Here is a 55041-nt window from a genome sequence, read left to right on the forward strand (position 1 = left end):
TAATGAAAAATTTTAAATGTTCCCTGTTGTGTAGATTATGTTGCTGTCGAATGCAGTGTCATGGATTTTATTGGCAGCATTTTCAAGATTTCGACTGGCAGCCATTTTTATATGCAAATTAAGCCCTTAAATGAGCTAATTTCGCTTGGGATCCTCGAAATTCGTAATCAGCATGGTCGAAATACCCAAAATCAACTGGATCCCAGCTTCTACTAAAAAATGCCCCTTGTTTTATAATTTCTTGGAATTGGAACCAGTCTATTTGTTCCTTCGCGGTAAGTTTTGTAGGGTAAACAGGCAGAGCTTCATATTGTAAACATCCTTTCTTTCAGACAATTCTCTGATTGCAAGGCAAATTACATTGTGTTCATCTCAATTCTCTGCATCGGACCCAATCATGGTGGGTCCTCCTATCTCACTAAACTTGGCTCTTATCCTCCCAGATTCAATTTCGTGGCGCCCGCCTCTGTCCGATTCAATGGTGTGATTAAATGCTTTAAACTTTCAAGTTGTTGGAAAGAACTAATATTTAATAACTACTAAAGAAACTAGTCTATTGCTAAAGAACTACTCTCATAAAAAACTTGCCACCATGTTTGTATTTCATACATCATAAATAAAATGACACTAGGCTGATAAAATAATGGACTAAGGAACCCCAAGCAAAACAAATTGCTCCATGTTTTTTTACTCTTAAGCAGGTATTCTGGATATAATAAACAAGTTCAAAGTGCCATCAGCCTGTATGATACATCAGTGTGAACGAATAGAATGTCTTTTGATTAGTATTTTCTGTTTTCCCTACCGTTTTTTCTCAAAAATAGGTAAACCCTCGAAATTAAGCCAATTCGAAATTGCTGGATATTTTACCGAAACATGATCAAACAGGTCAAATGTTAGGATAACATAATTTTTTCATTCATACACGCATTTCCTGTCAAACCTTCTTCATGAAATTTTGAATTCATGTTGCAAAAATTGAGAATTTCTTATTTAGAAACACGTGCTTTGTTAGTATCTTAATTTTTTGGGTGCTAAAAAGTGTTGTTAATGTAGTTAACCGCTAATTGTGTGTTAAAATATAGAAATTCTAGATTTGAGGATTTACAGTATGCAGGAAACTAGGATTGTGTAAACCTGCGCTAGAACAGATGAACACTGTGCAAGAACAAATGGTACCAAAGAAGATATGATTTTTGGTAATGTCAATCTCAAAGTATATTATCAGTAGATTATTTGAATTTATCAAAAGCAACCTTCCGTTTCCATATTCCATCTACTTTTTTAGAGATTCCTCTTTTTGTTGCTGCCCAGATCGCCTGGCCGGATTCATTTATTATCCAAGAGCTTGCTGGCAACTCTGGTAACAAATCAACACTGGCTGCTTTCAGAGCTTTTCTTATTTGCCGTTGATCCTTTGCTTGTGTCCATTCGGAATCTTCCATCTGATCAAAAACGCGGTAAGGGTAATAAGAAATGGCATATGATTTTCCAAATCTGCTCAAACCATAAAGAATTTTCTTTTCAACATCAACACCCATCAGTGAGGAAATATAAGGCAGCTGTCGCCAAAATACAATCTGCTTCTTTGTGAAAAAGCAAGTGGCAGAGTGCCTTGTCGTGTATGTTTTCTTTTGATAGCAGAAGAAGAATTGCTGATTTACTTCGTCATAAACCATGCTGAATGCTGGAGACTGCAACCTCATTGATTTCACCTGGATGTTCTTGCTCTGGTCAATCTTACATTTAAAATGTACCATCTTTTGCAAAGTTGAGTTTGTCGCTCCGTTGAATTTTGCCAAATTATTTTTATAGGCAAAATCGATGATGATATTTCCATTGCAGGTTTCTCCTCTTGATATAGCCTTTGGATATTTTGCTTGAAGAATTATCGAGATTTCCTGCCTGTTATGCAGCCACAGTGTATCAGTTTGAATCATAACAAACCAAGGCGTGGTTGTGTTTCTAGACGGAGGTAGACTCAGGCGACTTGTGTTTGCGAATGACAGTGACTTTAACTGAAGAAACTTGCTGTTGAAATAAATCATGACACTTACTCCATAAGCATTTGAGTTGCTTTTTCCAAGCAAATGGGACACGGACAGATTAAGGTTCAAGAAGCTATCATCAGTCAGCGATTGGAAGTTTTGTTTTGTGATATTTAATTGAAGAATGCTTTTGTCGGGCTGCAATCTTTTGATTTGAAGTGGCGATGAGAACACAAGGATTCCATCACCATTTTCAGTACTGATGACAGCCTGTCTTTCTCCAGTGGATAGTCCTGCATCTAAAACCTGCAAACATTAAGTTTTTACTTCAATAAAAATTTGGTTATGATGATTTTAAACGATATAACATGTGTTAGATATACATATTTAGTTTAGCTATCGTTTTGGGTGCTTTAGATAACTTTAATTTATTTTTTGCATTATTAAGTTCCTTTACATAGAATGATTGTTATAAAATCCAATGCTCGTAACTATATGTAGATAACAGGGACAAAATAATAAACTTTAGTTAGTGGATCAATAAAGCATAGTTTGCCGTATGATTTTTTTAACACATTCAAATATACTACAATGTGTCAAATTAGGTTTTGAATTTAGCAATGACCTATCAGTATCTGAACAAACTAGCTCCAGAACACCTAAGTGGTTATTTTCCGAATTGCTAGATTTTCATACTCGCATTTTACGTAGCACTGGTCCAACTTACAAATGAATACCCCAAATAAGAACAATAATTGGACAAGATCATTCGCCTGTTGAACAGCCAAAGTTTGAAATGATGTTCATTCAGAACAGTGGCGGATTTAAGGGGAGCAACTAGGGGCAGTTGCCCCTCCCTCACCGACTTGAAGCAAGTCTAGCGTCCCTTTTTGGACACGATCTTGTACAATTATTGTAAAAATTTCCTTTAGAGCGTGAATAGAGAGCCTTCTGTCAGTAGTTAGGGTCTGAAATTGTTGTAAACAGCGTACTTTCGTCATCGATTTCTGAAAAATTTTCAGCGCCCCCACTACCAACTGCCCCTCCTTCAAATTTGCTCTGGATCTGCCCCTGACTCAGAAACAAAATTGGCATCCTCTATCCTCTGATTTAAATTTGGATTTATCACTTCCTAGGATCTCTAAACCCGTTCTTATCTTCATTTCCTTATTGTTAATTTTCAATTTGGATCTTAATTGAACTTTTAGTTTCATCAAATTCGTAGGGATTTTATCATAGAGGCAATTGTAAAGTAGATAATGATTTCTAAATTGTAAATCCTTCTAAATGTATTTTAAATAAAAATGTTTAAAGCAAAAATATAATTTAAAAAAAATTGGGCTTGTGTTTGCTCCTCAACCAGGCCGTCAAGGCTAATAAATTAAAAAAAACATACCTCTCCAGAAAAATCGATAAGAAACATGTAATAGTTCTCCTCTTTAAGTTCAAATTGAACAAATCCGGCGCTATTGATTTTTCTAGAATGGTCTTTCGCCAAGTTTACCACTCCGCTTTCCATTTTGACTGTTCCGTTATCAAATGTTGTCGACACATTCATATTACCAAAGTGAAACAAGTCAAGTTTATTTGCAAGGCTTCTGTTACTGGATGCCATCGATATTCCTACTGTTAAATTGTTCTTTATTGTACCAAATGCAAGGACAGATCCTTTGAAGTTATCATTTATAGAAAAACTTGACGATGGTGACCATTCGACACTCAAGAAACCTCTCGATATAGCACATCCAAAAAGTTCAATTCTCATACAGTTAATGTTATATGAGCTTATCCTAGCGGTGGGAACTACTCTGACCAATCTTGTTTCGAGATTACGAAACCAGTTAACACTTGTTTCAAGCCCATTGTTTTCTCTTAAAGCTGTAAACTCTAAAACTGAGTCTTGCTCGCTCTTGTAGAATTGCCAAATTATTCCATTTTTACTGTATTCAATTTTGAACTTTGTTACAGCATGTGCATTGTCAGAGCCGTGACTCTGAATCGCAATACCACTTAAAATCATCATCGTCCCAAGATCAACTTGCAAATATTCGGATACCGGAGTGTTGCTGTACGAACACCAACCCGGGCCATTGTAATGCAGTCTTGCTTGATACGGTTGGTTGTTTTTATTTTCATTTGCCCAAACAGTCTTTGCATAAAACCTAGAATCCGGTATTTTACTGGCTCGCACTCCAAGTTCATTTGAACAATCATCAATTCCATCCCGTTCATGAAAATTGTTGATGCTTATTTCAATACTTGAAGCTCCTGATCCTCCAATTTTGTTGACAATTCTCTCCCAATTCTTCCTCGCCTGGCCTGTATAGCCAACATATGCCAAAGTCATATAATTACTTGGAACTGGTGAAGTTGCAAACGTTGCAGAAACACCAACCTTTTGCAACGCAAAGGCTAGATTGCTATCTATGTTTACCCCCTCCTTTGCTGTCATCATAAGTAATTTCCCTGAAGGAAGATTGTCCAGGAAATTGGCTAAAAGGTTTCTGGAGGCCGCATCTCCATACACATCGTATGTTTTTCTGTACTCGAACAAACCGCTTCGGTAATCAAAGAGAACCACATTGATACCACGTGTATTCAAGCTGTATTGGCGGCCATTAACCATCACGTTGCCTTTGCTATTCCCACAAGATGAGGGAGTCAAGCATGATTCAGAAATGACTTTTACTTTCTGTATGTCTGTAAATTGCAAACAAAAATATCAAATTTAATTGACTCTTCTGGTAATACCAACAATAAATTGATGTTGTGTAAACACTTGAAATATTCGGCTATTACTAAAACAGGGAATGGATGTTAAATTTCTATTATCTTCGAATGTAAAAAACAAATGCGGTATACAGGGCCATGAAAATGCCATGCAGTCCTTCAACGCTGTCAACAATGAAGTCTCATGTCTTGCCTTGGCCTTCCACCTCAATATACGCAAATATTAAACATCTCTAGAAATGTGCTTGATCAAGTTTACAAGCTTCACGTAAGACCACATCTTGATTATGGTGACATTATCTATCATAGGTATGACCCTGACCCTTTTCGATTCTCGCATACCTACTACCAAAACCTTCTTTATGAATGGAAAATGCTAGATGATGAGATCAAAAGTTCGCAATCCAATTCACAAGTTTAACGGAAACTACTTGCAATTATAAGACCAACTAAAAACCCTTTTTATGATGGCTTTGATATGGAAGGTATCATAAAGCTGACAAAGTTGCATGTGCACTTCAGCCCACTGAACTAGCATAGATCTCGAAACAACTTTGATTGTAGTAACCCAACTTGCATGTGTGGGAGTTGCATTGAGCATAATGAATACTTTCTCCTGCACTGCCACCAGTTTGATTTGATGCGTAGAGATCTCTTTCGTCAGTTCACCATCTCTGGTTTAGACATAAACAAATTGGATTCAAATGCACTATGCAATTTGCTTCTGTTTGAAAGCAAAGATCTAAACTTAATTGAAAACAGAATCATCATAGAAGCAACAATTTTATTCATCGAAGCAGCAAAGCGTTTTGATTGAATGCTTAGAAAGTAAACAGCAGCGACCCCCCCCCCCCTATCATTGTTAGTTTTACCAGGGTAGCTTGGCACCAAATAATAACTTTAACCTTGACAGAAAAAAAACTAAACTGGATTCTACTTTAAAAATCTAGGATTTTGTATTGTTTGGTATGAAGCTACCTTAGATTAGATTCTATTTTTTTGCTAAGGTATGAAAATTGTAAGTGTCATCCAAAGTAGGGACCAGATGACCTTGTGTCCTTTTCTGCTTTGAATGGTACAGTAGAATGTATCAAACCTTTGTGTTTTAACTTTTTGATATTGATAGATAAAAAAAGACAGTAGATTGTTTGAGCTGTCTCTTTAAAAAGTAATATGTGGTTCTGACATTGCCTCGCTATTGGAATGGCGGCAGCCGTGGGTGCATGCCAATTTTCATCATTTAGCTCTAGTTTTGGAATTTCTTGAAATCTAACCAACTGTATGTATTGCGCTGATGTGTGTTTTGGTCTTAAAAATAAAGTACCTGTTTTCGGGCCCGATTTTCTATTTTCGAGCTCGGTTTTTTTTCAAGCCCGATTTTGCTTTTGCTTGCTGTTCAGTGGCGCAGCTGGAGGTCATGCTTGTCATGCCCGGCATGACCATATATTGCCAGAGATAACATTTTTCAAAAATATTTATTTTCGTAAGAATTTATTTCCCTAACCCTAACCCTAACCCTAACCCTAACCCTAACCCTAACCCTAACCCTAACCCTAACCCTAACCCTAACCCTAACCCTATCCTCTTGATGTAATAGCACTGGCCATTCCCCTTTGAAGCTATCTGGCTCCACGCAAGAATATGGAGCCCTCCGAAGGCGCTCCTCTATTGTCGGGCATGACTAAAACAGAGGGTTTCCAATTTAGACATGCCCATAACTATGAGCATGACCAAACCCTGTGTTTTAGTCATGCCCATAACGCTGGTCCCCTATGTTTGGTCATGCCTAACAATAGGAGTGACGCAGGTGAGAACAAAGGCTAGTCATGATATTTCGAGAGGGCGTGACCATCATTATAATCATCAGAACCGTCCTGTGTTATTCCGTGAACGAGAATGCGAGGCATCATTTATCGATGATGGCGGCGCTGCTATGGCAAATGGCTAGATCTACAAGATGGGAGGTAATTCTCCGTAAGTAAAATACAAGCAAAAGCTTATTGCTACTGTGGCCCATAACTGCTACGCACTTAAATGAACCTGATTCGCATACAAACAAAGCAGATTCGCATTGAAACAAACCGATTCACGTGGAAAGAAAAACCACTCACACAAGATTCAAGTGAGTCGCACAAAAAGAAAAAAGACTCGCAGAAAAATGAAGCTCGTCACACATTTTTGGTTTCAGTCACACAAAATACAGCAAATCGCACATAAAACAAAAACAGTCGCACAAAATTTGCAAATGTATGGAGACAAACAAGTGACGGTGAAGGGCAAGTCACTAATCTCGTCAATGGCTTTGAAGCTAGCTCTACCATCAACCAGATTCCTGTCGTTTGCTTGGATAAGTTGTTTCGTACAGAAAGCACAATTTTCTAACTCTGCACCGGCCATTTACTTCGAGGTAATGGAAAACTACGTTATCACAGCTACTGTGTTTTTTTTAATTGTGCAGAGTTATTTCATCGCATAGCTAATTTTTCCTCGATATCTGGGAAAAAGCTCGCGACAACTATTTGGAGTCTGGGGCTCAGACTATGGCGTCACCAGCTCGAAAAAACTGGAGTTGACAAATACAAATTTTCTCGGTCACGCCCTTCAGACTCTGAGAACATCATTTTTAGTATGTTTTATCCAGTTTGAGATTTTTGGACAAGCAACCTTCTCAAGCAGCATTTTTCGTACCCTAGGTACCAGACTCACTCTATATAGAATGAGAGAGAGTCTGGTTTTACAGGGCGAAACCGCTGGAGTCTGGTACCCTGGGTACCTTTTTCGTAACGGTGACTATTTGCCAGGGCGAAAATCGAAATCGGTCTGATCAGCCCAACACCCACCACCCCCACCCCCCCCAATGGTTTTTCAACGGGATTCGAGAAATTAGAAAATCGACTTCTGGGAAAACTGGGTTGGACATGTCCACCCCAGTCCACCTCGTGGCGACGCCACCGATCACACGTTAGAAAAGGGAAGTTTTTTTACTGAATAGAATGGATTTCTGTTAAGCCTCAGCTATGATGTTTTGCCCAAACTGCGGGAATTTCAGAAACAAGACCCACTTTCTCATCATCGGAATAGAATAATATGCACGTATTTTGGGACTATTCGGACTGACAGCACTGACAGTTAGATATTGTAACACAACATTAACACTAAACTCCATTTTGTTCAAAAGAAGGTTCAATTCGATCACAGAAACGTGCAGACAGACTGGAAGTCCACACATAGCTAGTTATTCGGACTGCAGAGTACGGAAGTTTGCTACGAGATTTCGGATGGGCAAGAGTAAAAATTCAAGTGTACAAATGTACACAATGGCATGAGTGTCTAGTAGACACTGTCTACTTCTAGTGTACACACAAATATTAAGTTTTTCATACAAATACCATTGTGAGAAACTGATTCGGTTTTAAAGGGAATGTGATTGAGACATACGCATACACACAACGGCCCTGTTATCAGAGCATACTTCTTAGAGCCAGTGGTGGCCTGGCCTTTTTCGCCTGGAGGGGCCAGCAGCAAAATGGCGCCCTTCATAGCCAATATTATTGTCTTTTCCTGAAAAGCTTGGCAGTCTGGTAATGTCCTTTTTTCAACCTTGTATGTCAAGAATAGACTGACCCCCGCGTGAGCACAGGGTCCTAAATATAGAAATTTTTTATAGGTGTGGCAGGACAAGTTGGACAGACTCATGTGCGACATTGAGTGTCTCTTCGAAACCAATCCAAGCAGATAAACTAAATAAAAATGTGTCAAGAACATGTTTGGAGCTACCAAGAGATACCCCTACAATGTAGTAAAATGAGGGTTTTGTTCTCTTTGTAGCTGGTTGTGTTCATTTGGCACAATTGAAGGGAAAGCAAAGTGCCAAATAAAATAGTTGACTTTGTTTCCCTAAACTTGTAATTTGAGGCAACTTAACAAACTCAAAACATACATATAACACAACTTACAATCAGAGGGGCAAATAAGGAGAGTGTCGGGGTAACAAATAATGGAAAGAGTCGGTCCTAGCAAACAAGTGGAGGATTCCAGTTACTCATAAGGCTAGAAAATGCGATTTCTAACATATCTTCAAGGGCGCTGGAGCCACGGGGGCAGCGGGGGCAGCGGGGGCAGCGGGGGCAGCGGGGGCAGCGGGGGCAGCGGGGGCAGCGGGGGCAGCACGGGACAGCACGGGGCAGCAAAGTGCCGTTTAAAGAAATTGATTTCCGCGCAATATTTATTTAAATGAATATTTTGAATGCTGATACCTAATTGCAAGACCAAGGTAAATATTTTTCATTTTGATTAGAACTGAAAATTGATTGGCAAAACAATTTAACCAACAAAAGTAATTTCGTTGGCAAGTTCTCTTAAACTTTCATAATCAGATTTTAGATTGCTGAACAGATTTCAGATTGCTACCAACGTTGGGTCGCATATGTTCAATATATCAGTCAAAGCATCAATGATGTCTTAAATTCAAGCAAAGGCGTAGCAACCGGGGGCACAGTGGGCACGTATCGGTATATTTATTTACTTTCTAAATAAATTTCTCAGTTAATAATGATCAAAAATTAAATATGACTGCAAACTGTAGTTTTTAATCACCGTACTCCAAATGGTCCTCCTGAATGTAATGAAACTTTGGAACTTCGGTTTATTTTTTATTCATTCATCCAAAAGCGAAAAAAGTAAGATTCTATTTTAAGATTATATTTAAAAAGTAGCCAGGGCCAATTTTTTGGAAGGGAAGGCAAAAAAACTTTGGGAGGGGGGCAGAAGAAACTTTCTGGGGGAGGGGGTAAAAAAATGAATAATTTGTTAATGTTGATGGACAATAGCCCAAATTTTCGACACCAAGCATCTCTACTTATGACAGACGTGTAGACTTTTCGTAGATTTATGCTTTTCTTACACATAAAAATTTTCACTATTGAGAGGGGGCACCGCCGCCCCTTGCCCCCTGGCTACGGCACTGTCTATAATATGCCTACTCGGGGATGGACATACTTTGGAAAGGGTGTCACATACTTTCACCAATCTCAGATAACTGATATATTGATCGGTAATTTGTGACTTTAAAACTTTACCGATTTTTGGTTTGATGCTATTGTATAGTTCTCAAAAACAAAGCATAGGAAGCATTTCAAAAGTCGTGGCACATGTATCGAGGGGTACCCTCGCCAAGTTTCTAAAGTTTCCGATTTACAAAAAATTTTTGTCCTTAATTTAGTATTTCTTCATTTCATTTACAAATTCCATTTACACAAGCAAAAAAATAACAAACCAGATTGTTGAATGTTGTATTGAGAAACACAACCTATTCTAAAAGCAATACTTTAAAACCATCAAAAGCTGGTTCAGCCTTCCAACGCTCAACACAAATTATTGTTTACGCTCAACCTCTGTCTTTATTAAGCTGCAAAACTATCTTAGAACTTCAGCGTAAATTGAAGCGACAGTTGATCTATTTTATTAGGTTTCTTATAAACTGGTTTCTTATTGTGCAATCTATCTTGGGATGTAAACAGCGCGAGACAAGCAGACATCACCGCGCTGTAGCTTTATTTTGCGTGAAACGAGCGAAATTATCGCGCTGTAAAAGTCATTTTGCGCGAAACGAGCAAATATCACCGCGCGAGTGATCATAAAGTTACTAGTAAAACCGGAAGTTGCATAAAAACGCACTCGAAAAAACAGCACGCAGCAAGTAAAAGAGAACATATCGAGAACACTTAAAAAAGATCGCAGCACATACGTTTTTGCTCAACAGGAAGCAAAAGCAAAATCGAGCTCGAGAATGAAAAACCGAGCTCGAAAATGAAAAATTGGGCCCAAAAACAGGTAAAATGTTTTTGAACCGAATATTCCTTTATATTGTACAAGGTATAAAACTGGTATCTTTGCTTACTGGTCTCAATATTCCCCGAATCACCGCAGCCCGGATTCCCCGGTTTCCCGATTCCGCGATTCCCCGAATCCCTGTTTGATTAATAGCAGACATTTTCTACCTTGATCAAGTCAAAGAATGCAAAATTATTATAATGAGCAAATTTACGTTATAATATTAGATATGTGCGTTGCGTTTGGTGCATCCAAAACAACGATAATATAGTTAGATTGAGTACCAGAATGAAAATATAATGGTTAATGACACGACGTTTCGAGCATGTGGCTAGAAAAGAAACAAGCCGAGCAAAGAGAAGGCGAGATTCGATAAAGAGAGAAGAATGTAGAAAAGAATACGAGATGCGACGCAACGAAAAAATCAGAGTAGGGGAATGGGAGTAAAGAATGAAAAGAGTTGGAAATGGGTAGAAAAGATATTATTGAAGGAAAATAAAATGTTTATTGAGACCATTAGGATAAAGATTTTTTAAGTTATAAACTAGACTTTTCTCCAAATTCATTCTTTTGGCGGTGTCTTGCGATGCATGCAAAAAGCCAAGCATGGAAATGTCGGCAGTAGAATGATTGGAGGAGTTAAAATGTTTAGATATGGTACTATCTGCATCGCTTTGGTGTTCTTCTGTCAGATGGATTTTGTTAGCAACATTTCTCAAGTGTTCTCCAAAACGGTTGTTAATGTGATGGGAGGTTTCGCCGAAGTAAAGAGATTGGCATTTTGTGCAGATGATGCAGTAAATCACAAAGGAAGAAGAACAGATAAAGTGAGATCTGATGTGGAAGGATTGGTTAGGGTCTATAATAGTGTTCGATTGGTTAATGTGTGTGCAAGTACGACAGAGGTAATGTTGGCAGGGGAAAGGGTATGGAGTTGGGAGAAGGGTATGGAGTCTTTGCATTTCTTAGGATGCGATGGATCGTAGTTAAGGTGGCAATGAGCATCTGTAGGTTTTTCTTTGTCAGAAATAGTAAGGAGAATGTCCAAAAAGGTAAGCTTTCCTTTGTAATAAAGTGCTTGAACTGCAAGGCGGGGTGAAAAATAATGGTGTAGTTAATGAATTGTTGAAGAGCAGCCAAAGGAAGAGACGTTGCTCCGACAATGTCATCGATGTATCTTTTGATGAGGCAAGGAAAAGGGCCATAATAGGATTCGTAGATAAGCTGTTCTTCGTGGCCAACGAAAAGGCAGGCACAGCTTGGGCCAAGTTTACTACCCATTGCAACACCAGATGTCTGAAGATAATATTAACCGTTAAATGAAAGGGCATTAGTTGTTAGGACCAGTACAGCAAGGCAAAGAAGAGTAATAGTTGATGAGCTTTGAAAACGGCGTCTGTCGAGAAAATAACTTTAGTGCTTGTAGACCATCATTGTGTGGAATGCTTTTGTACAGTGATTTGATATCCATAGTGAAGAGATATTTGTTTGGTCCTTTGAATTTGAGATACATGTTGGTCCTTTGGATTCGAGGTCCTTTGGATTTAACATTGTTTTCAATTTCTGCTTGCGATCGGCATTTGAACTGATCCATTCGTTACAAACGATCTGTTACAGCATTCATAACTTACGAAGTTTATGAACAGAGACAGGTAGGAAAATTCCCACGAAAGGATGATTCAATAAGAGGTCTTTGTAAAATACTTTTAGAGAATTTTGATAAGAAGATAAATATGAGAACGAGAATACTAAAAAAAGTTATTTCGCTTGTCCTGTTGTAAGAGTCATTATTGGTCACCTATCAAAGCTTAAAATTCTACTCTAGCTGAATGGTATCCACTCTTAGTTTTTTCAAAAAGCTTAAAACTTAATCAGAGATACCAAGGTTGATGACAAAGTAAATCAATGTTTTAATTATTAACTTTCTGAAGTGGATAAATGAAATTCAAGAGACGATCCCTTCACGATTAGTTTATTGTTGAAAGATCTCTTCTCAAAAAATTCTTCTGCAGGTAGCATTTTATGAAAATTATGATACATTGTATGTCCTTACAGATATGTTTATGTAATATACTGTTATTGTATGTAATAGGTCTTTTAAAATATTGTGAGATATGTTGTGAGAATGAATCCAATTAGCATGAATAAATGAATGAATTCAACTAAAAAAAATTTACATGGCAAGCCAAAGTGGATTAGGAATTGTAAGATAAACACAATATGATAGCGTCGGAATACCTTTATCTTCATAGAAGGAGAATCTCGAGCGGTCTTCATCAGCACATCCATTGCTATATAGGATAAGCAAATTTCCATTGACAGGGTACAAAGCTCCATGTAAAGGATGTATACAATTAGTTGGTCCATGCTCAAGTAGAGAAAACTGGTTGAGTTTGTAAATTGTTTCTGGAGATTCACAGTCGTCAGTGAGTCGCATATATAAACTTGAAAAAATAACACATTTTCCTGTTTCAACATGCCTCAAATGGTAATTATTCACATACTCAAAGCGATCACAAGCAAATGGATTCATCAGTTTGATCAAGTTCTCTGCAGAGTTATAAACCCAACATAGTCCACCAAAATGCCGGATGATATAGTAGGCTTCCTTTCTGAAGTAAAATTTGTTGGTGTTTCCATCGCAGCCTGGCTTCAAGACAATTGCAGTATTAATTGCAGGATCAGCAACCCCATTTTCTGGATGCAAACATTTGTTAGAGAAAAGATGCCGAATCACTCGATTGTTTTCATCGTATTGAAACAAACTGTTTGTATCACTGCATTTGCTTGACAAAGACAAAAAGCTTCCATCGCTTGTGGTATTGACAGTGATGCATTTCTTTGTTGGTATGTGGATGAGTCTTGCTCCTCCCTGCCATTCGAACTTTTCTCGGCAAAGTCTACCGTAAACCAGGACCTGACGTACCTCATCGTACTCTACGCACTTCCCAAGAAAATGACGAATGTAGAAAGCATTTTTCACTAGCGTGCTGAGGCGGCATAGAACGAAAGGGTGTAGCAAGCACACAGCCGTAAGGTATAAAGATTTCCAAACCATCTCAGTAGATTAGATTCCTTCGTCCGCTTCTTAAAATGTACTTCGATCACCTAGAATCGATTTATGCGTCAGTCTTTTTCAGTTTTTCTACTTGAACTAGTTTTAGTGACATAATTCGGTCATAAATAGATAATGTATAATCAATTTATAATAACAACCCTCAGGTTCCAGAGATTAAAACTATCACTTGTTCCTACTTAATAATATATTAAACATTCATAGCTAACGGAACAAGTTTTCAACCAGAAGACCAAGGGAACAAATGTTTTGTCATGTCCATTCTTTTCACCTGTCCTGGGATGATAAGATTTTATGAATACAGGTTCTTTCAAGACCCAGGTAGAATTATTGTGCATTCTTATGACCATTATTACCTTAAACTAAAAGTGGCTCGAGATATATTCAGATTTAATTTGTTTCAATATAAATTCTTTGTCGAAGTTTTAAAGCTATGTTACATTATCTTTAGACCTCTACACTCATAAAAAGCTCGATTTGAAGGAGAGAATATAGCCTTTCAATTTTCATGGATGCACCTGTAACTTGTTTGGTATACAACAACTGCATATTTTATGCAATTTTGAAAATTGCTAATTGTCAGTCTGTCATAGTTCTCCATTCCGTATAGGCAGGAGTGCTATATAGTGCTATACAGGCTTCTGGTGCATTGGTGTATAGAACAGCATAGCTTTTGTAACATACCAACTAGGTAGGGGGTGGGGCAATTGCTTAAAACAATAGTGTGTTTTCCTCTTCTTAATATAAACAAAGGCTTGTCCCTGTAGCCAATTATAATTCGAAAAGGCTATTTAGAACAGGATCGTTCTGAGTTGCTACTCCGAGGAATTCCCGATACCTTCTTGAACAGAACAACTAAATGCAACAACACCAATAGAAATAATATTGTTAAAAGTTGGCCACAACAGGCACGTGGCAGCAAAAATCGGAGTAGCAGCTAAGAGAATCGTCCTTTTCTATACACCAAAGGCGTACTTCATCGACTATGCGATTATGGCCCATGTAATTCATCGTTTGCAAAAAGTTAGCTTTCACCATGTGTAATTTCTGATTGCAATTCATAGACATTTAAACTATCAAGCTTAAATCCCTGATGGGATCCTTTTCCATTGCTTACCTTATAACAAATATTTTGAGCTATAGGCAGTCTGCATTGAAAAAGGCATCGTACGAAATATTTTTCTAAGGGTGTAAAATCTGCCCCTAAAATTTGGCCCCAGCTTTAGTGTAGTTACGAGTTTACTGGTGAGATATAATGGCTAAGCCAATAGTACATCAGTATATAAGATATTTTATTGCCTTCTGTCTTTTGTAAAGAGAACTTTGGACTGTCGCATGTTCTCAAAACTTTGCTCCTTGTACTACATTTTAAATAGGTATGACGTACCGCTATGTAAAATCTCGAATTGAAAAGTCATGACATAAGAGTTGCAGCAATGCAAAGAGAATCGTTACAACTTCTAAGGAAGTAGAGGTCTTGTGCTTGATTTCTCTCGATTTAATTCAGAGCAGGTTGGCTCAGGACGAAGTGCATATCTAATGAGGCGGCTTAAACTCGATAACCATAAGTTGTGAAATGTATCTAAGTTACGTTTTTTTGTTTGCAATATGCAAGTGCCCCGTTTACAGCTATGCCTGCCCTAAACTCATCAATATATAAAAAGGCTAGAGTTATCATGTATATTTAAACTGTAAACTGAGAATGTTGCCAATGGAGTCCTAAGGTGAAAATGAACTCCTTTGTCTACACAATGGCGGTTTCTTCGTGCTTATGTAGAAAGATTCCAAAACTGCTAGATGGAACGACTATCAGATTTTACCAATAATCCTTAAGATCGTTAGCTATTTTTTGAAGTTCTTTTTTGCTTTCTGCTCTCAGTACTGTTTCATCGGCAATCTAACATTGTTTATTTGTTCTCCATTGATGGTTAACTCTTTCTCAATTAGATATTTTTTTATTCGCTGTACAGGATGATTGGTATTGGGGAAGAATACAGCCTTATTTGATTCAGGAGATTCTATTAGTTAGTAGGAGATTAATGTAGGAGATTCTATCATAGAAAACTCGGAAGAGGAAAAGCTACTAGGTGTTGTGTGTGATAGACATAAGACTCAGTTTTGAGACACATATCAGTAAGTTATGTAAGAAGGCTGGTAGCAAACTCACCGCCCTGGACGCTAATAAACTTAAAATCTTAATGAGAGCTTTTGTAATTAGCCAATTTGAATACTGTCCACTGGCCTGGATGTTCCACGGTAGGCACTTGAATAGTAAGATTAATAAAAATCACGAAAAAGCTCCGAGAATTGCATACAAAGACTATGATTCTAGCTTCAACACTCTGCTAGAAAATGATGACTCGGCAAATATTCATGTAAAGCACCTGCGAAATGTTATGATTGAAATGTTTAAAACAAAGGGAAATATCAACCATCCTTTTATGAGGGAGACTTTCTGCGAGCGTCATGCTGTTTATAATTTGAGAAATAATAATGAATTTATGATACCAAGGGTAAGAACAACCATTTATGGAACCGAAACTATCAAATATAGAGGGCAGCGTCTTTGGCTCTCTCTACCTCAGCACATAAGGAATGCTCAATCTATTAATGAGCATAAATTAAAAGCTGAAATGGCACCGACTGTATATGCAAAATATGTAGGACGTTCGTGCCACAGCTTGGTTTTTTGCAATTCTATCGTTTTGAATAGCTCAGATTTGTATAGTACTACCCTCTAAATTCTGTTTTTAATGGATTATTATGTACTTAAAATTTTATGTATTTAATCTTGTATGTATTTATTTGATGTAGTAGTTTTAACAGTTGGCTTGGATTAGCTTATTTAACTGTAAATAGCTATGTAGCGGCAACAAACGTGTTACCTTTGTTAACCTTTCTATGAGTGTCCTTGGCATTCTGGGAACCTCATCCACCCCTCTGTCCAACATGCTACATCAACTTAATTTTGACTCGAATCAAACTAAATTCATCTTGATGAAACTCATGAAAATTTCTATCCGCTGCACCTACTATATCTTCTGTTGTCGAAACAAACCATGGCTAAGCCCTGAACTGATTGACTTCTAAATATCATAATGCAGATAAGCCAATTATATGATGCCTGTAAAAACGAGTCGTATAATTGTAAATTTAACATGTATTCAATGAAAATGAGATGTTTAAAAAAGAAATTATTATGCCTCTTTTTATTTCAATTATTTTTGTCTCTCCTTGGCTTGTTTTTACACTAGCTTTCAATTTCCAATAGAAATTTGCTATTAATCTGATATCAGGCCATATCATGGTTTGGTTAGCAATCCCAGTCTTTTTTTCAGATTTTCTATAAATCTGTCCAGCCTAGAAGCCAGTACTGAAAAAGTGGGCGGGCAAAAGGGGCGAAGCAAAATAATTTTTAAGAAAGGTATAGTATTTCTCCTTGCAGTTTTTGGGTGTGTTCTTATAAAAATGATTTTATATGATGCTTTGATGGGTTTCTAAATCAATATTCAGAATTATAAAATTTCAATTTGAAGTATTTCAGTGCATTACTGTGAAAGTTGAAGTGCTACAGAAATCTTAAGACGGTACTACTGTTACAAAATATTACAATTATACTTCATGGTGATAAAAACATTATGTGCCGACAGACAAAGTACGGGGGAAAGTGCACTCTTTTAGTGACGCTCCTGGCAGTCAATGCGGAGTTAAGGTCGGCTTGTCAACTGAGCGAAGCAAAGTACCTCGTTGCTTGTTATTTTAAGGCAAAATTGGTACAAAATTAGATGCAGATTTATCATCTTTCTCCGGATAACGAATTTTTGCAATGTAATGAATTTTTTATAGATTCTTTGTAATCTTCCTTCACTGGTGATTAGAAACGGAAACCTCTGAAATTTAATGATAAGTGCAACGGAGCCTTATCATATGAAAGTTTTCAAGGTTGTCACTACCAAATATTTAAAAATTGATCAACCTACAATGATATCAAAGATTGTTGTTAGAAATGAAGGAAGTTTGAGTCTCTTTTTGCAGCTTGGCGTCTTCGTTTGGAGCATCTACCTTGCTCAGTGTCAAGTACAAGTATTCAAACGCAGGCTGAAGCATATCAGCAGCTGCAGCTTTGTGTGGGCTGGTTCACAGTCGATATTGGTTTGGAATGTACAGATGCAAAGACTTTTTGAGACCGACTTTTTCTTGTAGGAAGACGCCATTCTCTAGGTTTTTATGCGAAAACCCGTTTTCATCCTAAAAATTTTGGAAGGGAAAAGAGGGACAAAAAAATTCTAGTTAGGCGGGCAATGCCTCCCCGTGCCTCCCCCCCCCTTGGCTTCGTGCCTAAATCTGTCATGTCTTACCCTGTCAAACGCCTTTGTGAAGTAAATAAAACAAAGCTAGATGGTACCAAGTTTCTCTATAGTTCTTACCGTCATGATGTGTGCTTTGAAAATAGCATCTCTTGTGCCTTTTCTCAAAATGAGACCCTATAAGGGGTTTTTGAAAAATGAAATAATGGCAAGATTTCGTTATGAAATATGAAATAATGTCAACCCTCCTTGTAGGGCCTCCAAAATGTTTTCTATTGACTATGCTTTTCTAAATCCATTTGACTTTCTCCAATTCTGTTCTATAAAAGGTGTTCTTCTACAATCCCGGAGCAAAATAGTTGAGACATTTCAAGAAAACTTTATGTTTCTCTTTCCTTTGAAAAATAGCTTTCCTCCCTCCCCCAATTCAATTTTGAATGCCTGATTTTGAAGCAAAAGTGATAGAGCTACCAATCCAACTTTGCTTCGGGGGGAATGGGGGGATTCGAATTTACAGGAGCAAGGTAAAGTAGAAAATTAAAAAAATTGCACTTTGGCTCAACATTTTTGTCCGGGATTATCCCTCTCTCTCTAGTTCTCTCTCTCGCTTAGTCTCCATAGACATCTTCTTGTCTTTCAGTACCTTTCCCAGTTTCTGAAAGGCACCTTTTGCCATTCCTATTCTTCTTTTGATTTCCGAGTCATATTTCCCGTCATTCGTTGTAATACTTCCTAGGTAGTTAAATTTGTCAGCCTGTCGGGTCCTGTTTCCTCCTATCTCTAACGTAAACTTTATAGGTTAGGTAAAAAACAGCAACGCAACAACAACAACAACAACAACAACAACACGTGAAGAAGAAGCAGAAGAGGAAGAAACAACAGTAACATATATTTCGATGCATGAGTTTGTTTATTTCTATCTCATCCAGATTGTTCCATGAAATGTCTTTGTGTAGAAAAATACATCCTTCAATTCAATGGAAATTCTGTCAGAAAGTTTTCAGGCATGGGGGTAAGCATGGGATGTGGTTTTTGTCCTTCCTAAACATTGTCTGTATTAAATCAACTGACTCGAACAGTATCGTTACAAATTATGTGAAACGGATTAGATTACTTTGAGTATTTTGTATGTCTTTCAGTACTCAGGGCTCGCGCCAGGAATTTGAAAGTGGGGGGCCAAGGCTAAAAAGTAGGGAGCCAAGGCTTCTTCAAAACTACTTGCTTCGCAAAAAGTGGGGCGGTGGCGCGGGCCCTGGTACTTAATTGATTATTAAAATTGTGTATATTTATTGAAAGTTACACGGTATGGAAGATCTTTGATGCTCTGATAGCCCAGTATGAAATCTTCCAAGCTGCACTTCTGTGAAAATTTTTGTAAAATAACAGGTGCACATACCCGAAAGATGTGGTGTTGTTTGGGCGTTTTTTAGGTGTGGCTCAAATTGAAAGTTGTTTTTCAAATATGATCTCTGAGATTTTGTTTCTATCACTAAATCTTTTAGGGCATTAGGGCACTTGTTGTTGTATATTTTGTGAGTCAGGCAAGCTACACGTCTTTCATAGATATTATCAACAGTTTTCCAATTTGTTTTTTTGAGGCAGCTTGTGTATTATCTTTGCTGCTCTCTTGTGAACTGTCATTCACATTTGATTTAAGTATTAACATAACTAAACATTTACTAAGTACATTATAAGTGTTTTGAGTTTAGGTATGTTTTAGCATTTTCAGGTGCCTTTTTATAAGACTGCTTAGAACACATTAATAATTTTTGTCTGAGCAGATGTTCAACAGGCTAAGAATGTTAATTCAGCACTTTTTACCTCACATAGAGTGATTACCATCATTTTTTTGTGAGTGATTCTCATCAAATTAACTGAACTGGCCATTCAAACCTTTCAAATACAATGTCTCCTAAAAATGTAAAGACTTTGATGATTTTTATAGAAATGTTACCTAAAAACTAATCATCACAGTGTTTGGTCCCTTCCCTCAATGATATGTTATGGCAGATTTTATATGTTGAGATGCCCAGACAAAGGTTGTCAAAAATGAGAGACATTGTCCAAAAAAAAGGAAGGAGAAATTTCATTGAAAGATAATCAGGCAAAATTTAATTTAGCAAGATGAATTTTTTTCAAATTTGCAATAAAAGTTTTACAGATTTCTGGCTGATGACTGAATGCTAGATGATGACAGAATTCCATGTTTTTATTATTGTTAAAAAACTAGGTTATGCCAGATACTGCCATGGCAACCTGTTTGGGTTTTTGAAAGAGGTGATTGTTGTTTCATCAGGCAGTTTTAGAATCTGTCTACATAAAAATGAAAAAAATGACATTATGTTTAAAATTAATCTTTTTTGTGGTACAAAACTTGAAAATGGCTTTGAAAAAGCAATACTTTTGGGTCATACTTGGGCTTTTTGTCTTACATGCTTCAGAATATAACACATCAGAACATAGATAAACAACTCTAGCTAGGAAATATATTCAGTTGTGAATTAAAATAGGTCAATCAGAAATTGCAAGCACTTGACTGTTGAAGTTGCCCAGTCAGTGTTGCTTGCCTATAGAAAATGTTACCAATGGAGTCTTAAGGTAAAAACAAGCACCTCCTGTCTACAAAGTGATTTTTTCATGATTATATAAATAGATTCAAAAACTGCTAAATGGATCAATGATCAGGCTTTGCTAATTATTCGAAACATGTTGCCATTATATTTCATTGCACAATCTGATTTTTCTAGTAATGCTGCTTGAAAGTGGAATCCCATGTTTTACTTGTTGTTTATGATCTCAAAAACTGAGGAGGTCTAAGTATGACTCAAAATGTATTTTTTTCAAAGTCATTATTATGTGGACAGAAGTTGTAACATTTTTGCTTTTGCCATTTTTAAATTTTGTACCATAAAAAGATTTATTGCAGTTGTCTCAAAGCTATTTGATTTGGCATTTACAAGTTTTAAAGAAAGTTCGCTGTAGCTGAAAGGGAAATTGCCCCTAGTTAGTATGTTAAAAAAGCCCTGTATTTATTTCTCATTCAATTATGTTGATGCCTTGCTTATTGAATAATATTTTCTTTATCTTTTACTCACAGAAAGGTTGAAATCTTCATTGCCTCTGAGAGACATAAGAGTTTTGGACATGACAAGGTTTCTACTTAGATTCTGTTATTAAGTTCAGTTTCCTGCTTCAATCTTTTCTTATTATCAATCAGTTTGTGAAGAAAAGATGTGTATAGATATATGTGTATATTGAACATCTTTGTGTATATTGGACATAGTATTTCATTTATATTCCAAGTCTTAGACATTATCATTATCATTACAACACAATTAAACTTTTAACAATAAAAATCCAGCTAGTTAATAATTGGATACAAAACTAATCCATTATATATCAATACACAGCCAAAACACACAACTGCAAAAAATATAATCAAGCAGCAAGTAAAATAGTCAATGAGATTTAAATTCCATCTGAAATGCTTATAGAAAACTTTGTTCTAAATAAATGAAGATCAATATATGATTGATAAGTTCATTGAAACCATGGAAAATACAGAAAAAAATTGATGACGTATCATTGCAAGCTCACGTTACAGGCTTTACATTCAAAAAATTTTTGTTAAGCTTAGAGAGTCTTCTAGACATGCGAAATATTGAAGGCAGCTTTGAATGATATTGGTTTGAGTCTCTTTGTGAAAATATGTCAATTTTTTGCTTATAAATTGCAGAGTTCTTGCAGGTCCTTTCGCAACAATGGTCCTTGGCGATCTTGGTGCTGAAATCATAAAAATTGAACGGCCAGGTGTGTTTTTTCATGTTAAATTTATTCAATCTATTAATTTTCACTTTTGTTCTATTCATTTAATGCCGGTTTCAATTCATCTAGGATCATTGACTCTGATTCTATTCATGGTTCCGAGATGGTGTTGTCAATTTTTATCATTCTCCAAATTGCTTTTTTTTAAGTGTGAAGTGAATGTTAGAATTGGTTGGGATATTCCTGTTGAAACCCGTGCTGCAAATTCATAAAAAATTTTCCCCAACTAAAAAAGATTGGCCGTTCCTGTCGCAGAGCTAGCTGCATAGATTGTCTTTAGTGGAATTATATTTCGAATGGAAATGATGCCAACCGGGACAAGGAATTTTAGAGGTCCCCTCGTTAAACTTTTACGACTACGACTACATCCCTGGTTCTCACCTAAAATCATATCAGATTCCCATTTTTAAAAAAAACATATTTTGTTTGATGTTTTTCCTAGCCAACAAAAATGTTTTCTTCCAAAGAAATTTAAGAAGATTTACATGAAAAAATTTGCGAAATGATATACAAACAATACGATACCAATTCTGTCAAAATTGCAATAAATCCGTCAATTGCACATTATTTTTATTTATTATGGCTATCCGTTATATATTAAATACGTAACTGCAGATGACTTGAATCGGTGACAATGTAAATTGTAATGATAATTTGGCAATGAAAGGCAATGCAAATGTTGATAACGGTGTTCTCTGTTTAAGGGTCGTTATTATTTTAATGGATATAGATGATAATTTTTATGTCGGAGTATTCTAGAATTTTTGCTGTTTTCATATTCATATTTATTCTTTCAAATATTGCAATGCTAAGAAAAGATTGTAAATAAATTTTAAAAAATTTAACGTAGCGTTCCGCATCTCCTTCTTCTATGATGAATTGAATCAATTGTTAACGTTCTATAGACCCTGATGACGTTAAGTTTCTTATCAATTCTGAATTGTTGAGTATGGAGAAAGGGTTGTAATTCCGCCACCAGACATGACAAAAATAATTTGATGAAAGCTTACTGGAAATTTAAAACTATTTAGTGTTTGTTGAATCGTTTTACCTATGACCATGACAACAAACCAAAACTCAGATTTTGGGATAGTTGGAGGGTCATGGTACCTTCTGATAGAAGATGGTACCTGATGATGATGATGTTTGTTGAATATTTTATCAAAGCTTTACCTGACAAAGGCCCGACCGCACCAATTAGTTGAATTATTGCCACAATCATATGCTACTCTTTCAACTGTCTCGTAGCACTTTTGTAATCCTCTATCCTGCTCAACGTTCATAAATGTTCTTCATCCATATTGGAAAGCTCAGTAACTTTTTGTCTTTTGCCACGCATAAAGTTTCTTAAACTTTTTTCAAATGAGATCGTTAGGATATTTTCCAATGCCATTATCTTTATTTCGCAAGGCAGAGAATCATTTAGATAGATGTTACTTACATTAGTGGTTTGTAGAGCTTCAGTCTTTCAAATTTGTTATTAAGGTTCTGGCGACGATACAAGGGCTTGGGGGCCACCATTCCAGGGTAATGAGAGTATTTACTTTATGTCAGTCAACAGAAACAAAAAGGTATTTAAATATTTTTAAAATATGTTGTAAAATTTGTGAGTGATGTAGATTAAATGAAGGTGATACTCCTCAAAAGAAAATATTAAGGTATCTTAATGATTTGTAATTCAAATCAGAGAAATTGATAGATTTCTATTTAAAAAAAATTTAAGCTGAAAATTGTTTTTTCAATTTATGATTTTAAAACTTTTTTATTTGATTTATTTGTTGTAGCTTTTGTAAAGAACGTATTTCTCATATGTGAGCACAAAAATTGTAATTGAGTTGTAATTGAGATAAAAGGGCATCGAAAACAGCACCAGCTGAGGGGATACTCACATTGAAATCAAGTTTTCTTGTTGTTAATATTTGACTGAAGCAGGGGCTGCCTCAAAATAGTGGGGTGGACAATGAAGGGGCTAATAAAGGGGTCGGGATGAACAACCGGTGCCACACCGGATGAGGGATTGTGCTCGTTACTGATAACCAAGTTTGACTTATTTTGTAACCCTCCATCGAAATATTCGATTTCATTGAGTAGAAGAGTTAAATTTCATAGGCAAGCTTTACACACGAAAAAGCTAATATCTGAAGAAGAACAGTAACTGACCATCAAAAAGAAAAAAAGGCTCTGATCCCCTTTTTGTTTTTAATCCAGTTTTTGGAAAATTAGAAGATCGATCTTAAAAAAAGTGGGCTAGATATGTCCATCCCAGGCAACCCCTTGGCACCGCCCCTGGACAGAAGAAATCAAAAGTCAAAGAGATACGCTTCATTTTCTACTTTTAGTATCATGCTTGTATTTGTCTCTATCTTGCATCTGAAGGTACCTTTCAGGACTCTGAGAAGCTTTGCTAATCGAGCAGTTTCCTGGTCATTCCTCTAGATGTGAGCACACCTCGTATTTAATACACCTGGAATTGCAGAGGGTTGGCGTCTCCAGTGGCTTAGTCCGAGTTAAGGTTGTGTCTTCTCAAGGACTCGCACAGCAAACCTTTGGATCTTTTATTATGCGACCCTATAGCCACCAAGACTTCCTCGCATCTTCGTGTTTATTTTGTATCATGTAGAGTTCATTAACAGGATTATCTTATTTCAGAGCATATGTGTTGACTTTAAGAAAGAAGAAGGCTTGAAGATAATCAAAGATGTAAGCTTGTGCTTTTGTATGATACTATATGGAGCATCGTAAAAAAGACGAAGTAAACTTTTGAAATGTTTCGAAAACCTCGGCCTCGATGAAATAATGTTTGGTATTCTTCTTTGTTGTGTGCTATTGTTCTAGCATTAAGATGGAAGTACACTGCATTTATGTTATATTTTTTATACCCTATCTACAACATGGCAAAATCTCATAATGCTTGTCGCCCCCACCTCCCCCGTATTCAAGCCGCCGACCCTTTCGACCAAAATGTATGCTACTTTTTCATACATTTGGTCAGTAGTCCCTAAACTATTGAATCACATCATGGAATAAATTATACCCACAGATCGTACCGTAAAACATAGATTGACCCTTTACATTAAGGCTAAGTCAAACCAATTTCACGATTTAATCAACGACATCGCCCAACGACATACAGAACATCAACAATCATTGTAACGACCATCCTGTCAAAAACTATACTGCAAATGTTAGGTTTTGGATAGATCGTGGTACTGATTGTAAGAGTTCCAAGAGGCCAGGCGATACAGACTAAAAAACGAAATGTTTAAACGATAGTAACGTTACTACGTTTATTCCCTGGATACTACTTCATGTAAAATATCACAAGAGATTTGGTCGTATTTGACTATACTACTTGAGTTTCACAGAACAGTCTGTCGCTATTTAAACCCTCTGCCATTTTAGAAACCTGCGCACAACAAACAGGTAAATATAAGTGACGCATTGCTTTTATTTGCATACAGCTTCTTGCCAAGTCTGACGTTCTAATTGAAAATTACCTACCTGGTAAACTTGCTACTGTTGGTTTAGATTACGATAGTTTGAAAAAGGACTTTCCACGCTTGATATACTGCTCCATATCTGGCTTTGGACAAGAAGGGCCTTCAAGTAAGAAAGCTGGCTATGATCTTGTCGCATCAGCAATAGGTGGCCTTATGCATATTACTGGGCCTGAGGTACGTGGCCCAAGGTTCTTTTTCCAATATTTATATTTTCCTTTTTTATGTCTTGCTATTTGTATAAATCTTTTTATTCAGCCATTTGAATTAGTTCGTTTGTTTCAATAACAGCCTGATTAATGGATTATATTTGTCTTTTAAGTAAATTTTAGAGCAGTAATATCATTTCCTTTTTTGTACCTCAATTTCTCTAAATAATGCCTCCTGTAAAATATTCAAGGTTCTTTAAGCCTTTAAGGTTTAAAAATGGCGAGCAAAGACGGTTATTTTTGGCTGAGATCTGCCAAGACCATGCTAATATTCTTCATATAGTCGGCAGACAATCGATTCCTGAATATCTTGCTTATCTGCGTTTATTGATAAGAAAACTAGTAGCTGGCGATAAGCACGAATCCACCAATCCCACGAGGTTCTTAAATACTGCCCGTGAACAGTGTGACCAGATCACAATTTCGAAATTATGCCAAAATTGTCATAAATTTATGCTAGATTTACAAGAATTATGCTAACTTCCAAATCAAGGCTATCCTATTTGAAAAAGAGGCTAGCGCATGCGCAAATTTGTTATGCATATGTAGTTATGTTTATGTAACATAAAGGTGGCCAATATTTTTTGCAGACAGAGCTATCTCTAAGAAATCATCATTGCCAACTTAGAAAGTAACCAATCAGCTACCTCCAAATACAGACATCATTAATAACCCTTGCTACCTTACACTGAAATACTATGATAAGATGGCGTCGCAATTTACATAATAATAGCCACACATGCGGGTGTAATGTATTTGCATGCAGCCACGTTAAACAGCGGATCACTTATCAATTGAAAAAAAGGTTTTCTTATCAAATATTAAAATTAGGCCAGAATTATGCTAGATTTTAAACTATGCCAGATTTTATACTAAAGGACGAAGTTTGGCCGAAATTATGCCAAAAGAAATATTTCTTAGTATATTTTCCGTATTTTGGACAACAACGAATTTAAACGCAGGATTTAAATTATTCCTAGAACGTTCAACAACTTAATTCTCTTATGCCATGCTTTTTTTATTTCAGGGAGGTGACCCTTGTCGAGTTGGTGTTGCCATAACTGATATAACAACTGGTCTGTATGCTCACGGTGCTATCATGGCAGCCGTCATTGAGCGATTTCAAACTGGAGAAGGAAAATATATTGATTGCTCGCTGCTTTCAACTCAGGTAGTATTAGCATAGCAGTTACCTTTAAAATACTTATGTTACCTATACACTTATCGTTTTCCCTCTAATGAACACCGCCCTCTGATAAACGCCGTCCTCTTTTAAACGTCGCATTTTGAAAAGCGGCGCTCAAAGAAATAACGAATAGTTTATATGCTTACTATTGGAAGGCCATGAAACTTGTTATGTCTCAGACGAGGACTCTCAAGGAAGACAGTGACATTGAAATTTCCATAACGTGGACGCATCTTTTATGAACGTTGAAACATTTTTCACAAAATCTTTATTACATGTTTTCGGGAAAAGAAAGCATTGTTTAAAAATCTGTTTTTATCTTTCTTATCACTCTTTCTTGTCATTATGGTGCTAAACTTGATTAATTTCACAGGCGCGTCTTTTACCAGGTAGCTCTCATTTCTCATCTTGCTGCTAGCTACCTCAACGCAGGAATGGACACGGGGAGACTAGGCACTGCGCACCAGAGCATTGTACCATACCAGGTATTGGCCCTTTGCGCTTTTCCACAATTCATGCAATCCAAAGATTCTGTTTTTTTCTCAGTGGGTTTTGAGAATGTCCGGTCAATCAACATGTGGAGTGAATAACATACGTCCGGATCTGGTCGGATCTAATATGACTGGCTTAGAAGCTGATGCCATCACGCAATGTAGCAATGCACCCAGTTTTATCATGCAACTAGCTAAACGTGTAATGACTTCTTTGGCCTATGAACTAAACAGTTAAAATATCCCTCCTATTAAACTATATTTAATTGAAAGTGAGCGTCCAGACAGTCATTTTGATCCATGTTGATATGTTGAAGCATAATTTCATAGATAGAAGTAAATACACGCAGTGCAAGTCTTTGCTGCAAAAATTGCAAACCAAATCTTAAGCAAATGCAATAATAAGAGATGACGCGTTTCTTGCTTTTGATTTCTTTGATTTTAAAGAAATATTCCAGGTCTTGCTTTTCATATGATATTCTTAAAGCGTAAGTTTCTTTTTTATTCATTTAACTTCGCGGGTACTCCATTTTTCTCACATTTTGCTTATAGATATATAGAATAAAGCAATTTAAACAAATTCTTTCACAATCAATACAGTTTTTGCTTGTATCATATTCTGACAGAGATGGAGCTAGTAGTTTTTTCAGAGGGTGGGTGAGACATGCATCCGCAAATTATCATGGAAACCCTTTTTTTCCAATGAACGATTCCTTCTGTGCCTATTTTGCTCAAACAATGGTGCTTCTCCCTATTTTGATTTATGCATGCTTGATGATTACTTCTTCATTTGGTTGCTGAACCTCCTTTTCATTTTAAGAAAATTTGTCTTTTTTCAATTTTCAGGGCTTTAAAACAAACAATGGTTACATGGTTGTTGGCACCGGCAATAATCGACAGTTTCAAGAGCTCTGTAAAGTATGTAAAAGCCAATTTCTCCATCCTTATGGCACACGAAGCTTGTTAAAGCACGGTCGTATTGTCAAAATAAAATAAAATTTGTGGAAGCACTTTTCTGTTGTGTTTAATTGGGAGAGCCCGATCGTCTTTTCGTCCAGCAGTTTCGGAATCGATCTACATACAAATGAAACATCCGCTTTTGTGTAGATCAAAATAGTTAATTTTTACCCTTGGACTCCAGTGGAAATTTTCCTATAGGTACGCGGCACTGATTGGACAACTATACCAGTCTTGTGCTCGCGTTTTTCTGATTGGCCTATTTCGATTCACAACCGGGTATATATTTTTCGTCTTTTGGATTTTTATTCTGATTTTTATACTTGTGTCAGGTGTGGAAGTTTTCAGTTTGCATTTTAAAAGCCAAAGCTCAGATTTTAAGAACAGAAGCTATGATTCAGCATCAGAATTAACTGGATCAAAGGGCACTTGCAGCGGAGAGTATTTTTTGTGTTATCAAGATTTCCTTAGTCATGTGTGAATAAGGAAAAGGTCACGATAGCAGTCTGCTCGACGGACTCCAAGGAATTCTTGCGGCGGAATATCGATGAAAATGTAGCAAATAAGAAACACCGCAATGCGACGAGAATGAATAACAATAAATACACGTAAATTAGTTAAGGCTAATATTTCCCCCCTGGCATACGGGGCTTCATCAGAGCAAAATGACTTCCTGATTACGGAATTTCACTATAAAATAATGATTTGCATCCTATAATGTTTCTTTAAACTTGTTTCAAGGTCATGGGGCTCAAAGAACTTTCAGATGATGTAAAGTTTCAAGACAATTCCGCGAGGGTTAAGAACAGAAATGAACTTTTATCAGTACTTCAGACAAGGTTTGGTGCAAGGTTTTTTTTCCTGGTTATATTTTATCACTGTTGTCTTTAAATCCAGTATTAAAAGGGATGTCGCAAACATATGCTTAGAAATGAAAAGAGGCAACATTTCAGAATTGTTTTCTATACTTTAAGGTTTGAGGAAGAGTCAACTGAACATTGGCTGGAAAAGTTCGATTCTTGTACCTTTCCATTTGGACCAGTTAACTCACTTGAAGCTGTTTTTGAAGATCGGCAGGTTGGTAACTTTAAATAATTACAGTATAGTTTTGGACAAGGAAAAGTTAAGCAAGAGTTTAAGAAATTAATTGTTGCAGTCCAGAAAGAGGAACTTCGGATTCTAAAAGCTTTTAAATTGAATGGGAATATATAGCTCAAGTCAGGAATTATAGCTGGAGTCCAGAAAAAATTGGACTATGGAAAATATATAGTTTAGCTGAACTCACACTGGACGCCTCGCGGTGCGTCATGGAGCGCCGCGTCATGCACTTTTTCATGCTATTCACACACGATGCGTCATCGAGCGGCGCGTTTTCTGTTCTCCAATGCTGTTCACAGCAAACTTGCAAAATTCTCTACAAGTTGTACTGTATTCCTTGCATTGCAAAATCAAGCCGGACATTTAATTCTGCTATAGAAACGGATGAAACGGTAATCTGAAGCTAATATATCCAAAACAGCATCTTGGCCAAAAAATGAGATGTTCTATGTACTTTAGTGTCGTGCGATTTCTTCGACATTTCGGTTCGAGAGGTTGGCCAATGTTTAGACAGAAAGACGATTCTCTTCAAGCATTCATTAGAGAACCTAAAATTTTATTGATATTAAAGATTTGGAAGGTCTACTACAATTAGCAAAATTTTTGGCTTTACGGATTCATGGGGTTTCTCTTCCTGCCAAAATTCGAGGGAAAATTAAACAGCTTATTTTTATCAACGCTCCCCAAAATTTCCATGAATTAAATCCCTCGGAACTACACCTTTGGAATGTATTGAAAACTTAACAGGGAGTGATTGAAATATTTTTTTACCAAAACGGAACATACAATGACTCAACATCATTGTTGAATTGAACATCGACGAGGCAACTTTATAGACATAGACTCTAGACACGAATAATGCTGTTACTTATAATAAACTAATGAATGTGATTTGTTTTGTTACTTTCAGAATTTTAGCCCCCCCGATGCTTTAATCATGAAAATTTACTTTATCGTACAAGCAATACAGTTTTATAATGGCCTACTTCAGAAGCTCCTTGTTGATGTTTCTGGCTGTCATTATTCTCTAGGTTTTTTATTGTTCTGAAGCGTCACCGAGCGTCAAAGTCAAATTTATTTAACTTTGACGCTCGGTGACGCGTGGCTGAAAAAAACGCGCTGCATGCGCATAGCTGCCGAAAATGCTGACCATATTTGCTCAGCGTCATGACGCGCCGCGCCGCGCCGTGACGCGTCCAGTGTGAGTTCAGCTTTAGAGTCCGCAAAATCTGTTGTCCGAGCTCAAATCTGCGTGGTCTTTTCTACCTGTCTATCATTCTATATGTGATATTTAGGATATTTTTGGTATTTTTCGAGATTGGAGCAGAAAATTTATGCAATGCACAATTTTTTAATTAGAATAAAAAGTCAAGTTTCTTATGGTCATAAAACGTTATTTAATGATTTTTAGGTCAGGTATCTAAATCTCGTGGATGAGTTTGTTCACCCAAATGCAGGAAATGTCAAAGTCGTTGGTGAGTCTCATAAGCCTTCGTCTCATTTTTTTCGATATCGAAAAATTGTTATGACATTTTGAGAAGGATTTGTTATCTCTAATAGGTAGTCAAATTCAAGATTTAAAAACTTTTCGCATTTCAGATATTTTATGAGAATTTCTTGTATTTGTCAGTAGGTTACGATTGGTTTCTTGTACTGATATTTTTCAAAAATGTTTGATTTTCTCATATAAGCGACTTCGATAAACATATTTTTGTGGATGAATTGGAGAGTGAGGTGAAATATTTTTCTATTAAATTCATTTGAAAAGTTTTTTCACAATGCAGCATTTGATCAGATTCTGGGCAATGATTATTTTTTCCAAGCCTAAACTCGACTCAGGACTTGAAAAACTTGAACAACTTGGACCGCAAAAGTGCCCGGTTTATTTTAAAACCGGGATACGTGGACCGGTCGCATTTCCTTGCGATTTGAATGTCAGATTAAACAGGCTGTTTCAGACCTATATGACCCTTTGGACCGTTTTGACGCCAGGGTCATATCGCTCCAGACCAATATGACCCTTCAGTCATATCGGTCTAAGGAGGGCTATATCGGTCTAGGCAAGCTTTGAAGCTTTTATAGTATTATAGTTTATAGTATTATGCTGTTAACATTTAATCGCGTTTTTTATTTGTCATCATACCAAATTTTTCAGCCTAGCTAGTAGCTACTTGACTTTTTTCTGGATTCTGTTGCTTTCACGCAGAGGGAATCTAATTATTTAACGTTGCGTCACAATCTGTTCCATCCAAAGCTATCTTTTTTTGCAGGACCTGCTGTAGCTTATAATGGACAAAGAAAGCTTAGACAAACCATGCCATCACCCACCATTGGAGAGCATACCAAGCAGTTGCTCAGTGAAATGCTAGGCTACTCTGGTGACAAAATCGAAAATCTACGTCAACTAGGTGCCATTCATTTTGATTGACACATCACTTGGAAGCAGGTCTCAGGGAAGACTTTAAACAAGTTTCTTTTTAGCGCCTTTAAGCTATTGTTTGACAATAAACGTATAAAACAGATTTTTATTTTTGTTTTTGTGTAGAATTGACTATAAGTCTACTTTGATATTTTTGTATCAACCAGAAATTGAACTGCAAAGGTTTAAGTTTGGCAATGCTTGTTATTTTTAGAATTGCCTTCTAAATACCTTCTAAATGGTAAAACTGATTTTTCGTGAATAAAGCTGTCCGCGCGCAGCAAATTTTTATCGTTGCGACCTGTGATTTTTGTCTTCAATGTAAAAAGTTTGCTGTGTGCAATTACCAAAACCAAAAATAAAAATCAAACTAAAGTCAAGAATTCAATCAAAATAACATATCTTGAAATTTTGATGTATTCAGAACCATTTGGTTGGTTTAATTCAGGATTCCGATTTGCATATATCTCCAAAAAATCTCAAGACTTCTCAACTCCAAAAAAATTCCCCCAAAATTACCTTTGACGAAAAAATATTGACGAGTAACGAGTCTAACACAGAGTTTTGTGGTACACCGGTCTTTGTTTTCAACCGGTTTCGTTGACCTTAATCACTGTCAATCACATTCAAACCTTGGGTGAAACGAGTATTGAATGTCTAGTCAATTTAGTTGCTATATAATCAAAAAAGAACTTGTTATATTGTTTCTATACTAGTATGATACTAATATTTAGATTTAAAGATAAGTATTAAATACAATTATGTCCTACAAACTATGGAACACTTCTTGTTGATCTGCCCTTGCTTTGATGTAAGCAGGCAAGGTCTCCTAGCTGATAGATATTCAGTATTACGACCGCTGGGTTATGTAGATCTTGCAAATGGACTTTTGTTGCAGCTTCTATTTCAAGGCGATGGCGATAAAGATCTTACATTACATTTTATGGAGTCATGTAGTGGACATAATGGGTACCTTTGTTTCGTCGAGGCGATTGTCAGATTGTCGAGCCGGGTTTCATTTCGTCGAGCTGGTCTTACATCGTGAATGATGTCATTTCGTCGAGGCGGGTGGCACATCGTCGAGGCAAAATTGATTAACCGTGACAGGGATTACATCGTCGAGGCGAATGTCAACTCGTCGATGCATTGAATTGAATTGATGCCTTTCGTGTAGTCGAGTCGTTTTCCCGGGGGTAGTGGCTTATAGTAAGGGGCGGAGAGAGGCGGGGAAGAGGAGGAGAAGCGTCTTGAAATTATTTATAATGAACAGCTTGATGCCCATCTTGCAGCTAAAATCAAGGGGAATTGACGTTGAAGTTTCAAATTACAACATCCGATTTTCAACCTGTTTCGGTAGATAAATACACGTATAATATTGTGGAGGAAAGTAAAGATAAAAAATCTGTATACCGTGTGGTATGGTGCAAATGACAGAGGCATGAAAAATTTTTCAGAGACGGCACCAGAAAATTGAAACTGGGAGGGGGGGGGGGCTTAGAATCAAATTTAGTAACATAAGAGGACCGACCATGGTTGGGTCCGACGCGAAAGGAATTTTTGAAATTCAGCCTTCTATTAAGGCTAAAAATGCATTTCCCAGACTAAAATTTAGCAAATTACTATACTACTCGGAACAGACAATTCAACAATGCTCAGAAAAACATTGATTATTGATTTTAAGGAAACTTTTGGGAGGAGGTGACAGTCGTTGGGGGAAGAAAGAATGGTGTGAATAACATTGATGTGAATAACAAGAAGCTGTGGTATTGATTGAGAGAATTTTATTCACTGGACAGAATTTTGGTCTTCTTTGTCTCGAGTATTTTCAATAGGCCATGTTTACAGATGCACTAGTTTCTTTTTATTTAAATGGAGACCGCTTTCAGAAAGATGTAGTGGTATTTTTCAGAGTAGAAACATTTTATGGAATAGTAAACCTTTTTCAAATCCAAAGAAATCCATGTTCTTGATTATGAGCATGCTTAGCGCCCCACCCCAAAAAAACGTTTTAGCCCCCACACTCTTTAATATGCTCCGCGGTTCATGAAAACCATACCAAAGGGAGTGCAGCCATTCCTGCTTCTAGAGTATAGAAACGTTCTAATGTCTTGCTATTTAAACATATTAAGACTACTTATGCTTTGGTGGCTTTTTAATGATGTGGGCTTACTAAAGATATAAGGTTTGCAGTGTGCATCAAATATACCCCAATCCTACTAAAGAATAGCAATTGCTGTGCTAGCCATCTATGCTAAAACAACCACGTCAGGTTTGCATGGCCAATAAGAGTATTTCACATTTCAAGGCGTTGCTTTCGTTTAATCGCACATTTACATATTCCCGAGCTACCCGAGTTTTCGTTTTTCACATATAATATCAGAAATAAAATCAGATTCATTTCCCCCTTACAATGATGTGCAGTCTTTTGTTCGATGTGTAAAACTTTTGGATTTTATGGACAATTGTTCATGTTATGCAATGTTATAACTTGGTATTCTTATAAAGGAAACAGTGAGTGCATCGTCGAAAACATATACGGTTCTGGGTCCTGGTCCTCGGTCCTGGTCCTCGGTCCTGGTCCTCGGTCCTGGTCCTCGGTCCTGGGTCCTGGTCCTGGGTCCTGGTCCTCGGTCCTGCCTTAAGGTCCTGGGTCCTTGTTTTCCGATATGCCAACTATAAGGCAATATTATGAAAAGCCACGAACACGCGATCGTAAAGAGAATTTGGCCCACTTCAACTGTTTTTTTCAAACTTGATAAATTTAAATCATAGAAATAAAGGCCACTGATCATTTTAAGCCTTTGAAGCATTCTGGTAATTGACCAGAAATCGCTTTACTGGAAGCATGAAAAATGCACGGTCAGCAAAATTGTGACATGCGAATTTTTTCAAATCTGATGGTACCATCAAAAAAGCTTGTAACGTGGATGTGACTTCCGGTCTTCTGCCATAAGGTTCGGAAGGCTTGATTATTAAAACTTCGGTTAGGCTGGCTGCTAGATGGTAACGCAAAATTCCCTGTCTATAAAATATCTATTTTTTAGAATCATGTAGACAATCTGCGTCATATAGGGAAATCGTTAATAACTCCAAATATTGGACTGATATCTCAAAACAAACCTCAGAATCGGTTAATTCAACTACGGTAATTTTTAGCAGTATAAATCGCAATGTTTTGCTTCTACGTTAGCTTGAGGCTTGGCTCCGTAGCTACGGGAGCAAATAGACAAAACTCGTTAAAAAAGCACCGTTTTAATTCAAAGTAAATAGCAAAAGGTAGTAATCGCAAAGAAAAATACACACTCTCTTTATATCAATCCAAGTTTCAAACATCCTGCACCAAGGTTATAAGATTTCTCAAAATAAATCAGCTGAGTGATCGACGCGCTCGGGGTCAAATAGGGAAATCGCTGTTTGGGTCAAATAGGGAAATCTTCAAAAACAACAAGGAAAAAACACGAAACAGGGAACTAACCTCATTTCAGCACGTAAAATCGTCCAATCTATTGTTAACACCATTTAGCATGTTAGAAATCAAGGTATATCATTTGATAAATTCATATCAAGTCAATACATCACATAAATTTAGGCCCTTGTTTACAGAGAGAAAGCCAAAGAGATTTTTAAATGTATATTATTTAAGTGCATCCAGTGACTAGCCTACATCAGTTTGCATTGTTATTTGTTTGCAAGTTGAAAACATAGAGTCAGTATTATTTACTGATAAAACGACAGGAACGGTGACAGCTTTGCGCTAAATGTAACTTTTTTCGGTATAAAAGCTATACGGGTCTCTGTATGCTCAGAATGGGCATTTCCGAAAGACCAGAGGGCGTGGTCACCCAAAAAATTTTCCGGGGGCTAGGCCAAAAACTTAAGACTATCAGTTTTCAAAAACTGTTTTGGTACATGTATGTTTTTCGAGTTTCTTTTTAGTTGTTCCCAAAAAAATAAGTTGAGCAAACAAAGATTCCACAGTTCAAAGATAATGAATTAATATTTTTACCCAAGTACGGAATTCTTTTTTATTTTTTATGCACTTATTCTTTATACATTTTCAATATTCGTAGCTGCAAAGATTGATTTTGAATACTCAGTCAATTTTGTATGTGAGTCGGTCCAACTTTCCGTGACACCTGAAGGCAGAATGGAACATTCGACAATTTCGAAATATTTTGCTTTGTTAATTTTGAAATATGAAATAATTGCAAGATATCATCGTGAAATATGAAATAATGCCATCCTCCCTTAGTTGATAGATCAAATAAAACAAGCAGTGCACAACATCTAGAGATCGAGAGTTGTGGAGATCAATGACAATCAACGTCCTGCAAGGACAAGATCCTTGGAAAGAAAGAGTATAAAAGCATTTTGTTCTCTTTTTATTTCTTGCACAGTTTTCAAAAATAATAAAAAAGACGGTCAAAAATTTATATTTCTAAATAAGTGGGGGTGGTCTCATCCCCCAGTGGCATCGTGCCTGCTTTTAGAAGCTAAAGGGACTTACTATGTGAAAAAGAAGGTGAGGGATGTCATGCTATCTGAACATCACGCAATACAGGCCAGGATGGGGGTTAGGAAGGAAAGCTCAGCTTGCCTTTAAAAGAAAAATTTCAAAAACTTGCTCTGTAGAACGCCATAATTTCAAATGGCACTACCTCTTTGCGTCTTTTCTTCTGGACAGCCTGATCAGAAAAGATTTCGACTACCACCAATTACCATGAAAAGAATATAATCATCATTGCGATTGTTAATTTTCCACTTTAAGAAACTGGATATAAATAGATATATGTTTATAACAACATTTGATAGAGAGTGTTAGGGGAAATACCATTGAGTGGATATTTGAAATTTTTAAAAAATCCTTAGAAATAACAAACATGTACCAACTTTAATTTTATGCGACGGAACGATTGTATCTTCATCGGAGAGCGTTCCTAAATCTCGGTTATGGTGGCTCACGACAAGCAGCTACGTCAAGAAGAAAAGAAAAGTCCCAGCAATACGTTTTCATTAAACGCAAGGAAACATGGACTCGCGACTTCTGTCTCCTTGCAAAGCCAACAGAGGGAAGACACCATGTACGGCAAGGCTACTTAAATTAAAAGAAGCAGGGATAGGTAAAAGAAGTGTACGGTTCGATGGCAAGAATGCAAGTCATGGCAAAGCTCGGAAAGTCCCGGAGACCGTTTTTCCAAATCTTAAAAGCCAAGCTGGTGCATTTGAAATGCTCAGGGCTGAAAGGGGTGGTACGAATTGTGATTTGAGCCCAATCCCTATGTCACTATGGCTACAATTTGCAACATTTGAAAGACAGTATTGGCGAAAATACCATAATTTATGTAAGACCCATGCAGTCAAGCCTATCACTGTCGAAAGTGATCACAGCAACAGATGATGCAATTAGAGGTTAATGCAGGTACTGTCATACGGAGGTGCCCTTAATGAACACGAGAAAACATCTAGAGGAGTGCATGGCAGGAACTTCGTCCGCAGAAGATCCCATAAGAGACGTCGAAGACAGCAGCAGTGATGAAGAGCTCTCAAGCAAAAATGGAGATGATTCAAGCAAAAATGGAAGTTTGAAATGAGGGTATTGTGCAAAAGAGAAAGCAAAAAAGATGAATGGAAAAAACTTTAAAACAAATGTTTCCAGAACACAGCTCAAGCCAAATAAGTTTGGCTGTAATTAGCATTATATCCATAGAAGAGGCGGTATCAGAGCTGTTGGAAACCCCAGCAGAAGAAGCCAGCACAAATAAACGAAGAAAATTTTCGTCCAATGCTTCTCTTGAAACATTGCTAGAAGAGCTTCTAAAGAACACCGTTTCGCCAGAATATGAGGATGTTGAGAAAGACAGAGATACAATATGGCTAGATGTTATGCAATTTTACAAGAAGAAGGTTAACGACATTAGCATTAGTTCGTTGAAGAAAAGTCTAGAAGTTTCCTTCAAAAATGAGGAAGGTTTAGATGCCGGAGCAAGGAAGATAAAAGTATTTTAATTTGGCCTGGGACGAGATCAAAAATGGGTTTTCGTAGGAAACATGACCAGTTTGCTGGCAATCAAGGACAGTACAAAAATCGTTCTGTTCCAGCTTGTCGGTATCATTTGATGCACACCATCGTACAAAATGGACTGATCGCCGTTTTTCCTAAACTGACCAAACCAATTATTTTGTCATAACTTGGAAAGGACAATGCAGAAATAATGTCACAGTTAAATAAGCACGACATCCCAATGTGTGCTTCTGCAGAAATATTTTTAAATTTAATAGAAAAGCTAGAAGATGCTAAAAGAAAGGCTGCCATTGATTTAATCTTGGAAAATGAACAGAGGTCTAAAACCCATTGGCAGGTAATCAATGCTTGTCATTGATCGTCCACAGAGCCAATTACAGTTAACAACAAGCAGATCCTTATACAGGAGCTAGTATACAATGAAACAGTTCGTCTACGCCTCAACGTTATTATGGAGTTTAACTTGAGTTCTTCAAATCATTATTGGAAATTGATGACCCAAAAGGCCATGCCGAAAAAGAAGTCTCCAATTGCTTTGAATTGTTTATATCTGAGGGTATGACACGTCTTAGCAAAGACGACGAAGCAACGAGAATCGAAGCATTGCTACAATTTGCAACAAGTTGGTGCATGCCAGAAAAGTTGGGCATTGTGGCAAAAATAAAATCCTTTCATGTTAATATTCAATTTCTATGTCAATATTCAATGAGAATTTTGAAGGGAATGCGTTTATCAAAAATAGAGGTTTAGAGAAAATTCGCCCAATTGTTCTGAATAGGCAAATTAGTATTTCAAAAATTTAAGAAATCATAAAGTACAAAATATGATAAATCACATGAAAAAGATTGTAAAAAACATCAGTACAGCATAGAGCAACTTTTTATCAACAGAATTCAAAATACAGGCAATTTGTATGCAAAAGCCACAGTAAGTGGATGATTTGATAATGGAAAGGGTACAGCTCAACCAATAGTGTTTTATCTTTTGATTCAAACCTGGGTATAGATAAAAGTAACAGGGTTTCGACCGTCGTACAGACATTGTCTAATCATGAGAAGTTACAGACAAAAGTCTGAAGTGATAAAGTTATAAAACTGTCACACCTTAGCTTTGAGGTCGATTTCCTTCTGCAACTCATCGCGCATTTGATCATACTGGTCTGTGAATTCGTCTTTTATCTGAAAATTGGTAACAAATTATCTGCAAATTTCTCTTACCAATCTTTTTCAGCATTATCTTTTTAAGGAATAACCCCTTAAGCCACTGTCTACTATATTTTTTTTTCAATCATAGTTTCTATCTTCTACTTACTTTTGAAACTTAGAATACGCCGACAGTGATACGATAATGATAGAATAAACACAGGCTTATGCTTAAAGGCATTGAGTCGTGGTAAATAGGCTTTCTCCATAGAGGGTCGTTTGGTTTCGGCGTGATCGCTGCTGTTTCATGTGATATTGGCATCCGTTGTTGACAACTTGCTATTGATGGAAACTGTTATGTTAATCAGTACGAGGTGAGTTCATGTGACCAGTTCAAGGTCAACCAATAGCATCGCAGTCATGGAAATCATGACTCAGCGGATTTTGGCACTTAGGGTATACCCAGTCTATTTATCATAACTCAATGCCTTTAACTTGATAAATAATTCGAGACGGTAAAATGGATTTTTCTCTAATCCGAAACCATTCGTTACTTTTTTGGCAAAGGTATATGTAATGAACCTTATCTCTTCAATGACTCTTAACCAATAACTATCCCCTGTTTTAAAAGTGAAGTTGCCCATTGCTGAATGGAGCTTTTATTCCAGGACAGGTTCTACTCGATAAAAAGTACGGAATGTTATTTCCGCAGTTAAAGAACAAACAGCATCTGGAAAATGGAAAAGCCATCTTTATTTCTCTAAAGGGATGCTTCTTAACAACACAGTTGTAAAAAATATCTTGGGGTCATGTTATTTGTATCATATTTTCGCAATTTAAATTATCATAATTTCAACTGATCTTTCTCACGGCTACAGAGCCAGTAAGACTACAAATCAAATCCAGACTGAAGTCAAAACGCAATCATGTTGCACATTCGATTTGGGAAGTTCGGGTAGAATTCCTTAGCTGCATTATACGGTCTTTCTGACTGTTGTAGCAGAGTATTTAAAAACAATAACAACTGACATGGTAATCCTATCTATAGATGTCACAGGCACAAATGCTAATAAACCAACAATTCTGCAAAAACTTCTCGAAAAGGCAGCCGAACATCTGATATGGAAACTTTTCATTTTGAATTCCAGTTTAAATTACAACTACAAATCTCACTATTGCAAGGTAATTTGTAACTGGCTAGCCTGTTTTTACAAAATAAGACTATTATAATCGTAGAAAAGAGAAAAGAAAAAATAACGTTAAAAGGGGAGTAGCTCTGGGTTAGTCCATGTTTTGTTTCTACAGCAAAAAATGTAATAGGTGGTACGAATGGATATCGTAGAAAGCTTAGAAATGAGATATCGTTTGTGTTGATCATCGATGGAAAGAGAGTCACACATTTCAAGGAATGAGCTGCATGAGTCGCCGAAGATGCCAAGAGAGCTGATGGAGAGATTTTCAAATATGACAGATTTGAACCTTGGTCTTAGATCTGAGACAAGGCGAGCATATTTTAAACGTTTCCTTTCTGCATTGCAGTTAAGGTTAGTTTCAAATCCTATCGTTAGTTCCAAAGCATAAAGAATGTTTTCCTTTGTACGCAGAAGTAGATCTGGGCGCAGATTGTCTCCAGTTATGATGGATGGTGAGGAGAAGCCAGGTATATCGGCAAAAAGAGAGGATCCCTCTATTGCTTTCAAGGAGGTTGCAAGAAAATTTAGAGCAGAATTATGACGCCAGGTATAACGACCTTGTTCGAGATAAACTTTGCAGCCTGCAACGACATGGAGTAAAGTTTCGGGAAGAAGGCAGAATTCGCAATCAGATGATTGGCTTAGGTTCCAAAGGCTTAGATTTTTGCGCGTAGGGAGAGTATTGTTCAGGTACTTGATGGTGAAGTTGAAGATGTTCGTGGGTAGGTTGCTCTGCACAACAGACCAAAGACCATTGAGCTTTTTAAGAGAGTGGTCCAACAGAAATGAAATAATAGCACCCTGGGATAGTAATTGGTGTGCCAAGCGCTCTCTACTGTCTGATTTTACTGCTTTCAGTACATCTTTGGTGTTACGGTAAATGTCGTATTGCAGATTCATCCCACTACTGGTGTTTTTCCATAAAGCTTGAATGTTTGTGTTAGGAGAAGTTCGGAGGGCATTGCGTGAAACAGTTTGGCATTGAGTGAATTTGACAGAAGAAAGAACTATACTAGTTAAAGTAGCATTTATGGGAGGATTAAGCCACTGGCGAATGTATTTAGAGACAAGATTATCGAGGTTCTCAATGACCCAGGTCTTCGATACGTCTGCAACAGTGAAGTGCCAAGAAACTTTGGACAATACATATCTGTAGTACAATAGAAGTTTATTTTTAGGATGCAGAGGCATGTCATCAATTTCTTTCAAAAGGCTGGGAAACATTGATAGCAGTTTTTCTTTATGACTGCCATTGGTCATTTCGAAGTCAAAGTAGCGGCCAAGGTATTTGAAAGATTCTCCATTTTTAACAACAGGCACGCTTTGGTTGTCCACGAAAAGCTTTGGCTGGAACTGAAGAGATCTTGTTGAATATTTATTAATGCCAAAGGTGACACATTTATCAACCCTTATTAAAACGTTTGCCCACTGACACCATCTTGTAAAGCAGTTTAACAGGAGCTGGTTCTCCTTTTCATCACTAGTAACAACCGCAGCATCATCAGCAAATTGGAACCAATGCACTGGCTGGAACATGCGATCGTTTTCGTCGTGGGGAGAGAAGCCAAGCTGTTTATATGTTTCTGCTTTTATGTATTGAATATACGTATTGAAGCATAGATTAAAGATAAGAGGGCTGAGGCAGTCACCTTGAAGAACACCACGACAAACGGGAATGGTAGGGGTTTGGAATGTATCTGTGAGGATAGAGGTCTTGAAGCCCGAATATAACCTGGAGACCAGAGCCTAAATATGAGATGGTATATGATGGTACGAAAGAATAGTGGGAATCAAATTATGGTGGACCTCGCCGAAAGCATTTTTGAGATCAAGCAGGGTAACAACCAAAGAGCGCTGTTTTGTGCGAGCTAAATTTATCATATGACCCATAAGTGCCGTGTGTTCTAAAGTACCTGATATCTTGGGAGTGAAGCCTCTTTGAATTTGGCTTTCAATGAAACCATTTTGTTTCAGAAAGTTGAAAACAGAGTTGCGTAGGCAGGAGGTGAAGATTTTCAAAGGAACAGATTCTAAGGTTATTGGTCTATAGTTAGAAGGATCATCTGTAGGGTCTCTTTTGTAGATCAATATCGTTGATGCTTCTTTCTATTCGGATGGAACATTGCCAGATACCCAAATTTTATGAATAATTTTGGTGAGGAAAGATCGTAGGTAAGAGCAACGTTTGAAACAAAGGATGGATATCTTATCAAGGGGACAGGGAGAAGTGGAGGATTTCATGCGACGCTTACCAGAATTTAGCACTTGATATGATGGAGGTTGTGTGTCAAATGGATAGGATGGTTCATCAAAAGAACGTTTCCAAGAAGGAATAGTGAATAGTTTATTTGGATTAAGGAAGAACAAGTATTACTAAAGTACTCGGTGCACCGTGTAGCAGAAAATGATGGCAGAAGTGATGACTTACTTTGAAAAAAGCGTTTGACGTAACTCCAGAAATTTTTAGCGATGTATTTATCATGATCAATTGTGTCAGAAGTATTTGTTTGTAGAATGTTTGTCTTGAGCTTCTTTCGAATAAGTCCAGATACGTATTTAATTTCAATAATGGGGGCTTTAGAATATTTAAGAGCCTTTAATTGTTTTTTCAAGCTTTTGATTGAATGGTCCTTGTATTTTGTAGACAGGCCTTTGTTTGCAGTTTTCAATCACACCACATGTGTCCCGAAAATAATCATAAATCGAAATTAAAAATACGAGTTGGCGAGTAACCATTCATTGTCAGAACTAGGTAGGCGAATTCCTGGCTTTATTTCAAAATATTCCTCAAGAGGCACATCAGGGTTGTCATTGGTATCCAGATCATCATCAGTCACAATTTCATGCATTTGCGCTTCGCCAAGCCCTTTAAAAACCTTACAATTTATCTGATGAATGCGGAGGCCTTTGATCCCTTTGCAGGACTTGCCACAGCAGCACTTAACACATTGTTGACTGTTCAAAACAACAGAATTTGATCTGGTGTCAATCAATGGAATGTTAATTGCTCCGTCGGGTCCAGTATCTTTGCTGTGAATCTGTCGTTTACAGCGCCATTGATGTCGGCCTAACGTAACAAAGTCCCTTCCATAAAACGAAAAAATGGTAAATAGAATGAGAATTGAGATAATATAAGATCGAACCATGTCTTTCCAAAGTCCTTTAACCGTTATTAATCGATTGACTGAAACAATTTATAGAAACAAATAAATCCAGACTTGATAAACGAAGTTAAACCGGAGCCGTGTACAGCAGTGTCCGCACGCGACCGCTCTACGTTTCAAATAAAGGAAATTTCATAGACCATGCTGTTGCCTTTCACTGTTACCTTCTGTAGCTGGGTTATACCTTGCGATTAAAACGTGAATACACTGAAGACACTATTTCATACAAAGTGAGGCAGTCAGCAACCTACACTCAAGCCTGGCAATAAATATTATAGACACGAGATCTGGTGTTACTTCCATAATCTGATTTTATGACGTCGATACACATACCTTCTGAATGTGCTTCTCACTTTCGATTGTGATAGTTTCTATTGCTTTTCTGGAATTCCAAAAAAAAGAAAGGAAAAAAAATATACTTGGAACACATGAAAGGGACTTCATTATTGCCAGTTACCATAGCCTAACAGACAAAACGATCCAAATTTCTATACTTTTCGAGGATAAGCCTTTTTATAAGTTAATTAAATAGCAGATCTTGAAAATGCATAGAAAATGTATAGGCTAATTTGTGCAATCCTCGGCAAAAAATATAAGCAACAGGCTGTGGAAAAAATGATCTTTCCCATTTAAAGATCTGATTAGTTAATGCCCCCAATATCCACAAGACAAGCACGACTTGGCAACAATAACGGCCAACAAAAAACTGACTCTCGAATTCATCGATTTGTCTGTTCATAGATTTATCGATTCATTCACTGATCATTAATAGTAGCATCTAGGTGCATAGAAGATCGATAACCATGCTTTCCATTTTGTTCGGGAGACGAAACCTGCAGTCCTTTGTTTCGAAACAATACCGTCCTAAACCAATCAGTGTTGCAGGGTCATAGCACATGCGCATCAATAACAGTAATCGTACAGCTGTTCTGTCTGGGACCACACAACTCAGGGACCACACACTTGAAGCTAGGGCTTCAAGTGAAAATCTGCATGTGCAATGACCATGAAACGGGGACTAGTGCATGTCTGGGAGACGGGTATGATTCATCTCCCGAACAACTTCTAAAGTCTGTAGCCATTCTTTTAGGGGTACCGTTGTCCCTAATGTTCATTTAATCTTTCACATCATCCACTCACGCTCTTCTCTGTCTATCCCCCGTAAGGAGACCCTAAACAGCATTTCAAAAACCCTTTCACAATATGTTCAGCTAGCTTGCAATATGCTCACAACCTGCATATTTCTTTAAGCTAAAAGGTCTTTCAAGAGGTTTGTCTCTTATTTTACTAAGACTTAATCGGGACTGGGGTGCTGTTTACAAAAAGGCGTATTAAAATTCTAATTAACTAGGATGTCCCAACTAAAAGGTCTAACTTTATAGGATAAGATTCTAAAACAAAGGCAAAAAGCAATAAATTTATTGATACAAAATGGTGCAAGAATACCAGCTGACATAATAGCCAAAGTTTAAGTAGGAACCTATAGGAAAATCCTCGCGATAAAATGACTTACGAAGCTTTGCTTTTCACCTAATTCTTTTTTCAGCTGCTCGATGTTAACTTCCAGTTCAATATTCTATAAAAGAAACAATTAAAATAGGATTGACTTCTTAAAGCTTAAGTCTAGCAAAATAAATGTTAGTGAAATTGGAACAAAGCGCAGAACTATTGTCCTGGCTCTCGAGTACAGCCTTGTCTTAAGGCTACGCCTAGGCTCCAGGCCACTGACTAGGTTCCGGGCTACTGTCTAGGTTCCAGGCTACTGATATGGCTCCAGGCCACTGACTAGGTTTCGGGCAACTGACTAGGTTCCAGGCTACTGACTAGGTTTCAGGCTATTGTACAGAGAAAAAATAAGGACAATGGTGAAAATTTGAGATTCATTTCATGATGATTAAATGAAATTTAATCAGAGTTAATTTCACGAGGGGCTTTTGAGTGTTAACTAAATCGCATGAGATTGTTGTTATTACTATTTCGTTATGTTTTCTTGTGCCACGTTTCCTCGCGTTTTTCTTGTATCTGCTCTACTAGTTTATGGGCAATGCGGGTAGTCTTTCGGTCTCCTGTGAATTTGATTTGTATAACTAGGGTAAGATGTGTGTTTCGTGGCGTTTTCATTCCCTTGGTTAATCTAGGGGTATTTAAGGTTTTGGCATAGCGTGGGTCTCATCTTGCTTGGTGAAGCCACAATACAACTAGGCTGTTTTATTGTATTTTCCCAGCCCTCCCTCCCTCATCTTGTTTCTTTATGCTAAGTGCCTTTTCAGTAGAACTTTGCGTGTTAAGTTTCTTTTATGGCATCGTTAAAACCTCTCATACCTTTAGGCATTATTTGTGCTTCTTAGAGTTTTCTGATGCTATTAGGTAGGACTGGTGCATCGGCTATTAGTGAGGAAAAGAGGCTTTTCCTGTCCATTCCATCCCAATTATCAATCATATTTGGGGGTTATTGTGTAACTTCCCTTAGTAACCCCTATATGGTAGGTTGAGCGATTTGCGCCGATGCACCAACGGCCCAATTCGCTCTCGATGATGTGGGAATGTAGCCTCATGACTGACCTTTCTGATGTCTATGGCAGTTTTTCTGAGTGAGCTTTATGCCCTTTATGTTGCATTGGTATTTCATTCCCGAGTAAGTAAATTAAAAGAAGCAATCTATTACCGTAATCGACATTCTACTTCGCCTCCTCTTCGCATCGAGGTCACTGTGCTGAGCACAGTTTATTACGTTCTGATAGGAGATATCTTCCGGTCACATGATTCAACCCGCTATTCAAAGAAAAATAGGTTTGTAAAGGTTTAAAATACCCCGCCCATGCACTCAACCTCAGTTTTTTCGAGCGCATCTTTCATCCCCTCTCAAGATGAATTGCGACGAAAATAATTTGCTACATGAGGACCTTACTCCAGACGACGTTTCGGCGAAGTCGAAGCCAGATGACGCCGAAAACAACCAGAGATCAAGAAAAAGAAAAACAATCTCAAGGTCAGAGTTTGATGACTTGCAAAGCCAGGTGAAAGGCGTTTCAGATGCCCTTATTAATTTTGGCGAGATCTTTCGATCTTTCCTCTACGAGGAAAAATATTCAAAAAACTAACGTAGGTACAGTAGCTCAGTCTGCTCCAACCGCAGCTCAGTCTGCTCCAACCGCAGCTCAGTCTGCTCCAACCGCAGCTCAGTCTGCTCCAACCGCAGCTCAGTCTGCTCCAACCGCAGCTCAGTCTGCTCCAACCGCAGCTCAGTCTGCGCCATCTGCAGCTCAGTCTGCCCAATTTGCAGCTCATGTTGCAACCCCTTGGACGTCTTTCCAAAACGTCCCAATTTCTGCAGCGCTTTCGTCGGATGTGGTAAACACGTCCCCTTATGGGGCTGTTTTTTCGCCTGATTCAAACACAGTTATCTCCCTCGGATCGGTAGACACAGGTTTCAATCCAGTGTACGCCGATCCCGATTTCGCCATGGCAAATGTCAAAATCCAACCAAAAACTGTCGCTTTAGTTGACGAAGACATTCCCCAAATATCGTATGAAGGGGATGAGCCAAAAGGGCCCGATATTTCACCTTCCCTTGCATCTTATGTTGAAGGATGCACAGGGAAGAAAATAAAAAAGGAAGATTTAGATCCCTTTCGCCAGCGATTTCCGTTGCCGGGAAATTGCCAGTTCCTTCAAGTTCCTTCTATGGACAAGGATGTCTGGCGATGTATGTCGAGGGATCAGAAACACTCTGATATCTCTCTTCAGGCTGCACAAGCCAAAATTGCTAAGGCTATGACGGCGACAATCAGAGCAAAAGAGCTGTTAAATGCTCAAAAACAAAGCCCCATGTCAATTCATGAGTTTATGAGTAACATTAATCAGCTTCTCATGAACGTTATTCCCTTTCTTGGGAATGCCTTTTTAGACGTGCACAACTCCCGTAGATATGCCATCAAATCCCGAATATCTGAGGGTTACTGGGCTATAGTCCAGCCAGGGCCTTTGAATGGCAAAGTTTTTGGAGGAAAAGTCGCCGATGCTGTCAAGGAAATGACAGAAGGAGCCAAATGATGCTTAAGTCATCGCACAGGCCAGCTCAAGGCCGTAATTATGGTGCAGCAAGGCAGTATTCCACTTCCAGTTACCAACAATACGGAAGGCAACAAGTCTTTAAACTGGCAAGGCCCCTCCACCAGTTACCGGAGGGGCAAATTTCACCGCCGACAGCAACGCCCTGCACAAGAACAGATAAAGAATTAAAAAATCAGGTAACTGCACAAACGAAACTTTTTTATTCTAACTGGTGTAATATCACATCTAATAAACTTGTGTTAAACCTTATCAAAGGCATTGAGCTCAAGTTCGTATCGCCTATCGCCGAGTCGCACCCACAGCCAATGAATTTCTCTCAAGAGGAAATGCTGTTGATAGACTCTGAAGTTCAAAATCTTATATCAAAAAGGAGCAATTTCTTCAGTTATACCAACCGAGGGCCAGTTCCTCTCAAATATCTTTGTTCGCCCGAAAAAGAATGGGAAACTGAGACCAATAATCAATTTAAAGAGACTTAATTCACATTTAGAAAAAATCCATTTTAAAATGGAACACTTACCGTCAATCTTGCCTCTTATTCGGAAGGGCGCATTTATGACATCGATTGATCTTACTGACGCATATTTCTCTTTGCCAATGGCTGAAAAGTCGAAAAAATTCTTGCGCTTTCAATGGCGTGGCGTGCTGCTCGAGTTTCAGTGCCTTTGCTTTGGATTATCCTTAGCTCCTTATTACTTTACAAAAGTTATGAAGCCCGTTTTTTCTAAGCTTCGCCAAGAGGGAATACCTTGTACATATTATTTGGACGCTTCCCTATATTTTAGCAACTCGTATGAAGAGGCGATTGCTAACACACAACGAGCTGTTAGTCTACTTCAAAGCTTAGGATTCACGATAAATTACGAGGAATCAGCTCTACAACCCTCTGTGGAAATTGTTCACCTTGGGTTCAGAATAAACTCTGTTACACAAATGGTTTAATTGCCAGACGAAAAAATCACCAAAATAATTAACTCTTGTAATAAAATTCTTAGGGTCTCTCGTACCTCTATAAGACGCTTAGCACAAATCATCGGTTTATTAGTTTCTTCATTTATGGCGATAAAACACGGACAGCTTCATTACCGAAGTCTTGAAATGCTTAAAACACAGTCTTTACAAGACTATAGCTCTTACGATGCTATTATAACACTTGATGAAAAATCTAGTCAAGAACTAATGTGGTGGAAACAAAATGTCTCCACCAACAACGAACGTTTCATTAAAGAGATAATCGGTATTTCTGAATAGCAAATTGAAATTTTCTCTGATGCTAGCAACTCCGGTTGGGGTGCAACACTTTGCTCCCAAGGCCGACCAATTTCCAATACCGGAGGACGCTGGTCATGTAATGAAACAAAACTTCACATTAAAGCTTGGTTTCCACTATGGGTTAACGTGAGATAATTCTGAGCTAAATTGAAAATTAACTCATGGTCTAAATTCAAGTTAACTTGAGATAGTGTGAAATAGCGTGAGATAACGCGAGCTATCTCAAAATTAATCCATGTACCGATTCGGTTTCCACTTGAGATAGAATTAAGTATTGAAATTTCAGAAATCACATTTTATTTGAGTCTTCCAGCTATGGCGGGCATCTTACAAGAACAACTTATTTTACTTCTGCTTTTGAGAATACTTAGAAGGAAAATATTTTTTGCTAGAAGTGCCGTTCGCGATCTGCGCCAAGGTTTTCTGTACGGAGAGTCTACCAAAAAAAGATATGCGTTTGGTGAATACGACCACTTGCAACAGGATCTTAGAAATGAGAAAATGTTTCTCTTATTTCACAATTAATTTTTTTAAGTAAAGAAAACTGTTTTCAACATCTAAAGTAATACTCAGTGCAAGTGCGTTGCGTAAGAACCTCAGTGCAAATTATAGCACCTTCCCCTCCCACGCATCGGCTTCTTTTGATAAGATGTTATCTCAAGTTAACTCATGAGCTTGAAATCAAAAAATTTTGTTTCCAAGCTCATAAGATAACGTGAGTTAATTTTCATGAGATAATTTTTCATGAGCGTTTCCACTATGAGATAATTTTTAAACCAACTCGGATCACAAAATTATCTCAAATTAACTCACGTTAACTCATAGTGGAAACCAAGCTTAACTGCTTAGAATTGAAGGCCGTCAAGTTTGCCTTGCTAGCTTTTGAAAAGCACCTGCAGAGAAAGTCTGTAAAAATAAACTGCGATAACACAACTGCAGTTACATACATAAATAAGTTTGGAGGTTGTCATAGCAAACGCCTAAATGATTTAAGTAAAGAAATATGGGTTTGATGTATTGACCGAAATATTCATATAACAGCAGCTCACGTTCCCGGTGTTGAAAACATTGCTGCTGATAGGCTCTCTCGAGATTTTACCGACAACATTGAATGGAGTCTACATAATGATGTTTTTTCTGCCATTTGTGACACGTTTGGCCAGCCGTCGGTTGACTTGTTTGCCTCAAGGTTAAACAGCAAACTCGCTAATTATTTTTCATGGCGACCTGACCCTTTTTGTGGTGCTGTTAATGCATTCTCTCAATCATGGCACGGTCTTTTTGGCTATGCCTTTCCACCTTTCAATATGATAAGCAAATTACTTAATAAAATTCTACATGAACCTTGCGTTGTTCTGCTTGTTTGTCCCTTTTGGCCAAGTCAACCGTGGTTTCCACACCTTACTGACATGTTAATTGACTTTCCAATAGAAATTCCTTCTTTTCCCTCCCTGCTTAGCTGTCCAGGCCAACCGAACCTAGTCCACCCACTTTTCCCAAAGATGACCTTGGTGGCTTGCAAATTATCGACAAACAGCTTGTACAGAACGAAGTTTCTCAACGAACTATCGAAGTTATCAAGGCAAGCTGGAGGGAAAACACCCAGAAAAATTATGAGTCAATTCTCAAACAGTGGTTTGTATTTTGCAATGAAAGAAACTTCACTATATCTCCGCCCACTTTGTACTAACTACTAGCATTTCTGACGTATCTTCACGACTAGGGACTCAGCTACTCCCAGATCAATAAGGCTCGCAGTGCATTATCTGTTACGCTATCTGTAGCTGAAAATAAGCTCGGTGAACATCCACTAATTTCGAGATTTATGCAAGGGGTTAGAAACCTGCGAAAGCCTATGCCTAAATACCCAGTAAACTGGAATGCTCGTGACTTACTTATATTTTTACGAGAATGGAAAATTGATGATAACTCGTCTTTACGTGACATTACAATGAAACTGGCAACTTTACTTACATGGTTATCAGTCCAAAGGGTTCACACTATTTCTTTGATTGATTCCAGGAACATCAAGTTTGACGAATCGGCAACATATATATACATTTTCGATGAACTGAAGGTCAAGCGCAAAAGGCCATATTTCTTGATTACCTTGCCAAGTTTAAATGAAGAAGACCCTCTCGGCACGCTAAGTTGCTTCAAATATATCTTGACAAAACCGAACACTTCCGTCAATCTATCGATCAACTTGAATTAGAGAACCGTCTATTCCTGAGCTACGTCCCACCTCATAAACCAGTTACCACAGACACTATTGCCCGATGGATTCGTGGTGTTCTTCAACAGGCTGGAATTGATACAAGCCTTTTTAGTGCACACAGTGTACGCGGTGCTGCTGCCTCGAAAGCAGTTGCCTGTAACGCTCCTTTGGACGCCATTCTTTCGGCTGGTGACTGGTCTTCTGCTAAAACATTTAATCGCCATTACTTTCGCTCAAATTCTTTCTTTCCAAATGCACAGTTTCACGAATATTGGCCGCCTGCGTCACTGACCCTGAATAACTCAAGATTGTGTTGTACTGATATCGCGACGTTCACTTACCTTAGTGGACTTTAATTTCTTTAATGGACTTTAATTATCCTCGCATATTCTTATTACTCTAATGTTGTGTTGCTTACTTAGACAAATTTCGGGTGTTTTTTTGTCCTCTATCTTTGAAGTCTCCTATCAGAAAGTAATAAACTGTGCTCAGCACAGTGACCTCGATGCGAAGAGGAGGCGAAGTAGAAATAAAAATTGGAGGAGCCTCGACGAACTCCGATTGGAGTTCTACCAGCCTCCTCGTAGCATCGAGGTCACTGTGCTGCCACCCGCCCTCCCTCTGTTTTAATGAGGCCAGTGCAAAACACCCTCTCCGAACTGTAAAAGGCTGAGGTTTAGTGCATGGGCGGGGTATTATAAACCTTTACAAACCTATTGTTCTTTGAATAGCGGGTTGAATAATGTGACCGGAAGATATCTCCTATCAGAACGTAATAAACTATGCTCAGCACAGTGACCTCGATGCTACGAGGAGGCTCGTAGAACTCTAATCGGAGTTCGCCGAGGCTCCTCCAATTTTTATTTCCAATAAATTAAATTATGACGAAACCATGTTTGATACAAACAGGATAAGCAAAAGGCTTGTATTTGAGTGCATCTGCACGCGAGATCTTATATAAGCTCAGTTAACATCTCGCATTCGCTTTCTTAAAACTTTAAAAAGCAAGCGGAAAAGGATGCGATCCAATGCAGAAATGAACGGCCCAGAGCAAAGTCGTAAATGGGACGAACAACAATCTTTAAAAACAAATCACTAAGGGAGGTTAATGCTAGAAATTTTCAGAAACTTGAAGAACAAGGCTGACAAATAAAATGGGGTTGGCAAGAGATAACAAAATTGATTATGACATTAATGACATTATTCTTTTTGAAACCATCTATATACTTTTTTTTAAAAATTGTTCAGCTGACAAGTTGAACTCCTACAACTATAAAGATAGCTTCCATTTTGTGGCAAAATTTGCTGCATTTGATAATGGGGGGGGTGGGTGGTACTTCCAAAAAGTATAAAATCTAGTAAGAAAATTAAACAACCTATTTAGCCATCAAAGAGGTTTAGACCAAATTCAGACTTCAAAACCAACCTTAAGCCAAATTTTCCAGTCGTAATTGAAATCAAATTCCCGAAAACCTGACGAGAACTGTAAAATAAAAGTGTATTTATCTTCACCTCTTCATGTTCCCTGAGTATGCTTCTTTCAGGTGTGTTTGGCTCAATTTTCTGGACAGCGTTTTTGTTATCTGTAAAACGACAACAAATTTTGAATACGAACATTTTTTAATAAAAGGAATCGTTAGATTGTTTTGGGTTGGATTTTTCAAATTATGATTGTGCTGAAAAAAGATTGACTTTTAACAACCTGTGTTGTTAATAAAGTAACAGTCTCGAAGGACGAATTATTGAAGAGCGAAGTCGATAGTAAGAGACGTACGTCGTGTTATTGTCTTATTTCGAACCAACTAACTATTTCTAAAATAAACACAGCGGTATATACAAGCAGCGAAGCGTAGCATGAAAAACACAGCGGGAACAAAACAAAAGCTTAGATGTTATCACTACAGACTAACACAAAAATATTTTAAAACTTGCGTCGCAAAGGAACCATGCAGCTCAATTCTAAAAAAACGAGTGTCTTCTCGTGAAGAAACCACTCTTGACCGTCTCTTGGACTGGAAAATGAATGGAGTTCCTCGGCAGAAGACGGATGATTATACCATCCATCCACTGGCCTATAAAAAGACTGGATCGAGCTTCATATTGTCTTGAAACACCAAAGTTTGTAGCCTGTTTAATTTCAAAAGGAAGAGGGCCCCAAACAATAGCGGGAAGCCATTCCTCCAAAACAATACTTGAACGATTAGAATACCCGAGAGCTGCAATGCTGTGTGTATGAGTCCTGAGAAAGAACAAGGCCAGAACAGCTGAAAACATTGCTAGGACTGACACTTAAGGTCGTCTCCTAGCATGGGCTGTTTTGAGGCCCTCTTCTTGGATGGCGACACTCGGGTCACATTAGAAGCTCGATCCAGTCTTTTTTATAGATCAGTGCATCCATCCCAAAAAGTTCCAACAAATGGATTAAAATCGCAGCAGCCAGTATGTTTGGGCTGCTGACCACAAAAAATCTATTATAACTGAATATAGGATAAATAGGAGGTTATATTCAAGATAGCCGATGTTAATAGAAAGTTTTGGCAGAACTTAGGCAGAGCAAACGTTTCAATGTTAAGTTGCTTTGTACAATTCATGTTAAAATAACGTAATATCTTGAATTTATGAATGAATTTATCTACAAGTCATACTAACAACAGCTTTTTTCCGTATAGTGTTTACCAGATGCACCCTGACAATCTTAAGATCCTCTTTTTCTTTGAAAAGCCACCTAGAACTAATCAACATGAAGACACTATGCCGAACATTGAGCGAGACAAGCTTGGTCTCGTCGATTTTCAGCTCGGAAAATAGTGCTTTCGTTCACCATCTGGTCTAGGATTGTTACGTGGCTTTGTATAAATTATGCCTTTTTGCCTGCCCTCTTTCATTGTCCTGTAATGCAACTTGACTTTGACTTATTGCTTACTGTCAGTGAAGTTATCTTGCAAATTTAATTCTACTCCGTTGGTATTTAGTTTCGTCGAAAGAAGACTTTTTCGTAGAAAGTCAAAAACCATTTTGAGTCATTGTTTATTTGGTAAAGCCTTTGCATGACAAAGCTTGAAAAGGTAAAATTATGGCCTATGCTGACCCTGGTTGCTACACATCACTGGCGAGGTGCAATTTTGCCATTTTGCACAGCCGTTTTGCTAATAGACTTTTTTGCCTTAACCTACGAGCACACAGGCTGGTCAAAAAGGTTCTATATTTTTACTCGAGCAGCTTTCCTTGTAATCTTATAAAGAACGGTGTAAATTATTCATATAAGGAACACAAGTTTGATAAGTTCTTGCTTGATAGCGGTAAATCGCTGAACAAGTTTATAACTTTAATATCCACGCTCGAAGAACTAAGCTTTGAGGATCAGTCCCTCTTGCCTCATATTTTCTGTTCAAAAAACAAACATGGTAAAATCCAGATTACCTTATAATGCAGAACTCAGCAAAGCAGCAAATTCTACGGCCCTGAAATATTTCGAGGTATAGAATCTTGAATCAAACTTTTCATGTGAAATGAAATTTGAGAAAAAATCAATTTGCTGTGGCATGAAGAAGCTTATGTCCTACAACTTCCGTGTTCATCGAAATCAAATTTTTTGTTTGATTGTAAAAGTTTCAATTGATGGAAACAGGCTGGGTACTTACAACTCACCTATCTGTAGTTGATAGAATATTAGAATATATCTGTAATTGTAGCATAACTGCAGCTGAATTTCATTAGTAAGTGCATAAACGGAAATGAAACGTGCCATTGATTCGATCAAAGTTGATAGAAATAGCCCTTTAAAACAAATGAATGAGTAAATGTTAGTCTCCACGGAGCATTCTTCACGACATTTCAAGAAGAATGGAAATCACCTTTAGCTCTATTTTTGCGGCTACTCCAAAAAAAACATTTCTATGACTGGGAAAGAAATTTTTCTTCCAATCATTTTTTAGAAACTGATACTCCTTTAAGATTTGATACTTGTGAAAATTTAACGAGACTCTAGAAAAAATTACCAATAGCATTGCAACATCAGCAAATGACAAAGTATTTGAAAAAAGTTTATGTTACTAGACGCTGAACAAGTTTATAACTTTACTTTCCACGCTCGAAGAACTAAGCTTTGAGGATCAGTCCCTCTTGCCTCATATTTTCTGTTCAAGAAACAAACATGGTAAAATCCAGATTACCTTATAATGCAGAACTCAGCAAAGCAGCAAATTCTACGGTCCTGAAATATTTCGAGGTATAGAATCTTGAATCAAACTTTTCATGTGAAATGAAATTTGAGAAAAAATCAATTTGCTGTGGCATGAAGAAGCTTATGTCCTACCACTTCCGTATTCATCGAAATCAAAT

At 37.5% G+C, this 55041-nt stretch overlaps 2 protein-coding genes, 1 long non-coding RNA gene and 3 pseudogenes across 4 annotated transcripts; 3 read left to right on the plus strand and 3 right to left on the minus strand.

Moving 5' to 3' along the window:
- Window positions 1-414: 414 nt before the first annotated feature.
- On the minus strand, window positions 415-13731 carry LOC135694069 (uncharacterized). The gene is made up of 3 exons (XM_065212727.2): window positions 12789-13731; window positions 3385-4688; window positions 415-2294 (listed from the first exon to the last, which is right to left on the minus strand). The coding sequence occupies exons 1-3, from the start codon at window positions 13606-13608 to the stop codon at window positions 1233-1235; spliced, it is 3186 nt and encodes a 1061-aa protein (XP_065068799.2). The 5' UTR covers window positions 13609-13731; the 3' UTR covers window positions 415-1232.
- Window positions 11033-12385, minus strand: LOC148959051 (uncharacterized; annotated as a pseudogene).
- Window positions 13732-18787: 5056 nt separating the features above from the next.
- On the plus strand, window positions 18788-31835 carry LOC135694072 (succinyl-CoA:glutarate CoA-transferase). Its single transcript, XM_089111416.1, has 13 exons — window positions 18788-18945; window positions 21031-21085; window positions 21670-21743; window positions 23244-23329; window positions 24408-24458; window positions 25220-25432; window positions 26492-26635; window positions 27040-27135; window positions 27988-28059; window positions 28840-28937; window positions 29073-29175; window positions 30608-30671; window positions 31467-31835. Exons 1-13 carry the CDS (start codon window positions 18834-18836, stop codon window positions 31622-31624), a joined length of 1326 nt encoding a protein of 441 aa, XP_088967542.1. The 5' UTR covers window positions 18788-18833; the 3' UTR covers window positions 31625-31835.
- A 4194-nt stretch (window positions 31836-36029) lies between these two features.
- LOC148959052 (uncharacterized) lies at window positions 36030-37995 on the plus strand (annotated as a pseudogene).
- A 690-nt stretch (window positions 37996-38685) lies between these two features.
- Window positions 38686-52356, minus strand: LOC135694071 (uncharacterized). Of its 2 annotated transcripts, XR_016144285.1 has the most exons (4): window positions 52213-52338; window positions 44650-44712; window positions 43470-43518; window positions 38686-38815 (listed from the first exon to the last, which is right to left on the minus strand). It is a non-coding gene; the product is annotated as an uncharacterized LOC135694071 (long non-coding RNA). The 2 variants fall into 2 exon arrangements; XR_016144284.1 differs by lacking the exon at window positions 38686-38815 and having other exon boundaries at window positions 43386-43518; window positions 52213-52356.
- On the plus strand, window positions 47229-51263 carry LOC148959053 (uncharacterized; annotated as a pseudogene).
- Window positions 52357-55041: the final 2685 nt, after the last annotated feature.

This window comes from Rhopilema esculentum, chromosome 11 (assembly GCF_057945365.1).
Source record: "Rhopilema esculentum isolate cy_ngs chromosome 11, ASM5794536v1, whole genome shotgun sequence".
In the NCBI taxonomy this organism is placed as follows: domain Eukaryota; kingdom Metazoa; phylum Cnidaria; class Scyphozoa; order Rhizostomeae; family Rhizostomatidae; genus Rhopilema; species Rhopilema esculentum.

Excerpts from the sequence above, each read along its gene's own strand:
- LOC135694069 (XM_065212727.2), bottom strand. The coding sequence starts at position 13,608 with ATGGTTTGGAAATCTTTATACCTTACGGCTGTGTGCTTGCTACACCCT. Across the intron at positions 4,689-12,788 it reads CTCCTTCTATGAAGATAAAG|ACATACAGAAAGTAAAAGTC; the intron begins GTATTCCGACGC and ends TGCAATTTACAG. Across the intron at positions 2,295-3,384 it reads TTATCGATTTTTCTGGAGAG|GTTTTAGATGCAGGACTATC; the intron begins GTATGTTTTTTT and ends TAATGTTTGCAG.
- LOC135694072 (XM_089111416.1), top strand. The coding sequence starts at position 18,834 with ATGAGTTTGTTTATTTCTATCTCATCCAGATTGTTCCATGAAATGTCT. Across the intron at positions 29,176-30,607 it reads CTGTTTTTGAAGATCGGCAG|GTCAGGTATCTAAATCTCGT; the intron begins GTTGGTAACTTT and ends AATGATTTTTAG. Across the intron at positions 30,672-31,466 it reads AGGAAATGTCAAAGTCGTTG|GACCTGCTGTAGCTTATAAT; the intron begins GTGAGTCTCATA and ends CTTTTTTTGCAG.